Below are 72,089 nucleotides of genomic sequence, written 5' to 3'. Positions count from 1 at the left end.
GGCTCAATTGAGGTTCTAGTGAGTAAGGGTAAGTCTTTTTGGCTATGGAATAGGTAATCAAGAGATGAATATTTATTGTGGGGAGGGGAAAAAAAGGTTAAGTCTTTGTCATGGGGATGCAGGGTATGCCAGACATCGTGAAGGGGGAGTTCCCGGAGGCAAAGTCTGATTTGACGCAGGGCTCAGAATGGTAGATGGAAGGTACCTGTGGAGGTGTCGAGAAAGGGGTCGAGAGGCACATTAAGATCACCACCTAAGATGAGAATCCCTGTTTGAAATGAGGCTAGGTGGCGTGTGATCGTTCCAAAGAATGGCACCTGGGATGCATTTGGACTGTAAATATTCGCTAAGGTAAAAGGCTTATCCCAGATTGTGCCTTTTATGAAGAGATAACGTCCTTGATCATCCATGAGAGTATCAGAGATTAGGAAAGCAAGGTTTTTAGATATCAGTATAGAGACTCCTTTTGTTTTGGAAGTGGGGGAGGTGGCATGGTATGCATAGGGGTAGAATGTGTTTTCTAGCTTGGGGATGGCGCTGGATTTGAAGTGAGTTTCTTGTAGAAAGATTATGTCAGCTTTTATGTTGCGCATATTGGACATGAGTTGTGATCGTTTTTCGGGTATATTAAGACCCTTTGTATTTAAGAGTATGGGGCATAGCTGAGGTTTGTAGTGGGGCCATTGCAGAGATATCTGAGGATGCAAAGCTATGAGGGCTTCAGTTGTGTATTTGCAGAGATATCGTTTTGCGGATGACCTAATAGGGTGAACGATTGGGAAGTGGGGAGAGATGGAGTGGGGAAGGAGAGGTTCAATAAATAAAAAAATAAAAAAAGGGGGGGGGGGGGCTGGGGTGAACGGCGAAGTTGTTAGATTAGGTGAGGTATGACAAGGAGGGGTGGTAAGGGAAGGATTGGGAATAGAGGATGGGGAGGAGAGGAATGAAGGGGATAGAGAAAGAAAGAGGAATGAGGTATACGGAGGTGGGTGTAGGCCAGCTAACTCACCCTAATGGGAAAAGAAGAAAATCCGGAGGTGGTCAGTGAATACTTCCAGAGTATGCTGGGTGTGGGAGTAGTAGGTAACGGTCTTAGAGGATGGATAGTGTCCAATTCCTCCGTGGTCAAACAGGATAATTAAGACACATTTAGAGTTTAGAGCGGGAGAGGAGAGACTGGGGCATGTTAGGGTCTAAGTGTTGTTTACTTGGGTATAGTTGTGAGCCAGACGGAGTGCCTCAAGTGGCTCAAGGTGGATACTTGTAGATGGCAGTGGGGCCGAGAGTTCCCTTATGGGGTGTATAGCTTCATTGGGTACATAGACTGCATGCTCGAATATAAGAGTGGAGTGAATACGGTTAATGTTCCAAAGGCTTGGGCCAAAAAACGAGCAAGAGGCAGTAAATGGTTTTCTCTTCTGCTTATGCAAAAAAAAAGTGTCGTTAATACCTTTAGAGTAAACAGTTGAAAGAAGGATGCGATTGCATCTGTGTGGGAGAAACGAAAAAAAACAAGAAGGAACGAGGGGTCTTTCTCCCCAACAGATTCAGTATGTAATGGTAAACATTATGCAATAGGCACTTATGTAACAAACAAGGGGAGAGGGGAGCGAGCAGAAACCAGAACGTGAAGGAGGACTCCGAGGGAACTTGTATGGAGAAGTATGGGGAAGTGCCTTCCTCGTTAGAGAGTGACAAATATCAAGGTTATGTTAGGGGTGTGATTATATGCGGAAGTTGTCAATTTAGGAGTATTGTCATGAGGGTATGGTGTAATATACAGTATATGATTCAAAAGACGGATTAAAAAAAGAAAGGGTCACGGGAGGGTATGTAATAAATAGGGGGGGGGGACTATATCTCAAGTCCCCTCGGAGACCTCGCTTGTCATGAATACAACAGAACCAGAAATATAAACATTCCACATGAAAGATCGATGTGCAGAGAGGTCTGTATGGAATTTTGAGCCTTTGTGTTGCTTTTAAGGTGGTCATCAAGGGGAGGCAAAATTAAAAGTACATGAGGCAGTGCACAGTACATTATACCAGCATATAGGATTAAGGGGGGAATAAGGGTCTGGTCTGGAATGGATAGGGAGAGGGGGAGGATTTTAAGTGGGGAACGAGATATAATCCAGGACACAGGTATAAAGTGTGGGTGAAGATGAGGTTTCCACAACCTGAGCAGTCTAGCATTGGGTGGATAATAGAACTGAGTGAGGTAGGATTCATTGCTTCCCTCCCAATTTCCTCCCTGAAATGGGAGGGAAACTGGGAGGGCTAGGTGGAAATTTTAAGATCTTGATAATTTTAATTTATTTTTTCTATTTTATTTTATTTTATTTTATTTATTTATGTATTTTTTTCCTCCCCATTTCCTTTCTCCCTTTTCTTCCTTCCTTTGGGGGGGGGACCTTAAATCAGTGGAGGCTAGATACAGACTTAAATACAGTCCAGTATTTGAGTGATAGGACAAACCATAGCTCAGCATACTTAGTCGGGAATGGATCCTGGTGTAGGTTCATCTGGTGGAGACAACAGTCTTGTGTTGACGAGGAGAACTGTTGGTTGTTGTGAGGCTGAGTGTTGGGGGAAGTCCGGTATATTTATCTCTGGGTTTGATGAGAGGCTTAAAATAACAGGAGAGTTGGTGTGATTGAGGAATCCGGTAGTTCCACATTGAAGAGTCAGTTGGGAGCTGAGGGGTTGAGACTTGCAAGTTCACCTGTCTGGATGTTTTTGTGCTGAATTAGTGAGGTGATGCAGTATGGAACCTCTGTCAGCTCTTAATGGATAGATAGGGTTTCGCAGGGTGCTGTTTCTTGTTAGATCATGTATCCGGTATATGTTGAGGTTAACGTATCAAGCATTGAGACAAGTGCTGTGGGGCAGTGCAGAGATGATGTGGCATAGAAAACAAAAGAGAGGGGGGTCCCATCTGGTATGCTTTAGGGTTGGGAGCAGAGAGCAGGTATGGGCAAGTTAAAATGGCAAAAACATGTGAGTCCCGAAGAAAGGAAGCAGGTAAAAGTAGCTGCTGGTGGCTTTTAGTGATCTGGTAATCAGCTAGGGAGATGAACTGACCTTAATCTGCGGTAAACTGTGTGGGTAGGTGGAAACCCTTCAGGACGAGTGTGTGGCCCTGCGGTACTCTGGAGATCCAGTGGGGCTGCCATTCCTCCAGGCTCCAGGTCATCTGGTGGGGGGAACCTGGTCTTAGGAAGCGGTGGCATCCAGGACCCCGTCAACTGGCTTCTCTGTCTTCCATGGATATTGCATTTCTTTGTGGCAGTAGGTGAAAGTCACTGTACCAATCAGACAGGTCAATCAGGGGGACATCCAAGGTGTTGCAGAAATGCTTCAGATCCTCTGGGACCCTTAGGTTGGCTGTGCAGCCCTGAGCAGAGGCGGAGAGGCAGAATGGAAATTTCCATCTGTATGTGATGGCTCTGGAGCGGAGTAGATCCAGCAGGGGCCCTAATTCCCATCTGCGCTGTAAAGTAATATTAGAGGGATCCTGGAAGTTTTTCACTTCAGTGCCATGGTATTGAAGTCGGTTTCGGTTGCGTGCTTTTCTGAGAATTTCTTCTTTCAGGGGGAATTTGACAAGGCAGCAGATAACATTTCTCTGTGAATCTGTGTCCCTGCCTCTGGGCCTCAATGCTCTGTGTATACGTTCCATCTCTATGGGTGCGTCTTGAGGTCTCTCTAGGAGGTCATTAAAGAGGGTCATTACAGTTTGGGATAGGTGGTTAGGTTCTATGGATTCTGGTAGACCCCTTACCCTCAGATTATGGCATCTTCCTCTATTGTCGAGGTCTTCCAGGTGGCGCTGGTGTTCCCTGAGATGTATAGCATGAGATTCCGTAACCTGCTGCACGTGTCATAGAGAAGGTGGGCTGTGTTCTTCTAGACTGTATTCACTCTATGAGATATAGCCCATATATCTGCTCTGAAGTCCGAGATCACCGCTGACAAGGTATTTTTAATGTCAGCAGCTACCTCTCAGAGGTCACTCAGGCTCGGGGGAGGTGCCTTTGATGTGCCTGAGGTGATGGAAGTGCCTTCTTTTGTGTGGGTCGGGCTTCTGGTGGGGGAGCAGGATCTTCTGCTAGATGCCTGTGAGGCAGACATGGCGCCACGCTGCTGCCGTGTCCAGAATAATTCCGGGATGTTGCCACTCAGTTGTGTCTCTTGGTCTTGGGGTGAGTGGGAGTGGGTTGCTGAGACACTCCGGAATGTTTTGCTCATGCTGAGAGTAATGCTCGTCTCAAGAAGACTGAATGCAGGACCACAAGGTGACGGAGCTCAGGGACTAAGCGGCCATTTCAGACCGGGAACAGACCATCCACCTCATATTATATAACCCACATTTTACCACGCTCCCCTTTACCCATAGATAAAATAAAAGTTAGACATTTACCAATTAGACCTATTATTCATGATTAAAACTGTTGTGCTTCTGGTCAGTTTTACACTGCTGTATCCTTAATTCTTGTAGTAAAGCCAATGCTTGTGCTTTTTGTTGCTAGTAAATTTGAGCCTAACCTTGTTAATTAAATTGACATGCTGCTGACCATTTTTACACTGCTGTGTCATATGGGGGGGGGGTTGACTTGTAGTAACACACCTGCCTGTACTTTTTTACTCTAGTTTATTCCAGCCACTTCTTCCACTTTAACAATGTGATGCTGCTGGCCAATTTTCTCTCACAGTCAAAAAGGATATCATACTATGATAAAATAGTATGTGTCACAGCTAAAGCAACCTGATTTGGCTGCTGCAGCTGTAGGTAAGCCATGATCATTTTAAAAGAAAAAAAATAAATTCCACATGCAAATAGTTGTCAACAGAGCAAGAAAAGAAGGTAAATCTTTCATTTGAGTCACCTATTTTGATGATGAGGGTAATTGCCCTCCCTATAAAGATTTTCTCTCATATCCTGTAGAATCTTTCAGACAAGAAGTGAAGGGTCAGCAACAAATAAATTAACTAAAAAAAAAATGTTTTCACTATACCTACAGTACACTTTAAAATCGATGTACAGTAATCCATAATGAATGAGATCTGGTCTGCTTTGTAAAGCACTGCAAATCAAACTGTGACCTAAAAAGACAAAATTTGCAGCTCAGGTAGAGAGGTAAAGTCCAACTAGACCGCTGTGTGTCCAGGCAGGGACAGGGAGCTCATCCTAACTCCAAGCTGCAGCAATGTCAAAAGAAAAGACCCATAAGCTGCACATCATGAAGCAGAATTGAGATGAATGGCAGCCTCAGGCCCGGACTCCAGCCAAATCATGCCCCCAACACATTTGCTCTGCCTTTGGTGCTTAATCATGGAGTTTTATTTTTTGATTAAGCTACAATGGGTGGAGCAAAGTGCATTGGGGCGTGGCCTGGCTGTAGTACGGGCTGAGGCTGCCATTCATCTCACTTCATGCACATGGGTCTGCGTCATGATCTGCAGCTTATGGATCTTTTCCTTTGACACTGCAAATCTAACATTATTCTTTTAAAAAAATATTACTTTTTTTTAATAAAATATTTATTTCATCCCTTGTTGCATCTCAGCTCATTTATTGTAGCCTCTTTGCAGTCCCTTCCTGTCTACATACACACGCTTGTGTGTCACTTCTCAGGGTGGCTTTCTTAATGGTGACAACAAAGGAACATGCCTGTGCAATGTGTGTAAAACAGACCACTTGTATTCTTCTTTGGAAGCCGGTGTGACAGGATGTACAGTTGGAAGACTAGGACAGAATATTGTAACCTTATAACAAGAAGTGCTTTAAAAGGGACCATTATGCAGTATTATGGGAATATCACCAGGTATTATTTTAATAAAAAAATGTCAGTTTTACAAATACTTAAACAACTGTTATTGTAATGGCATACTGTAGTGAAGCTTAAAAATTGAAATTTTGGGAGGCACATGCGCGAGGCTGAAGATGGCGGCAGTGTAATTCTTCAGCTCCGCTCCCTGCCAGCCTAAAATACCCCGCCACATCGCTTAAGGATCCCGCCTGCGATCCCAACATACCTGCCGGGAATCCCGCTGCCACCTGGGTCCGGTGGATATACGGGGGAAGCTTGAAAACCCCCCCACAGCCTCCCGCGGACGATAATCAGCGGCGGGAACACACCGCTCCGCTCCTTGCTGGCTAGAATGGCCAGAACGTGAGAGGCAGCAGCCTGCCCTTGATTGATGCATGCCTGGCTAGACTCCTGTGGCTTCCAGGACTCGGCTGCTGAACAGGGGTAAGCCTGCAATACCCCCCAATTGCCTGCAGACAGTTATAGGAACACAGCCTGCATGTCCAAAATGGCGGCCCCTAAGCACACACAGGGACTGCAACTAGAGACACAGCCACAACCTCCAGATTTGCCTGTCCTTGGCTCAGAGAGGGCTCTGAGCAGCAGATCCTCACAAGCAGCTTCCATATCCCCAGACAGAGACATCTTCTCCTTTCAATCAGACATGGACAGGGCATTATGTGACATTACATTAAGCCAGGGAAGCATGGAGGATGAATCCGCATCTTTTCCCAGTGCCCAAGCAGCCGCTCCGTCAACAACTACATACTCAGGGGATCCCATTTTGCTGGCACGGTTTTCCACCCTGTTAGAGCAAGAGCTTGAAAACGCAAGTAAACGAATAACATCTGACCTGAAACATGAATTTCAGGAGCTGGGCTCTCGTATAGGAACAATAGAAGCCACCCTGGATGATACTATCACCAGAACCAACCAAAATATGGAATGCATTGAAGACATACACAAGAGACTGGATGATGCACCAAATAAGATCGACAACCTGGAAAATCGGTCCCGCCGATACAATTTCAGGGTCCAGGGCATCCCTGAGTCCTTTCCTGATTCCGAAGCTATCATGAAAGAACTCATTCAACCCCTCATCCCTGACATACCTCACCACAAGCTAGAATTGGATAGGGCACACAGGGCTCTGACGACACCCCGTGACGATGGCCTACCTCGGGACGTCATTGTAAAGCCTCATTATTACGTGGTCAAAGAGCAAGTAATGGCCAGAGCTAGAGAAATAGCTCACCTACAATTGCGAGATCACAAAATCCAGATCTTCGCAGACATCTCACCAACCACTATTCAGAAGCGCAGAGCTTTAAAACCACTGCTACAACCTTTGATAACCAAAAATATAAAATATTACTGGGCGTTCCCTTTCCGACTGAACTTTACTTACCGCAACAATAAACACTTTTTCTCAACGTTCCCGGAGGGTGATGCACTGCTGAAGAAATTGGGCCTCATATCTGTTGATCCGGAGAGATCTTCCTGCACCCCACAGTCTGGCTCCTCTAACGTGAGCACTGCACGGAGCCATACATCTCAAGTGTAGCGCTCCACCAGAAGCCAAGCCAAACTCAAAAGCAGACCCCCATGAAGATAAAGATGGCTCTTGGGTTCAAATGGACCTAATGAAGTGATATTCCTTTGTTTGTTTTCTCTTCTTTTTTCCTGTGATTGATTCTAGGGCGGGATCATAAATGGGACATCTAAGATGATCCATGACATTTCAGTGCCAAAAGTGAGAACGAAAACCCCAGGGTCTCAGGTTTTACACATATTGTTATGTTACTAGGGGTGGTTCGACTCACAGTTATTGTTCAAAATGTTATTGTTGATGTTTCTGAAGGCGGGGAGGGCCTGTGGTGGTGGTCATGTAACCAGTTTGCCTTTGTTTTCCTCCCTTAGAGAGGGGATCAGAGCCAAACGAGAACCTAGGCTTTGCCCAGGGTGATTTTGGTGGAAGACTAGTGGGAGCTTTTTCCCATAGTCTGGTGTAAGTTTTGTTAAATTGCAGACTACTGAAAACCCACTGTGATCTTTTGTTTACAGGACAGTTTACATATTGACTTTTTTCTTTTTATTTACCTCCTTTTATTTTTTCTTTCTCTTTGAGTCTAAGTGTTCCTCTTCTTCACCTGAACTTCCTTCTTGCGTTGGGTCCTCTTGGTGCCGGTTCTTGGTTAATCGAGCGATTCTGAGAACCAGGAAAGGTAATCGTCACACCAGCAGAGGTTGGTAAGTGATCTTTTAGTCCCTTTGTGCACCATGGCAGACACTACTACCAGGCTCCCTTTCAAATTCACTACCCATAATGTTAAAGACCTGAACTCTCCATTGAAGCGGAAGATGGCCTTTCAACATTACAAGTCCCTACATATTGACATGCTGCTCCCACAGGAGACACACCTCTCGCCGAATTATAACCCGAAATTTTTACACCACTATTACCCACAGTTTTACTTGGCAAATGGACTGGGGAATACGGGGGTGTGGCAATTTGCTTTTCTAAAGGTGTATCCTTCTCGCTGGAAAAAAAGATTTGCGACCCGGAAGGTCGCTACTTGCTGTTAGTGGGACTTTTGGAGGGCTTTCCAATCTCCTTAATTTCGTATTATGCCCCTAACACAGGCCAACTTCTCTTTTTTTGTACTCTACTGCATGCTGTGGCCCTGGACCTGAAGGGAGTGGTACATTTTGCGGGGGACTCCAATGTAGCCCTAGATGCAATTTATGATAGGACCAGGAGACCGTTGTCCTCCCCCAAGCATTACCCCAAAATAGGCTCCAAATTGGCTAAGTTGCTCCACTATCACAAGTTGATTGATGTGTGGCGGGAACTCAACCCTTCCAGGAAAGACTATAAGTTCTTCTCCAACGTACATCGCACCTACTCTAGAATTGACCACTTTTTTGCGAATCCTAAAGGGGTACCTCTCTTTCGGGCAAGCAAGATAGTGGACATGACCTTGTCAGACCACTCCTTACTCTGGACATTGTGTGATACCTTAGCAGTAAACAAGGGCCCCACCCCTTGGAGACTAAATTAATCACTCCTGAGTAATCCATCAGTTTATTTGATATTAAAGAATATTTTGCCTCAAATAGACCTGAGGACACCTCCCCAGTGATCAACTGGGCGGCCCACAAAGCCACAATAAGGGGCTATCTAATTCAAATAGCATCTCGCCTCAAGAGGCGCTCGAATACCCTTATTCACGACACGGAAAATTAGTTGTCTTACCTACTGACTCGACATAAACAAAACCCGAATTTGGACATTAGGGACAAAATAGATTCTATCCGGCTGGAATTGAATCTTTGTCTAACGACCAAGGCGGAAAAGAATCTTAGATGGACTCAGGCCTCCTTTTACACATTCAAGGATAAACCAGGCACCATGTTAGCCTGTAATCTGACGCCTAGACCCTGTAGAACAGTACTCCCTAAAATTAGACATGCAAATGGCACTTTGACACAGAATCTGCAGATGGTAATGGATTTATTCCATAAATAAATATATTCTTCCATAAATAAATAAATTCTTCATTGTATGGTGCACAGGAGAATGCATCAATTGGAGACATAGACAGTTTTCTTGCCGATCTCACTCTCCCTTCTCTCTCGGATTCCCATCGGGAGATTTTGGAGAAGGAGATCACTATAGCAGAAGTGCTGGAGGTGATCAAACATGCTAAGGTCTCTAAAACTCCAGGGCCGGATGGCTTCTCCACGGCATATTATAAGAAATTTGCATTCAGTTAGCACCCCACCTCCTCCAGTTCTTTATGGCAATATGGAAAGGCGTGGACCTTGACGCAGACTCTAACAAGGCTAATATATGTTTAATGCCAAAGCCAAATAAGGACCATACAGATATAGCAAACTCCCGCTCAATATCCCTGATCAACAATGATCTAAAACTCCCGACCAAAACATATGCAAATCGATTCAATAACTTTCTATCACAATATATTCACATTGACCAAGTCGGGTTTGTACCATGGAGACAGGCCGCAGATCAGATTAGACGAGCGGTAGATCTGATCTCCATCTTGCGCTCCAATTGGGATGGGGCGGCTGATAGACAGGGCATGCTCTTGTCATTGGACCTGCACAAGGCCTTTGATTCTATATCATGGCCCTTTCTATTTCATATACTAAGGAAATGGAACTGTGGACCAAAATTTCTTACTCTAATGAGGGCTTTATACTCAACTCTGACCCCTTGCAGATCTGGAGAGGAACTAGGCAGGGGTGTCCTCTTCATAATTGCTATCGAGACATTAGCGATAGCTATTAGATCCAATCCCAATATTCATGGCATTGAAAGCGGTGGCAAAACGCATAAATGTGGCTTATTTGCCGATGATATGCTGCTTTTCATATCGGACCCTGTCACGACCTTATCAAATTTATTTGCCTTACTATCTGACTTTGGAGCCATCTCTGGATTAAAGGTTAATCAGCACAAATCGGAAGCTCTCAATATAAACATCCCAGATGAGGTCTTAAATTCAATACGGCAATCTTTCTCCTTTAAATGGTGTACACCTGAGCTACCATACCTTGGGGTTAAACTGACTGCTGACATCGCCACACTATTTCGGACAAACTATACTCCTTTATATGATGCCACAGCACGTGACCTGCAGGCCTGGCAAAACCATGATCTTTCCTGGATGGGTAGAATAGCGACCGTCAAGATGACGGTTCTCCCCTGTATATTATATTATTTTAGATCTCTTCCGATACCAGTCCCTTCTGTTTTTCTCCGGCAGTTACAGTCCCTGATCTATACATTTATCTGGAATAAGGAAGGTCGCTGGGTGGCCCGTTCTACCCTATACAGGTCCAAATGGCAAGGGGGGCTGGGAGTCCCACATTTCTTGCGATATTATAGGGCAGCACAACTGGTCCAATTATATCAATTTTTTTCTGAAGGTTACAGACCTGACTGTGTCCAATTAGAGGCGCAAGCCAGTCAGACCATTCCACTGGATCTTCTCATGTGGCTACCTGCAAAGGAGTGTCGGGCGGTGTTAAGCCCTTCACTATCCCACTGTTTGCGTCTATGGGACACAGCGTGCAGCATACACCCTTTAAAGTCTCCCCATATACCAGCAGACCCACTTTTCAATAACCCGCACTTTCTACCAGGCCAGCAGATCACCCAATTCACGTGGTGGATCAACAAGGGACTTTACAGAATTGCTCACTTTATAGATAATGGGGGGATAAGACGACCTGAATATTTTAGGGAAATCTTACAAATGCCCCCCACGCAGACTTATCGCCTGTATCAAATTATCCATTTCATGAAAACCTTGTTAAAGGATCCGGGGGATATAACCACTAGGACCCTTTTTGAAAACCGTTGTATACGAGGTCCTGAATCACAGGGAGGGATAACGGAGTTGTATAATCTGTTCAATAATCAGGGTAACAAACCTTCCTACCAAACGGCTTCGGAATCGGACCTGTGGGGGTGGTGGAGGAGGAGATGTGGACAAAATGGTCGACCATGTTGCACAAAGGCATACTCAACACCTCATTGGTAGAGGGAAACTATAAGGTGCTAGCACGTTGGTACCTTGTCGCTACAAGGCTAGCTAAACTATACCCCGGCACTTCATCCCTTTGTTTCAGGAGGTGCAGACAGGAAGGAGATATGTATCATGTCTGGTGGTCTTGCCCGAAGGTCCGACGTTTTTGGATCAGAATATTCAACCTGATCTACTCAGTGACAGGACAAAATATACCCAGAGATGCCAAAACAGGGTTGTTCACTGACTTATCAGGGGGAGATCCTCAGGCATTTATGATCTCTCATATTTTTTATTCTCCTAGCGGCTAAAATCACCATAGCCTGTGCATGAAAAACGCCTGTAATTAATGTTACCTTGGTAAAACACAAGGTGTCCTGGATCATGATCAACGAAAAACTGGTCAGTATAAGACAAGATAGGCAGGCCAGGTTTGAGAAAGTTTGGAAGCCCTGGATTGCTTATCTTCAAGCTCCTTCAAATTTGGTTTGTTTGTGCTGAGAGGCTGGGACCTGGGGGACCTATTCCATTCCACTCTGTTCTACTCTATCTAATCTCTCATTTCTCTCATCCCCCCCCCCTTTTTCTTTTTTTTTTTTTGTTAAGTTTGTTAAGAGAGTAAAAACTCATGGCTTTCTTCACAAAGCCAGGTCCACAGGTCAGCAATACCCACATCGTGAACACAGCCTACATAGACCTCCTGGACGAGATACAGGACGAACCAGGGTCTTACATACACCTAAGCACCCCTGTGACCAGCCAAGAGGTAGCCCAATACCAGGCAGCCCCGCAAAGGCCAGAATGCAGATGGTTAATCCACCGTCTCCTGCACCCGGTTGAGGCCCAGCTATTCGACCCCTTATAAAAATTGAAATTTTAGTGACTGGGTTTACATATACTTTTAGTATGCTACAGACATTCTGGAAGAAAGAAGGAGGGCCTAAAAACAAAGTGTTTCTTTCCACTCAGTACATAAATATAAGTATCATGTATTTAGCTGTTAGAATTGTATATGTTTGATATAGTATGTGTGGCATGTGTGTGTATAGTATGCATTATAAAATGTAAGATTTTGTAGAATCTTAGGTCCCACGTTTCATTTTGGTCCTTAAGAGTTTTATTATGTAGGAATAAAGCTATAAAATGCATTTATACACATGGCTTATGTTACTTTTTAAACAGCCATGTGATTATTTATAGGAAACAAGCTAGAGGGACTTTCTGATTACAGAGACTAAAAAATGTTTACTCATAGTGCTGAATGAAGTTTCCACAATTATTATGACCTTGAAGTAGAAGATCAGCATGATTCTCTCTACTACAAAGGAATCACCTACTAAGCTCCTGGCTCATTCCACCTGTCTCTGGACATCCTGTCATTAAGACCAATGAGAAAAGCCTAATAGTTCTATTTAAGTATACACTATAACAGTCATAGGCTCTCAACTTTATAGACAGCGGCGATAATTTGTGCGGTTCAGCAGCATCTGTCAGCTCGTTTAATAAGAACGTCCTTCACAAAACATAAATGTAATCCTTGAAAATAGCCACACAGTGTCACTTTTCGTGACAGCTGTTCCAGACTGTTTTTTATGGAAAGTAAAATTTATCTAAGCAGAATCCATGTGTGAATATGCTTGTCATTTTGGTTGAATTTTATTCCGTTTCAGTTACTTGATAACTACTAAGGTACAATGTGTCCCGATATCATAATGTATCATAATCATAATGCATAGTAATTATTTTAGTATCTGAAAGAACAATTAGCAGAGAAAATTCGTTTTTCACTTTTTTTCACATATTCTAACCTGCTTAGCAACAGAGATGGGTGGATAGGTGACAAATATTGCAGAATTCTGTTTAAAGCCCATTTGGTTTCATATATGCGATTGATTTTTGCTTGGGGATGCTTTAAAATACTTTTTCTTTTAGTAAAAATGCTGTTTCCTTTACTTCCACTCCCATGTTTTATGCTGCCATAGACACAAACCTACAAAAGTGTCCTCACACCGAGGTCAACTCAACAAAAGATAAATGCTGCATGAAATTTTGCAGTAAAATAATTAGTGGTATTTATCTCTGAAATGGTCAATTCACTAAAAAACATATATTAATTAATGCATGTGTTTGCCTTGTTTTATTTATTTAACACTTACATTTTTCTTTATTTGATTCCTTATTTTATCATAGACTGGACCTTCGGCTGGAGCAGGAAGTGAAACATTTAGCAGCGATAATACTGTTAAATATGACACCTCCTGCTCAGGGCTACTGTTTGTTAGGGAACTGGCATTCACCAGTGTCCCCAACATCCATGACCTATTTTCGCCCAGGCCATTCAGCTGTCAGATAGACATTCCCAGGTGACAGGTAAATGTAGACTAAATGTGCTGGTAAATGTGTGACAAAAAAAACTGGTCCCCCAACGATTCCCACCAGACCCCTAAAGTCTAGCATTGATTTTAAGGGGATCCCCACAAAAAAACTGCGTGGGGTTCCTCCCCGATTCCATACCAGACCCTTTAGTTCTGCATAGCAATCGATACAAGACCCATACCAAGCATGGAGTGTGGTTGGCCAGGTTAGGGGAGAAAAGTGTGTGACCACTCCTCCTGAATTTCGCCAGGCCACATACCCTCAATACTGGGCAATATTATCGATGAGAACAAGAGCCTCTTCTCCACAATCCTGGTCTGGTAGTTGTGGGGGTCTGTGGGGGGGTATCTGGAAGCCCTCTTTACACAGACTCTTTAAAAATAAGAGGACCCCTAGATACCATCCTTCCATATGAATAAGAGGTATATATTACCCCTACCCATTCACAAAAATATAAATAAACATACAACTTTATGTCCTTTAATAAACGCCCACAAAAAATGCACATTGTAAATCCACCGTCAATCACACCATATGGCAATGCAGATCTTTGGTAATCAGGATTGATGATGCTTGCTGACCCACTCAAAGAAAAAAAATCAAATCATTGTCACAATCCATTTCCCATTACTCCCTTACCACAAATGGCTTGCCCCAGTCCCTGGCCAAAATTGCAAACAAAGAGCTGGGGTCCCCCAGGTGAAGGCACTCTTATTTTTAAAGGGGACTTCCAGATTCCAATAAGCCCCCCATCCACAGACCCCCATGTCCACTGGGCCAGGGTTGTGGGGAAGAGGCCCTTGTCCTCATCAACATGTGAACAAGGTGCCTTGCCGGTGGGACCCCCAGAAAGGTACCTTGGAATCCTCGGCTAACAGGTGAATGGACCACGTGGGGATGAGTCATGGTTGCTGTGGTAAATACTACATTTGAGTTTATCACAAATGCAATATTTAACGTAAGTAAATTGATATATTAAATATCACAAAAACACAAATATTGCATGCGATGAACATTAATGAATTGGCATCACAGACTTGTATTGCACAACAGTCTATTTTTCAGGCCTGGCCAGGTTCCCCCTAAGCTTGCTGGTTGATTGCTCCTGTGTGCCTCTGGAAGAAGCTTCCAGAAAAAACGTAGGAGGGTCAGTCTCTGAGTTATGAATATTTATCTGACCTTTAGCTAATCCAAGGAGGTGACTGGTGAGAATATAAATGTTAGGAAGAACTTTTCAGCATGGTGTACAGGACACCAAGGATGGGTCCTGGATATGTGGCATCAATATTTTGATTATGGTCCCTTTAAGGGAAATGTGTGTGTACTCGGGGGGTTTCACCTCGATGAGTGAGGAATTCTGGAGTAGTCAAGTACTGACTCGCAGTCCTCTCGGTATTAGTAGAGCCTTATTTGGGACCTGGAATTTTGAAAGCCCGGAGTGACATTCGGGTGGGAAAAGGACCTCCACTCCTGACTATGGGGACTCTGATCCCTATGGGATTAAGCAGCCTCTGGGAAGCAGCACATAAAATAGGAAGCTCTTAGTACTAGGTGTGGTGGTGTAGGAGTTGAAAGGAGACCTAGCTGTGTACTACATGTGTACCTAGATGTGTACCACATGTGTACTACAATCTGACAAAACATCTGTTGCTGGACGCTGCTAACACTGGGGTAAAGCCCTTACTTGACTTTTGCATATCAAATAGTTTTATTTGTGCATTACATTACAATGGCTATTCTCCTGAGGCTGCTGCCTGAACTTGGACTGAAAGGTATTTGCTGGAGAGCACCACCTGTGAAAGCTAGGCTGGAGAAGAACCTTCTTTCTCACTGAAGTGTTGCATGGAAGCTAGGTAGATGCCAGCTGTCCTCGTATATTGTGAGTCAGACCTTTGCCTAGGAGTTCAGGTGTGCATGTTCTTTGGGGGTTAACAATAGAGGTTGCTGTAGGGACTGGGACTGCTTATGCAGAGTCCCAGATTATTTGGCCATCCTCTCTACCTCCAGCAAATGCTGCTGCTACAGAACTTGTGCTTGAGAACCTGTCCTCCTATATCCTGCACCCTCATCCCTTTCTCCTTTTTTAAAGCACTGCATATATACTGTATCTTAGCTTGTAAGCTTTAACAAGCAGGGCCCTCTGATTCCCACTGTATTTAACTGTATTGTAATTGTACTGTCTGCCCTCATGTTATAAAGTGCTGCATAAACTGTTGGCGCTATATAAATCCTGTATAATAATAATATACACTCACTGGCCACTTGCTTGATAACACAAATTGCTAATTAGCCAATCACAGCAATTCGCAGCAACTCATTTGGGCATCTAGACGTGGTGAAGACGATTAGCTGACATTCAAACTGAGCATCAGAATGGATAAGAAAGGGTATTTACTGTAAGTGACTTTGAACATGGCATGGTTGTTGGTGCCAGACAGGCTAGTCTGAGTATTTTTTAAAAAGCTGCTGATCTACTGGGATTTTTACACACAACCATCTCTAGGGTTTACATAGGATGAAGCAGAGAATCAAGTGAGCTGCAGTTGTGTGGATGAAAATGCCTTGTTGATGTCAGAAGTCAGGAGATAATAGGCAGACTGGTTTGAGATGATAGAAAGGCAACCATAACTCAAATAACCATTTATTACAACCAAGGTATGCAGAATACCATCTCTGAAAGCACAACACATCAAACCATGAAGCAGATGGGCTTTAACAGCAGAAGACCACACTCACCAAAATTGGACAATAGAAGATTGGAAAAACTTTGCCTTGTCTGAGTCTCGATTTCAGCTGCAACATTTAGATGGTAGGGGTCAGATTTTGGCTTAAACAACATGAAAGCATGGAACCATCCTGTCTTGTATCAACGGTTCAGGCTTGTGGAGGTGGTGTAATGGTGTGGGGGATATTTCCTTGGCACAATTTGGGCCCCTTAGTACCATTTGAGCATTGTTTTGATGCAACGATCTACCTGAGTATTGTTGCTGACCATGTCCATCCCTTTATGCCTACAGTGTACCCAACTTCTGATGGCTATTTCCAGCAGGATAATGCACCATGTCACAAAGCTCAAATCATCTCAAACTGGTTTCTTGAGCATGACAATGAGTTCACTGTACTCCAATTGCCTTCACAGTCACCAGACCTCAATCAATAGAGCACCTTTGGGATGTGGTGGAAATGGAAATTCACATCATGGATGTGAAGCTGACAAATATGTAGCAACTGCATGACGCTATCATGTCAATATGGACCAAATACTCTGAGGAATGTTTCTAACACCTTGTTAAATTTATGCCATGAAGAATTAAGGCAGTTCTGAAGGCAAAAGGGGTCCAACCTGGTACTAGCAAGGTGTACCTCATAAAATGCCACACATGTGTTGGAGATTAGAAAGCCTGTGAAAGTGAAAGCCTAGACCTGCACTGGGTGGTCTTATAATGCAGTTAGGTGTATCCCAAACAACACACAAGGACATGGTTAGGCTTCATCCACCCTATGAGGATTGGGTTAACCTTGTGAGATAAATGGTATGTAGGGCTTACTCCTTGCATTAAGGTTAGAAAGAATGGGTAATATAAGTTATGTCATGGCCTCTGGCAGGAAGTACTAAGTAATGTTAGGGTGAAGAAGTCTTTGGAGTACCTTGAATCAATGTGCATCTGCTTCAAGAGACCTATCCTAACCTAGGAGGTCTCCAGTCCCTACCAGTTAGTCGGGAAGTACTTCCTACAAGACTGTATATAGTGTAAAATGAATAGAGCCATTTTTAGATATAGCAGCTAGATTGTAGAATGATCAAGAACTGTGAGGAACTATAAAGCTTAGCAGTACATGACTCAATAACTATTTACTATTCACCATCTGCTCAGGTTGAAGCTGTTTCAAATTTCTAAAGTTAAGTTAACTAAAAGTTACTTAGCCAATGTCCTGATTTGTGTTCCCAATGCCACATGTGCAGCAATACAAGTCTATGTTTATTACATGAATTAGTTCTCTTACTAGACAAACAGGGAAAATAAAACAACAAATAAAAATACCATTAATAACTTTTTTAAGTTTTCCAAGTATGCATGAAGTAACACATACCCTTATCATTAGACATAGCAAAATGAGAAGGGCATGGGAAGGAGGCAGGAAGTTCTGCTGGAAAACCCCTATTTTTATTTTAAGGCTTAACCACTTGTATACCCGCCTGTAATACCCCATTTATTAACAGGCCATTTTTCAGTTTTCAGTGCTGTATTAGTTTGATTAACAATTACTCCATTATGCAACACTGTACCTAATTTAGTTTTATATCATTTTGTTTTTAAACAAAGCTTCTTTTGGTGGTATTTATTAACCACTGGGATTTTCGTGTTTTACTATAAAAAGGGAAAAAAATGAAAAGAAACCTGTTCCTCATTCTTGCTGTTGAAGTAAAGATGCCACAATAGTATGAACCCCCCAAAAAAAAACTTTTTGGAAAATAGACATCCCAAGTCGATCTCATCTTTTGCCCCAATTTTTTGGAAATTAAGAAATATGCCAGTGCTTTGGGATAAACGTGAAGCTTGAGAATGGTGCACTAGATACATTAATGTGCAGGTCATTCACAGAGGAAAAAAGAGATACAGCAGTTAATGTATTGGCTCATGCAGTGGCAGGATGGAGATGAAGGGGTTAATGTTCAGATGTGCAGGATAAGGGAGGTGAAAGGGTTAATAAAAAGATCCCTGTGTCACTGAAACAGAATAGACAGATTTGCAGTTACAGCTGTTGATCCATTCATTCTATGCCCATTCACAAAAGCTCAATCTCTCTCTTTCTCCGGTTGTAAGGAGAAAACAGCACTGTAAACATTACTATGTGACCACTGTGATGACCTGTCATAGCAATCACATGGTATCCTGTCCCTTGGATAGGCTAATTATATATATATATATATCTATATATATATCTATATATAGATATATATATAGATATATATATATATCTATATATATATACAGTATGTATAGTAGGCTGCATTGTTGGGCACAGGTGAAGTGGCATTGATGGACACAGGTAGGCTGCATTGTTGGGCACAGGTGAAGCAGAATTGTTGGGCAATTGTTAAAAGCTTTCTCAGACCTTTTTTGTTTTCTGTGTCACTGCTGAGAGAATCACCCTCTATATTTGTCTTTTTGATGATTATCACTAATGCAGAAACTAATAGGAAATCCAGCTACTTTGAGTTGTCACAGGAACAGACAGTTTTTCTTACATTCTGGTGAGTGTTAGGGACCAGTGACGGCTGGTGTTTTTTTTTAAGGGGGGAGGCTAACAACCACACCCCCCCCACATGGCACCTTAACCCCACCCGCCTGCTCGCTGTCTTACCTCATCTAGGTGGCAGATATCGGCAGCAGCATTGGAAATCAAAAGCGGGATTGGGCATCAGCAGCGGGATCCTGCATTGGCAGTGGGCATCTCCTCCATTCCTCCATCTCGGCAGCCGTGCGTCTCCTCCCCTCCTCCTAGGCATCCATTAGGATTGCCTGTCCTTTCAGCCAATCGGGTGATGGGTCTCAAAACCTACTTCCTGATTTGCCGGGAGGAGGATCAGTGTTACAACAGTGAATATTCATTCACTATTGTGACACATCTGGGTGGGCTCCGTTCACATTCTCTGCTTCCCCAACACACCCTATTTTGAAGCCTATTAGAGCCTCAGGCTCTAATCAGGTGCTTAAAAATAAACGCACCCCCCATTTGAATCCATGCATCTGGCGTCCTGAAACGGGCCGGATGCATGGATGGGGGGGGGGGGGACGGCGCCCGTGTGCCCTTAATAGACGGGCCACCCCTGTCTGGGACAGTAAATGAGAGGAAATCTCCCTGATGGGGCCAAAGCAGAAAAAAAAGCTTACCGGGTTCCTCACTTTTCTTAAATCCAAAATTAAAATACATTTTTGGCATTACATACACCTTAATCTTCAGAAATATAGCATATCCAAAGCAGTTGTCAAGATGTAAATTTATATATAAGCTCTACTATTTCAAAAAATGTTAAAACAGGCCGTACAGCTGTCCTTTGCCATTGATCATATAGTACAATAACCCCTTGCCTGAGATATACTGTCCATTAATGAATATGACCTTATTCAGACATGTGGACACCAAACCATAGCACTAAATAATTGACACTTCTTTCTGTTACCCTTTCACAATCTGTAAGATATGTAAAAGGAATGTCAAAGATAAAGAATTCCACCATTCATGCTGCTAAATAAGCTCACATTTAATTGCAAATTCACAGAAAATGAAAGAAGGCAAATGACACGGTAATTATAGGCATCTATGTAGCATACATGAGGGTAATTTTATAACTGAAATAGAAAAGATGTCTTATTTTCTTCTACAGTCAACAAGTATTACTCATTGCACCTGCATGTAATTGCAGAAATACAAGTAAATACATCTCTGCTTCCATTTGGCTAATCATCTCATGGAGAAGGGTTCTCCACCTCTAAGTGTATAAATGTCCTAGAAGCCTCTGAGCAGAGAATCACATTGTAGTTCTTTCAGCATAGTGGTATTAACATGATTAATTCTGTTACAGATTAAGATTATTTATTTCAGAAACCTGGAGTAAAGCTCTAGCAACGTTGCGATAATAGCATGTCAAAACCAATCAATTAGATATCCGTTTTTAAGATAAAATTCCCATGAAATAGGTGGCAGTTGGTAGATCTTAGATTGCAGCTTGCCATAGATCCAAATGAGTCCTTTTCCCAAAATTGCCCACCAGGTGTTAATAGGTATTGGGTTCTTCTGCAGCACTAGAGCTACAAAAGGTGCTGGTTTTGATTGTGAGTGAAAATGTACAAAATTCTTACTCTAAGTTGTTACCAATAAATGCAGTCAGAGAGAAAAGGTGAGAGAGAAAAGCTTTCACATGACTTGCCTCTGCAGCTTTCAGGTAGGCCATAGTCATGGGATTACAGTTGTTCAATCCAATGATTTTTATCCAGATCAGATTAAAATTCCATGTCTATGAAAGGAGCCACATACTTTCAGCAAACTCTTTTTAGGGGAACATCAGTCAGACTGGTTATAAAACCTGTCTTTGTTTTCTCCAAAGATAACCACCAGGGCTGTTAGTGTCTGCTTGTACTGCATTCCTGTTTTCCCAGCATCTTTGTACAGGCATAAACTAGCTTGGTCTGCAGAACTGAAATCAGGGTTGGGACAAGGGGTGGGCAGAAGGGACGACTGTCCTGGGTGCGGTGGGAACTTGGAGGGCTGTGCTAGAAGGGGTGATTTGGAGGGGAGGATTTGTTTAGGAGGGTAGATTGCTGTGCTAGTAGGGATGATTGAAGGGATTTTTGGTAGAAGGGGAAATTTGGGGTGAGGACTAGTGCTAGGAGAAGGGCTTTGGAGGTTATTTGTGCTGGGAGCGAGGGATTTGGAGAGGGGGAGAGGATTTATGCTCAGAGGGAAAATTTGAGGGGTAGAGGATTTGTACTAGGATGGGGGATTTGGGGAGGGAGATGATCTGAGCTGGATTTGTACTGGAAGAGAGAAAAGTTTTGCTTGGGGAGAATTTTGGCTTGCAAAGGAAATTAATGGGGTAAGTGTGAAGATTGGTGCTCGCAATTTTTTTGGGGGGGGAGGGAGGTGATTTTTGCTGACACCTAATGCTCATACAAATCGGGGAGGTTGGTGCTATTTGGCATCTTTGCCCTGGCGATAGATGACCTTATCCCAACTCTGACTGAAATTTCAGGTTTATGGAGTACTCTGCTTTGGTGCCCTGAGTTTCACTGAATTGTACTTGGTCATCCAACTTCCCTATGAACAACCTCAGCCCAAGTATAAACACTTGGTTCTAGGAGATACACACACTCCAGTCGCTATTCTGTCATTGTTTTCTACTTTATTAATTTAATGCATCTGAATCTCAGACCCAGTGAATAGACTCACTTAGCGTGAAAACAACTGCAATTATTCAAAATGATAGTCTTCTAGTGGTATTGCCATAATAAGAAATGGACCGAATAAAAAAAAATTAATGCTTCTTATTAGCCAGACATTTAGTGGAGGAAAAATACGTAATAGGGGAATCTTTCACAATGGCTGCCTTTTATTTCTACAAAAAAAAAAAAAAAAAACCACAATGGAACTTTAAATGAGGCGATGACCTGGTAAGGTCCGGTGCCTCTATCCCCATCTAATTGAGAACAGCAGAGAGGGGAATAGGACTTTAAATGAAGCATGTAGGTATAAAAAATGAATTTTATTGTATATGTCAATAGTATAATACATAATGGTAATCATGATTCAATGTAAATAGGGTAGATGATCCATTACAATTCATATAAATACACATACATACAATGGCAAAAAGAATCACATAGTTGCAAACAATGATCACATAGTACACATTTTAGAAAGATCTAGTGCACATGATGGATTGACATGGCATATCGCAGCTCTACGCATTTCGTAGATTGATCCACCCTTCAGGAGCATGCATGTGGATGTAATCTGAAATGTAATATGATAAAAAATAATTTCTCTAAGGTCTGACCCTTCCAAGGAAAATGAATGATTATAAAATAAAAATAAAATAAATTAAAATTTAACCCATAAACCCCCCACTCTCTGAAAATACTTACAATTGTGGTTATATATTAAGGAGATGACACTGAAGATCGGAAACCCCCTAAGGGCATCACCACCGGGAGCTGAGATGGTGTGGGCGGCCTGAAACCCCACAAGGACAACATCCAGGGAGGACAAATTGCCAGGAAGTAGAAATGCGTGGACATTGATGCTAAAACCATCAAAAGAAGGGACTTCTCAGAACATAATATAGATATAAGATGAAAAGTGCAATATGTCCTGTACTCAGTAAAGGGCTGGACAATAGGTAGATAAAAGTGTCAGTGAAGTCCAAATCAGTGAGGTGACAATAAATGAAATAGTAGAAGATAGAAAGGGGGACATGTAAGGCTCCAATATGAGTCGAAGGATGGTGACCAGAGCATAGTTTCGCTAAACGCTTGCCTGCCTTGTTACAATGCCGCTGGCAAAGGAGAGCAGAATATGATTGCCTGGTATGATTGCCTGTTGTGCAGACCAGTGGTCAAAAGTGCGTTTAGCTGCTGGCCAGGCAAGCGTATGAACTGGGGTATGGGATAGAGTCAGGGCACGGTGGGCTAGGCAAAGAGATTCACTGGCTCTCAAATATTGTAGACGAGTTTGCTTTTTGAATTGAGAAGTGTAAGAGATGATACGCCCCCTGAGAAAGGCTTTCCCTGCCTCCCAAAACAAATTGGGGGAAGAGAGATGGGCTCCGTTGGTTTCGGCAAATTCAGCCCAGGCAGCATGCAGGGGAGTCTTAAAGTCATCGTTATTCACGATTCAAGAAAGAGGGGAAGCACCAAGTACCTGCGCCACGAGGGGATAGGAGTCCTGAAATCTGGATGCTGATGGGGGAATGGTCCGAAATTACCAAATCCTCAATGGACTAGAAGGACACTAATGGGAGTACACCCAATGAGCAAAAAAAAAATAATCGATGCAAGAGAATGAGTTGTGGGTGGGAGTGAATTCTCTATCGGTGAGGTGTGTGGTGCGCCAAACATCCATAACTTGAAATGCGACGGTCGACTGGGCTAGGAGTGTAGGGATGTCAGCTGAGGGGGATCAATTTACCGGTCCCGGGGTACGATCTTCAGCAAGATGCATAACTGAATTGAAACCCCCCCAATAAGATGGAGAGATTCAGGGATTTGTAGAACCCATTAAGGTAAATCCTAGAAGAAAGATTGTCCCGGGGAGTTAGTTGCACAAATGTTAGAAATAGCAAGGCCACGATTGGCAATCGTTAAATGAAGAGTAAGTCTGCGACCAACTGAATCCGACTCAATTGAGTGGATTGTGTAGTGAAGATTTTTATGGAGTAGAATGGCCACGCCAGCTTTGCAACCCAAAGCCAGAGAGCCATAGAACTTTCCCAACCACAACTTAGAGGCAAGAGAGATCATCCACACCCAGGTGCATCTCCTCTAGGGGGGCAACCACTTTAGGTGCCTCAGAATTTGCATACGCTTATATGGGGAGCGTAGCCCCTTAACATTCCAAGAGATTACCTTTAAGTGATCCCCAGCATCCGAGGATGCCATGTCTGTAGTGAGTGATGGATGAAAGGTCGCCCGAGCAGGGCTAAAGTCCCTGCAGAGATTGCCCCCTCGGATCCGGTATCACCGTGATTTTGGTAGATTCCTAAAAGAAACATATTGAAACAAAAAAGAATAACCAACCAGAAATAAAAAACAACAAATAACAGGAGGGTAAACCTCTAAAAACACTTCAGGGACTTCACTTTTTTCCCCATGGAGTACACTCCCATGTCACCCCGCCTAAGAGTGCTTTCTCACTTTTCGCGGATGTGAAGTTGCTTCAAGGAGGGAGAGGAGTGAGTGAGAGGAAGAGGAGACAGGGAGAGGTATAGAAAGAAGGGGGAAGGGGAGAGGAAGAGGGGGGAAGGGGGGGGGAGAAGGGAGTTAGGAGATTAGAGGGGGGGCCAGTGACATAGCAGGGACAGCAGATCCATAAGGATAATACATTAAGGCTAGCTACAAGTATCAGTCTGCCCAACAAAGTTAGAAAGCTAGGGCCCGTCACAGAGGAGGGGTCACTTTGGCAGAAGCTCACAGTACGTAGAACTTAGAAGGTACATGCTAAAACTGGAGAAGTGGCAAAGAATCCAAACAGGGAGCAAAACGACAAACCGTAAAAGCTGGCTGGAGCTCGGAATCAATGGTGGAAGAAAGTTCATCTGGCAGACCAAATCACACCCGCTTGACAGGAGGTTTCTGAGGGCTCTGCCGTTTTTCAGAGAACAAAGCAGTTTTCCTGGAGAGGCTCGGCTCATGGGAAGGAGAGGGATCCTCTTGTTCCATGTCGGAAGGTTGCGTTGCATTGAGGTAGTTCTCTGCTTCCACCAGAGAGGTAAAGGATGCATGCTCTCCAGTGGCAGGTTGAATGTGGAGAATCGCTGGGTATGCCAGGACAAATTTAATATGGTTGTTATGCAGCGTGGAGCAGAGCAGACCACTGAGAAGGCCTTGTGCTGGCACATAACATCAATAGGTAAGTCAGCAAAGAGTAGCAGTGGATGTTCGACAACAGACAAGTTATGCATTCTGTGGAATTTTCGAAATGCAGCGTGTTTGTCCGCATAATTAAGATTTCTGAAAATCTGGGTCTGGAGCGTGATTCCGATGGCTGACCAATGCGGTGGGCACGTTCCACCAAGCAGGGGGTACGCAGTGCCAGCTGTTCCGGGATGGTGGTGGATAAGATGGTTACCAGCAAGGAAGAGGAGCATGATTCTGGGAGGCCAATGATGCGCAAATTATTATTATGCATCCAAAATGCCAGACCATCTTCTCCATATCTTGTCAAAATTCCCTGGGCAACCTCTGTGTAAAAAAAATATATTTTTCCTTAACTAAGGTTTCCCTTATTTGTAGCTTCCATTCTTCTACTGTAGGTGGATATAATGATGTCCACTTTTGCTCTTTAAGTTTACGAGCCTAAAATAGGCTCCTGATTATTGATAACCTATATTCCCCCGGGATTCCCCATTCATCCAGGATACCCAAAAGGCATCCAACTGGTTCTGGAGACAGCCCGGTCCCAAAAACGCTATTGATCATTAATACCACTTCATACCAGTAGCGAGGGAGTTTAGGACATCTCCATAGCATATGAATTAAATTAGCGGGACTCCCTTTACATCTGGGACATTGGTCTATTTCTCTACTGTACATTTCCATTTAAATAATTTCTCTGGTGTATAGTAAGCCCTGTGTAATATAAATAATTGTGTTAAGTTTTGTGTTGGGGATAGGGATGCCAGGGGTGTCCTCGACAATGCCGATGCCCATTGTTCATCTGAAGTTGGCCCCATATCGCAAGACCAGGCTGACCTTGCGGATATGTCCACCGCTACTTTAATTTTATTATACAATATATCATATATTTGTGAAATCAGACCCTTTTGCTTTTATGTCTTTTCCAGCAAGGCTATTAGCTCTGATTTATTAAATTTCAATTCATTCAATAGACCCTGTGCTTGTAATGCATGCCTAAGCTGTAAAATTTGAAAAAATCTTTGATTTGGAATATTATATTCGTTTCTTAGCTCAGAAAGGGTTTTTATCACGTAGTTCTGGAATAGCTGTATCATATACCTTAGTCCCTTAAACCTCCATATCTCAAACCCCTCCAGTTTCATCAGTTCCCCGTAACTACTATTATTCCATATGGGGGTGTTTACCGTACAGCCTTTTATTTCCGTAATTTTTTTCTTTTCCTGCCATACCTTGTCAAGTAATTTACCCGTTACAAATCCTTTATTAAACAATTGATTTCTCATCTCCAATAGGGAAATCAATGGATTGTCGGGATATATTGATAATAGCAGACTCTGTATAGAATCAGGGTCTGATATTACTATGAGATAAAAAAGAAAAAGGGGCGCACCAGCCATGTGCATTATCTTTTGTAAAAATATTTATCGTATAAAATGATAAAAGAAGTTACTCACAAGCGATTCTGGAACAAGGTACAATGTGAAAGAAACAGCAGCAACGGTTCTATGATGAGCGAAAACCTTCCAACATACTTGGAGGAACATAAAAGCATCACTACCGGCTTACGCGTTTCAAAGGGAATGTCCCTTCTTCATCAGAGCTCAGCAGTGACTTCTTTTATCATTTTATACAATAAATATTTTTCCCAAAGATAATGCACATGGCTGGTGCGCCCCTTTTTCTTTTTTTATCTTATTGTTTACTAGGATTCCCCATCCTTGAGGGCAGCAAGGCCTGTGTCCTTGTATTTTCTGTCTGGTCATCCACTTGTGCGCAGGAGCCATTTCTTCTTCTGTTATCTTCTAATATTACTGTCCATCCAAAAAAATGTCGTATTTGTGAAGCTAAGAAGTAGCTTTTTGGGTGGGAAATCGCCAATCCACCAGCTTCTTTATTTAACATCAATGTTGTTAACTTTATATGTGGTTGTTTTTTCTTCCAAATAAGTTCTCTAAAAAGAGATTCTATTTTTCTAAACCAGAATACTGTGATCCATACTGGTGAATTATTAAACACATAAAGTAATTGTGGGGTCTAAATAATGTTAACAAGATTTGCTCTACCTATCACTGTCAGTGGTAGTTTACACTAGCTTCAACATTTATCCTTAAGTTTCGCTAATAAAAGTTCAAGGTTCAGTTTAATATAATCTTTAACATTCCGAGAGATCTCTATCCCCAAATATCTCACTGGATGCTTGATTTGGATTTGGGAAGCGTGGTTTAATAAAGAGACTTTTAACTCATCTAATGGTAATAGTTCCGAACTTCCAACTTATCCCAAATTATCTGAAAGCCTGAAAGCTGCCCAAATATGGAGATGAGTCTCATTCCGCTAAAGACTTGGAGATATCCCCCAGGAAAATAAGAGTGTCGTCTGCATAGTGGGCCACTTTATCCTCTCTTCCTGTTTGTTGGAACCCAACTATTTCCACTGACTGTCTAATAGCAAGGGCAAGAGGTTCCACTGCTATTGCAAACAGTAGTGGAGACAGGAGACAACCCTGCCTTGTCCCGCTAGACAAATTGAACGACCTTGATAGTGTATTGTTAATTCTTCCCCTTGCTTTTGCATTTTAACCCATTTTAAAAATCCCAGGCCTATATCAAAGGCCTCCAATATGGCCCATAGATAATCCCATTCCACCATGTTGAAAGCTTTTTGGGCGTCCAGGCACAATATTGCTCTAGATCTCGTATTTTCCATAGGGAGCTGCATATTTAAAAAAGTCTACGAATATTTGTTGATGCTGCTCTTGTTGGATACTACCTCTATCATACCTTACTACCCCTTCTGCATCTCTAGCTGATGCGATAATTATCGGGCTCCCTTGAGCCCGAGCTATTGCAGCTAACATACATCCCACCTGTTCCCCCATCTCATAGTGTTTTTGGTTTTGAAAAAATCTGCTATTTTCTGCTTTGGTTAAAAATAACATCTTATAAATCATTTGAGCTTCCTGCCAAGCGATGCGGTATTCTTCTATGATGTTCGTGATATAGTCCTGCTCTATTTGAATTACCCTTTGCATTACCTCCTCCTCATGACTTCTAGAAGAACTCTTAATTTTTGAAATTTCTTTAATCATTACCCCATGCATATACGCATTCATAGTATCCCACACTACTAATAAGGATGTTGAGTTTTTATTTATTTTTTAAAATTCTACCAGCTCTTGTTCTATCCTGTCCTCCTCTGTCATTAATAACAGCCACTGTGGATTGATTTTCCAGGGTGGAGATGATAACTGTCCCTCAGTCTGTATGGTCAGTATGAGTGGGGAATGATCGGAGAGCCCCCTGGGACCATATTGAATTGACTCTAGCCATGGGAGAAAATTATCATTCCCCGAAGCCAGGTCTATTCTTGACAGAGATCCATATGTACTCGAACAACAAGAATATTCTCTCTTTAATGGATGTCTAATATTCCACATATCCACTAACCCCATTTCTTGTTTATAACCAGCAAATCTAGTTCTCTTCATGCTTTGTTTACTCTTTGTGGTGCTATGTCTATCCTCCTCATTATTCATTATGTCATAAAAATCTCCCATTACTAGGGTTGGTAAGTTCGGCCACTGTACCATTTTCCTAAACACATTTTTCAGCACTTCTTCGTTATATGGAGGAGGAACATAGACATTCACCAACAAAAAAGTTTTTTATCATTTAATGAGCACCGAAGTACAATATATCGACCCCCAGGATCTTTAACCACTTCAAAACCAGGCACTTAGACACCGTCCTGCCCAGGCCAATTTTCAGCTTTCAGTGCTGTCGCAATTTTAATGACAATTGCGCAGTCATGCTAAACTGTACTCAAATTTTTTATCATTTTGTTCCCACAATAGAGCGTTCTTTTGGTGGTATTTGATCACCTCTGCAATTTTTATTTTTTGCACAACAAATAAAAAAAGACCGAAACAAGTTTTTCTTTGTTTCTGTTACTTTTTTGTAAATAAGTAAGTTTTCTCTTCAATGACGGGCACTGATGGGCACTGATAGGTGGGCACTGATGGGCATGAATGGGCACTGATAGGTGGCACTGATGGACACTGATGGCTGGCACTGACGACATTGATGTGTGGCATTGCTGGGCTTCCCTGTTTTGTAATGTGCCACAGAGGTGCCAGTCAGTGCCCATTTGTGGGCACTGATTGTCATATTTTGGGCATATTTTTTCACATGTGGATGGCCATGGGGATGTACCTGGCCATCCACATGCTGGGGGCTTCCCTGGTGGTCCTGGGGGCTTCCCTGGTGATCTAGTGTGGGCATCTGAGGGGGGCTGTGCTGAGAAAAAATCAGCGCAGACCCCCCCTTCAGGAGAGCTGCCGATCGGCTCTCCTCTACTCAGACGCGAGTGAGGAAAAGCCGATCAATGGCTCTTCCTGTTTACATAATGATCAGCCATGATTAGACACAGCATATCACGTGGTAAAGAGCCTCCGCCGGAGGCTCTTTACCAAGATCGGTGTAGTGGTGTGTCAGACTGACACAACGCACCGCTGATCGCCGCGATGCACACTCCCGCAGGCGCGCGGCGGCTGTTATCCTGCAGGGCGTCATATGACGCCCAGTCAGGATAACTGAACCACCGCCCGGCCGTCATTCTGCTATAGGCTGGGCGGGAAGTGGTTAAAACTTTCTCTACATGAAAACCCTACCGAACGGGAAATCAGAATGGTAACACCTCGAGAATAAGTAAAATATACTGCATGAGATTGATACGTGAATCTTGATCTTTCAAAAAGCGTTGTATACTCTCGTTCAAGGTGGGTCTCTTGCAAAAATATTATTGTTGGTTTATAAAAATCAATTGCTTCAAAAACTGCCTGTCTCTTACCCCTATTCCCAAACCCCCTCACATTCCATGACAACACCTTAATTTTCCCACCCATCATTTCGTATCACCAACTGATATTCCATTATTTCCCCGGCAATCCCTATGTGATATCCAATACACTTTATATTAAAAAAATATTTCCCATTGCTTTAAATTCTCACGATGTATGATATCAAAGATCCTGACAGACAGAATAACAAGAAGAGGGAGAGAGAGAGAGAGAGAGCATAGGGGCCAAAAAAAAAAAAAACCCAAACCACCCAACCCCGCCCAAATCCCCCCCACAAATCCCCCCAAACCCACCCCACCCTTTCCTACGTGCCCTTTCATACCTTTCAAACCCACCCCCCGCACTGGTTGGAGATAGCCCCAACCCCTCAACACAGTCCACTCGGGACTCATACAAGGGGACTACCTAGTGACTTCAAAACAGTTGCAAGAATTATGCTTGTGCTGAATGTATATCTGCAAATAATTAGTCCGCCATTTCAATGTTCAAATATAGATATCTAAAGGGGGAGGTAAAAAAAAAAGGGAGGGGGGAAAAGAGGGTCACTCAATCAGGAAGTCTTTTTCTTTTCCCCTGTATATCTTTCTCCTAACCATGCGTTAGCTGCTTTTGGATTTTCAAAAAAGACGTTCTTTTCACCATCCATAATTCTCAACTTAACTGGATATAACATTGAATATGTTATTTGTTTTAATTGCAAACTGCGTTTAATTTCTGTAAATTTTGCTAGTTTCTTCTGTACTTCCATGGAAAAATCCGGGTAGAAGGAGATTTTTTTTCCATTGTACTCAATATTACCTTATTATTATATTATTTTGGTGCTTTAGAAAGGATTAAATCCCTGTCTGTGTAATTTAACATTTTAATAATAACTGTCCTGGGATTACTTGAGGGAGAGTGTATTGCACTTTTAATCGTATATATATATATATATATTTTATATATATATATATATATATATATATATATATATATATATATATATTATGTTCTGAGAAGTCCAATCTTTTCATGGTTTTAGCATCCATGTCCACACACGACTATATTTACTCCTTGGCAATTTGTTCTCCCTGGATGTTGTCCTTGTGGGGTTTCAGGCCGCCCACACCATCTCAGCTCCTGGTGGTGATGCCCTTAGGGGGTTTCCAATCGTCAGTGTCATCTCCTTATTATATAACTACAATTGTAAGTATTTTCAGAGAGTTTATGGTCTAAATTTTAATTTATTTTAATTTATTTTATTTTAATTTTATAATCATTCATTTTCCTTGGAAGGGTCAGACCTTAGAGAATTTTTTTTTTTATCATATTACATTTCAGATTACATTCATGTGCATGCTCCTGAAGAGTGAATCAATCTACAAAATGCGTAAAGCTGCTATATGCCATGTCAATCCATCATGGGCACTAGATCTTTCCAAAATTTGTGATCATTGTCATTTTGATCATTGTTTGCAACTATGTGGTTCTTTTTGCCATTGTATGTATATGTATTTATGTGAATTGTAATGGATCATCTCCCCTACTTACATTGAATCATGATTACCATTATGTATTATACTATTGACATATACAATAAAATTCATTTTTTTTATACCTACGTGCTTCATTTAAAGTACTATTCCCCTCTCCGCTGTTTTTCAATTTTATTTCTACAGCATCATCAAGCAGATGCAGTAGCTTTTATTTATTACACATATTTATATAGAGCCAACAATTTACACAGAACTTTACATATATATTGTACATTCACATCAGTCCCTGCCTTCTAGGAGCTTACAATCCAAGGCCCCTAACTCACACTGATACATACATATTGAGTAGAATTATAGGAGTCTGATAATGTTGAGTTATATATATGTATGTATATAGATACTATCGCTTTAAGAATTTGTAATATACTTTCTTGCTTCTTCTTAGACAGAGTTTTCAGTCTATGTTGACCTTCACCACCAGATATGAAGTAACAGTTTACTCCTTTTTTGCTCCAACTAATGGACAGTCTTATCTAGCTGGTCTGAACCAGTACAAAGATGGCGGAGCCCATGTTTTCTTTCACTTTCTATCAGTCACATGATGTAACCACCCATTTAACTGTTCCTTTGCTACTAAGAAGATATGAATGCTGATTGGACTAAACTATACGATCACACCTATAACACGCCTACTGCTTATGCATATTCATAAAGTATATATTTTTAAACTTGATGTTTTTAAGTCAGAGACACTTCCTTCTACGTTCGGCCTGGTAGTGCTGAATATCTGTGTGTGTGTTGTGTCTCTCCACTGCAGTGTCTATAATAATAAAAAGCACCTAATTATCTTATCTTAAAATCTGGAATCACTATCTCATCATCTGTCTTGTTTTGAGACCCCTAAATCGGATTTAACAATATACTAGGGACAAATTAGACAGGAGACAATTAACTTACCACCATGTCTTTGCAGTGTGGGAGGAAACCCATGCAGATACAGGGAGAACACGCAAACTCCAGGCAGGTAGTGCCCTGGTTAGGATACGAACTGACGACCCTAGTGATGCCAGGCAAAAGAGCTAACCACTTAGTCACTGTGCTGCATGCAACTATAGGCTATATGACAAATGGATGAGATAAATATATATCATTGTAAATGTAATGATAATCGTGTGTACATTTTCATTTTACTGATCTACGTGCTTCCTCTCATCATTCAGAGACTCCCTGTGACTGTTGCGCTTTCTGTCTCTTTAACTGCTTGCCGACTATATACTGAATGTATACGGCTGCAAGGTGGCTCTCCTGCGCAGGATCACGTACCTAGTACGTGATCCTGCACCGCCTGGTCTGGGGCACGCCCATGTGCCGTCGGCGACCCGCTCCTGCTGTGATTTTTTTTTTTAAATCAAGTAACTTTTATTGAAAAAAGTTCAAGGCATCATAAGATACATACTGTTAGCAGCATAGACTCAACTTCAAAATATATATGTCAGAGCACAAAATACCACAGTACTTGCACATCCGTCTGCATCAGTGTTAATTATGACATCAAATTTTGATATAGATTTAGTTCTAGTCTTTTGACTAAAATGCCCATTTAGTTTTGAGTCATATCTTAGTCTTTTGACTACAATTCTATTTTAGTTTTAGTCCTATTTTGGTCATCTGAATTGTTTTAGTCAACTAAAATACCCAGTACATTTTAGTTGACTAAAATCTAATGGGTTTAGTTAAATTGTAATGCATTATTTAAGCATTTCTTTAGAATTGCCAAACCCATTAGTAAAAATCTAATAATGTGTTATTATTTCTGGTATTAAGGGTTGAACATACACTACAGACACAGATTTAGCCGTTGTGATATACAACGTCTTTATAAAAAAAATAATTAAAAAAAGTTTCATAAACAAATATATTGCTTTTAGACAAGCAGAAGTACAACTTGAAAATATAAAAAGCTGTAAACTCTATTGGCTGTAATGCCATTGTACATATTAACTGAATATATTACCAACATTAAATATTAGGAATAAAAAAATAAGAAAAGCCTTCTGGTAGTACAGAACGCTCCTTTAAATACATTAAAAAACATTTGAAAAAAAAAATTTACCTACCAGAAATGCCTGTTGCTAGGCAGATCGTCCTAATCTGCCACTTCCTATTCCGCGGTGATCTTCAGTCTTCTCCTCCTCGCGTTGATTTCTGGGAAATTTGGGCACGGTGTCTTCTGGGACCTGTGTGTGTCGCCCATTCAGAAATCGCCGGGGGACTCGCGCATGCGCAGTAGGAAACGGGCAGTGAAGCCGCAAGGCTCCACTGCCTGTTTCCCTTAGTGAGGATGGCGGCGCCTGCACACGATACGAGGGACGGATCAGTCTCGGGGGCCCGACATCACGGGCGCCCTGGACAGGTAAGTGTCCTTATTGAAAGTCAGCAGCTATGGGTATAATAGATCATACTCTTGGCCACAGTACATTTACATCCGTAAAAATCTATTTATAATAAGTTTCGGGGGGGGGGGGGTGGGTTGTGGAATTAAATGGTGGAAAGTATTTTTTCCCTAATGAGTATGGAATTTACTGCCTGGAACCACTGTGCACACATCTGAGCCTGCTGTGATTGGACACAGCAGGAGCCAATCAGCAGGTCCAGCAGAATTGATGTCCGCCGGGACCTGGCTATCATTTGGGACACAAGCAGAATGGCAGTCTGCCTATGTAAACAAGGCAGACTGCCATTCTGTCAGTTGCAAAGGTATTCATCCTGTGTTTCTCCAAAGCAGGAACACGCATCTCTACCTTCCCATAGTACAAGCACCAACCACACAGTAACCAAGCACAGGTTAGGCACACAGTTAACCCTTTGATTGCCCCTGCTTTTAACCCCTTCCCAGCCAATGCCATTAGTACAGTGAGAGTGCATATTTTTAGCACTGATCATGATCACTGGTCCCCAGCTGTCACTGGATCAGTGTCACTGGTCCCCAAAAAAGTGTCAAAAATGTCACATCTTTTATTTGTTATGTTTTATAGCAGAAAGTACACACAAATTACTTTTTTTTTTCAAAATTGTTACTCTTTTTTTGTGTAAAGCTGAAAAAATAAAAATCGCAGAGGTGATCAAATACCACCAAAAGAAAGCTCTATTTGTGGGGTGAAAAAATGGCATACAATTAATTTGCCATTTACTATATACAGTAGAAGTCAGTTCCTGCACATGTCATATAGGTTTCTTATACCCCTCACTGCATGTGTTACTTGGCTCATTACCTCTTGTGTGTATAACTTATATCTCTTGGCTCATCATTGTGAAAGGTATTAACTTCTCTATGAGTACTGACAGGCATACTTATTTAACACCAAAGAAATAAAGAACATGACAAAGTGATTTATTGAAGGGAAGCATTATAATTTACCTTAACATTATAAATTCATTTCTGTACAGTATTTTTTTTACAACAGACATTAGATGCTTTCCCCTACAGGGAACCTCACACTTACTGCAAAGTATTCAGTATTTTCCTTGGGTAGCACAATGACACCTGCTGAGCTCTCCTTGCACCTGTAAAGGTCTAAACTGCTATTCCTCCATCAGGAGAAGGGTCAACAGTAACCCTTAAAGTGAACTTGACCTTGGGTGAAATCCAGTGGCGCCTTTTTTTTTTGGGGGGGGGGAGGGCAATCATATTAATTTGTTCTTGTCACACAACTGGGTGGGCTTTGGGTGCAGTGCTCTGCGCCCCAAGCCCACCCTTTTTGGAAGCCTATTAGGTCCTCTGGCTGTAATCACGTACTTCAACCCCCCCCACTGGAATTGCATGTAGATCAGGGGGGCAGACGCATGAATGGGAGGGCGTTGCCCGTGCGCCCTAATGGACGGGCCGCCACTGGTGAGATCCCAGTTTGGATCAATTAGTTTGCTTATAACTCATCATGATTTCAAGTTTCTTACTTTTAGCAGGAGGGGGGAATTCAATAAAGTGGTTATTACATTTTTTGACAGTACAGCCTCTTTAAATGGCCTACACCTAATTCAGGAAAGCTTTATTGCAGTTTCAAAATATTTTCTGACATGTGAACCAGATTCTGTGGGTATGGCTGTGACAAATTCTAAAAGAACTACTTCCAGTTTGGAGGTAAGCAAACTGGTGGTAATTAACCACTTCTGGACTGCCCACCCACAATGTACTGTGGATGGGTGGCTCATACAGGCATAGTGACGTACTGGTACATTGCTGCCTTTTTATGGGTTTAGGACGCACGCATTCCCCCCCCCCCCTTCTGACACCTGCTGTGAATGACACACTGGGAGTTTGTCAGCAGGTCCCAGCCAATGATTGATCGACTGTGTCCAAACAGCCCAGAGCCCTGTGTCAACACAGGGATCTGTACAGAGGGAAGAAGTAGGGGGAATAAACAAAGATCTTTAATAAAAAGCAATCCACCTTACACAAATTAACACATTATTAGGCACACATTTAACATTAGGCACACATTTAACATCTTGATTACCCGAGAAAATAACCACTTCCCAGCCGGTGTCATTAGTACAGTGACAGTTAATAGTATTCTCACTGATCACAGCTTTCTGCACAGGGCTCTCTGTTTGCTATGAAGGTGGCTCCAAGCGTCATAGCAAACACATAACTCATCCCCCACCTGATTCAGCTCCTGGGGATGCTGCGACGAGGGATGCTGTCTGATGCCAATGGCCTTATTTTGACAATGATGTCACCAACATCAAACCCCTTTGTTTACTTTCAGCATTTGGCTGGGGAATTTGGGTTCAGGGATGAGTCGTCCATTTCTATGACACTGCCAGCTGCACAGTTGGCAACTAAACCAGCTAAAAATGCACTAAGGATTGAATGTTTGAGGTTTGGACACTTCAGCCTCAATGCTGCCACCCCCTCCATATGATAGATTCATGTACCTTTTCCTGTCAGGAACATAATTCTGTCGCTTGCACAGACATTTGTTGTGCGGAAAAGCATCTATAACACTCTTTATAAATTCCACTTGTAGGCAGGTGCAGTCTACTTTCTCCACTTCAGGTGGCATTCTTCCATAGCAGCACTGCAGTTGGAGAGGAAGTCAAGAGCAACATGGTTCCTCTATGGTTTCCTGGGTCACTAAAGAGACATTTTGGGTCAAGCAGAGCCTATTAGGACCCTGGCTCCCAGGCTTGGCGTGCATTTTGTGAGTGGGTAGAGTAGGAACAGGTACCCTACCTAGTAGAGACAGAATTAGAGGCAGGGAAAGGTTCCCGATGAGGAGGGAAAGTGTAGGGCTCGCAACTTCTCTGGACATTTTCCCATTTGGGCACCCAGGCCGCACTTTGCCCCTTCTAACAGGCGCTGTCACTTCGGCTGCAATGTACTCTCTACATGCTGCTGGATCTGTGAAGGTTCCCGGTTGGGTTATGAGCTGTATTTGCATTATTTTAATACAAGTTCTTTCATCACACTTGTGCTGTGTGTGTAATTGCTGCTGCAGCACACTTACACCTGGCAACAGCATATGTCCCTTATAGTGGGTGTGAAAGGAGGATTGGGTTGCAGCATGGCTCTGCTAGGATCAGCCTTAGCCTCTATAGTTAAGTTTAATGGCTTTAACATCCCCTTGGCAGAGTGAGAGGAGAGACTGGAGAGTGCCACACGCCTATGCCAGGTCCCGGTTGGCTGCTAGCGCAGCTTGCTATTAACACCTTAGAGGATGATGCCTACCACGCGGTGGTGTCTCTGTCAGAGGACGACCAAGCTACCTTAACCCCTTCCCGCCGACCGTACGCACATATGCGTACTCGGCTTTCCGGGGCTATACCGGGATGATGCCCGCAGCTGCAGGCATCATCCCGGTACCGTTGTTTTCAGCGGGCGATCGGCTACCCGAGTATAACAACCGATGCGGCTAAAAGCCGCTCGGTTGTTATACAGGAGGAGCGGGAGGGGACATCCCCCCCTCCCACCGCCTCCCGCCGCTGTTACCGGGCCTCCCCTGCGATCGGGAGGCCCGGTGTCCAATCAGGAATCTTCGGCTGCTGGGGGCGGGCTGGAACGAAGCTGTGAGCGGCTTCGTTCCAGCCTTCTTGTTGTAAACGCGGAAGCGACGTCATGAGGTCACTTCCCGTTTACTCGGCTGCCAATGGCGCCGAATTAAAAAAAGTACACAGTATTCAGAATCGCCGTTTTCGGCGATCTGAATACTTTGAAGTGTAAAGGAGGGATGGGGGGTCTTTTAGACCCCCCATCCCTCCATAAAGAGTACCTGTCACCACCTATTACTGTCACAAGGGATGTTTACATTGCTTGTAACAGCAATAAAAGTAAAAAAAAAAAAAATTTTAAACACAATTTATAACAGTACAAAAATAAATAAAATAAAAAAAAAAAAAAAATTTTAAAGTGCCCCTGTCCCCGCGAGCTCGCGCAGCGAAGAAAACGCATACGGAAGTCGCGCCCGCATATGTAAACGGTGTTCAAATCACACATGTGAGGTATCGCCGCGATCGTCAGAGCGAGAGCAATAATTCTAGCCCTAGACCTCCTCTGTAGCTCAAACCTGGTAACCGTAAAAAATTTTTAAAGCGTCGCCTATGGAAATTCATAGGTACCGTAGTTCATCGCCATTCCACGAGTGCGTGCAATTATAAAGGGTGACATGTTTGGTATCTATTTACTCGGCGTAACATCATCTTTCACATTATACAAAAAAATTGGGGTAACTTTACTGTTTGGATTTTTTAAAATTCATGAAAGTGTCACTTTTCCAAAAATTTGCGTTTAAAACACCGCTGCACAAATACCGTGTGATAAAAAATATTGCAACAATCGCCATTTTATTCTCTAGATTCTCTTCTAAAAAAATATATATAATGTTTGGGGGTTCTAAGTAATTTTCTAGCAAAAAATACGGATTTTAACTTGTAAACACCAAATTTCAAAAATAGGCTTAGTCAGATAGTGTCACACTTCGAGGGCCTGTTTGAAAAGAAGGTACCACTTTTGGAGCAGAGTCGAAGGTTCTTCTTAAGGAAACAGTAGGAGGATGAGCCTGGAGAAGATGTATGTGTGTGGCTGCGCTGACAATAATGACTTGGACCACATACTAAGGGATCAGTTCATAGCTGGCCTGAAACCTGGCCCAGTCCAGAGAGCCCTGCAAGAGAAAGTTAAAGTGCAACCCACAACTTCCTTCCATAACACGGTGGTGGATGTGGTTGAGTGGGAAAAGGAAAAGACAGATGCAGTCTGCAAACTTCAAAGAGGAGGCCCTGGCACCTTCACCCCTGTCAGCCATACAAACTACACTGACAAAGTAAGCTCAGGATGTGGTCGCCTTGAAACAGGTGATAGCCTCCTCTAAAAAGGACTCACCTTAAAACCCATAGAGGCAAGAACCCACTGCACAGGAACCCCAAAGATTACCAAAAATGTTGGCGGTGTGGCTGCTACGGACACATATCAAAGAACTGTGGACAGTCTGGATTTATAAACCCCTTCAGGCAGTCTTTAAACCACTTTAAACCAACAACCCAAAGCAAGTCAGAGGACATGATCGCAATGAGCCCAGTGGTAATCGCCTTAATTAACGAGCAAGAAGTCCCATGCCTGACTGACACCGGGTCAGAGGTAACAGTCATGGAGTATGATTTCTATGTGCAGAGATTTGGAGCATGAGACCAGTTAGACCCCCTGCTGGCTGTCCCTCAGAGCACCCAATAATCTACCCATCTTGGTCGAGGGCATCACCTGGATGGAGATTCAAATTGAAGACCATGTGGTTGAATGGATAGGGGTAGTGGTGACCCATGGCACAGAGAACACAGCAGTGACTTCCGTGCTGGGCATGAATGTCCTAAAAGAACTGGACATACTCTGTCTGTTGGCCAAATATGAACATTCGGTTTGGCAGGCGAGCTGTGTGGCTCAGAATGCTCCAGGCCAATGAGGCCCATCTCAGGGCAACTAAAAAGCAACCTGACAAGAAGGAGTGATCAGTACAACCCCCCCCCCAAGAAAAAGTTACTCTTGACACCCCTGCAAGAGGTGGTCTAGGTACTCCCTGTTGGGGCCCCCCAGAAATTACCAAAGTACCAGAACTGCTCCAGGAAACCTACCGATGGCCAGGAGGCATTTTTCTCCAGTGTGTGAAGCTCCAAATGACTGGCTCTTCCTGCCCCTCATGCTCTGGCCTCTCATAGCCCCAAGCATACGTTGGAGTTGGGAGCCCGGAAAGCTATCCACCCCATCTAGTACCACAGACTGTAATGACCCATCTGAAGGTTCAACCTTGGGCTCAGGTGAAGAAAAAAATAGAAAACATACCTGGTCCCCTGCCACCTGAGGCTCCTGAGTCACTATCTGCAGTTCAGCCTTTGCCAAGTGACCCTACAGAGAATAAAAAGAGACGGCCCCTTTTGCTGTCTAATTGCAGGCAGCTCCCTGCCAGATATTCTGACTATGTTGTTCAAATTGTTTATTGTACTGCCATACTTTTTTTTGTTCTTATCACCATTGTTATTGTTGTTTCCATATTATGTTGATGTCGAGGACAGCATCTGTCAAAGAGGGGGAAGTGTAGGCAGGTGCAGTCTACTTTCTCCACTGCAGGTGGTGCTGCAGTTGGAGAGGAAGTCAAGAGCAACATGATTCCTATATGGTTTCTTGGGTCACTGGGGAAGCAAACCAATCGGATGCTGCTGCCCCTTTTGACTCCAGCAGTTATCTTGGGTCAGGCAGAGCCTACTTAAGGCCCTGGCTCCCAGGCTTGGCATGTATTTTGCGAGTGGGTAGAGTAGGGACAGGTACCCTACCTGGTAGGGACAGACCTAGTGGCAGAGTAAGGTTCCTGATAAAGAGGGAAAGCATAGGGCTCGAAAATTTTCTGGACATCTTCCATTTGAGCTCAAGACAGCCAAGCCACACTCTGCCCCCCCCCCCCCCCCCCAACAGGCGCTGTCACTTCAACTGAAACCTGTATTCTACACGCTGCAGGATTTGTTGAGTTGTGTCTCCGCCGGGTTTATTGTGAACTGTCTTTTCATTATTTCAACACAAGTTCTTTCATCTCACTTGGACTGTGTGTGTTATTGCTGCCGCACTACGCTGCACCCCACCTACACACTGATTGTTGTTAAAGACACCACCATCCCCCTACCTGTCCCCCTGTTGTTAACCTCCAAGTTATGCTTTATAGAATTGCTAAAGAATTGTAAAAGAAAGTAATTATCACTGAATTTTCTTGAGCAAATCCCTTGTATGTACATATGTATAGAGAAGTCTCTAGACTCATTTATTGGGGAATTGTCAACTGCGATGTTTATGTGCAAAGCTCAATATCTCATAACAATCAATTAAACATTATCTGCCTCTGTGTATTGCACATCTATTTTAAATAGGCCTGACAGGGGAAAGAAAGCAGAAAGAACACTGATAAATTTAAAGCAGACCGAGTCTGTGACAGGAGAGCTGGAAACATCAGAAAGTTGTTCTGAAATTTTCATTACAGTTCCATAGTTTCCCCCCTGAGAAGATAATAAAGTATTTGAAAGCATTTATCAGCTGTTAATGTATTATCTTTTTAGTAGCCAGAAATTTTTGTTAATGGAGTGCATAAAAATGTTTGCTTATTTCTGAATGCCAACACCATCTTTCTATTTTGTTAAATCCTATTACTTAAATGTAAATGTATATTCTTCCTTTGATTTCTATCTTGAAATGTTCAAAACCATTCGTTTGTGAATTAGCAAAATCAATCATTCACATTGGAGTGGCCAGTGTTTAGAGATGCATTAAAATGTACAGATCATGTGGAACTCACAATGAAATGCAGCTAAGAATTTATGTATATGGCGTTTATCTATCTCTTTTTTTTTTCTTGTTAGCTTTAGAAAGATCAGATGAAGGAGTTGCTAAAACGGAACTCCAGGGAAGAACAAAAACTTATTTCTGACCCAAACCATTATTAGAGTGTTGGTTACAATCCAGTCGGCTACTGTGTTGGGTAAAAAATCCTGGTTTCATTCAATCCAGATACTATTCTTCAACCTTTTGCAGCAGCCTCCTCCTGGCGATCTCTCAATACACAGGAGCAGTGGGCTCCCAATGGCCATCTTGAGGAGGTCCTGTGTCTGCTAAAAAGAGGGGAATCCAGGGAGATTTAGTGGCCATTTTGGCACAGATGTGATCTTTAAATATCACATGCTACATCACACGGGGGACCCTTGCATGGGTAGGGAGAGGAATCAGCAGGTGACATGTAGAGCAGAGAGAAAGCCATGCATGGTGTTCCCTTCTAGGGAGCGGGACTGGTTGCTTGCAAAGAGAGAGCCCTTCAGTCAGAGTTAAGGGGAGCAGCATACAAACTTCATCACGTTGGCTTTCTCTTTTGGGGGAAATCTTGTAGTGGATCAGGACAGAGACCTATTTGATCAATGATATCATAAAAAGTAAAGAGAGAGACAAAGCTCTCTCAAAAGGTTATGGGATTTTTGTTTGGAGGTAGTGTTTCTGTTTATAAAGGTGAGCACCAAAAACCAACAATTGATATAAAAATATATAAATTTATTGTAAGATATAAGATAAAAAAACACAGCCATAATACATATTTAATACCGTGAGTTGATGCTTAATATATGAAATCAGATGCGTAGGTATGCAGAGGTAGCCAACATGTTTCGCAAAAGTGCTTCATCGGGGCATTGCATACATCTATGATTTCATCTAAATTACATAAGACATAAAACATGTCATTAGTATAATATCAAACATACAATTAACAATTAATTAACAAAATAAAAAAAAAGATTTTATTACATTACATTTTATATAATGACAGCTTAAACTACATATGCATACCTGGTCTATAAAAATGAACGACTAAATCACAACATTGCACAGAAATTCACCCATCATAGGAACACTGACTGGGGCTAATTCCCAATGGAAGCCAGATCCAAACGGTATGGCCGGTGGGGGGATTGGATCGTGTGTGATTGCCGGAATTGGAATGATATAAAAATCTAAAAATTGGATTTATAAAAGTAATAATAGTATTGGATAATAAAGGTAATAACACCAAAGTTGAGATGAAGCTAGGCAGGGAAATACTATAATAAGGATAAGCACATTAGTGAGGATTTTATGAATAATTATACACATTATGATAATATGTTTTTTATATTCCTTATATTATTATAATTATAATTAAATTGGTAAAGCTTCCACATTGAGGGTCATGAGGAGGGATAAAAGAAAAGTAATTTATGTAGTGTATATATGGTGTAGCTAAGCGACAATGGATCTCATATAGTGCTTACCCTAAGGTCAGTATGATAGTGATGGGATGCATAATCAAATGCCAGATCCCCCCTGTATATAATAACCGATCATAGAGATGGGAAAGATACAAAAACAGAAAGCAAAATATAATTCCCAACCTCCAAATAAATGAAAATGGAGCCAAAAGGGCTTTAAAGATAAACCCTTACCTGCAGAGATAGATAGTGAAGGTTGTAGTGAGTCCCTGTGTAGCAGTCCAGCAAGGATGTGTAGCGCGCTACACCACTGACAGCAAGATGCGTGTGTCAGCGTGTAGCCAACACCACCATCTTAAGTGTCCATGATCCCAGTAAAGGGTCAGCATGACCCCTGACATCACTTCCGGTCCGGCCTCCCTGTGAGTGTGCGTGCACACCAGCCCCGAGGTCGGGAATGGTGCGCCGGCGCCATCAGTCACACGCTGGTAGTGTGGACAGGATGTGAGGGCAGAAAGGAGACTCCGCCATTATTGACAGGGACACACAAATCTCCCCACCAATAGCAGACAGTCCCAGGGTGTACGATGGGCGAACACTGGAATGGAATGAAAGCATCATTCATTAATAAAGACCATAACAATTGAAATCAACAAATAGGGAGCAATCTCTAATAAACAAACATTCTTAACCTATGTAACATAGGGAACGAGAGTCTATACAAAACGGTAAATATCATTAAAGTGCACATCGATTTGCACCTGTCATGTCAGCACCGGGTATACTACCCTACATGCGGACAACAGTACCGACGGTGTGCACATCATGATGATGCTAAATGTAAAACAGAACAAAACCAAGCAAAAGACATAAAAAAAAAAAAATAATAATAATAAAAAATAAAAAATTGGGGCCAACAGCTGTCACCACATTTAATCCAAAGATATACAAACAAATACAGTGGAACCTCGGTTTGCGAGTAACGCAGTTAACGAGCGTTTCGCAAAACGAGCACTGTATTTCTAAGAATCCTAACTCAGTTTGCGAGTGTTGTCTCGCAAATTGAGCATGATTCAGGCCAAAAGCGGTGTGCAGTACCGCTTTTTGCCTGAGGTGGGGGGCACTGGAGCCAAACAGCACCGATCGTCGGCGTTCAGAAAGGCCCGAGGACAGTTCGGCTGACCTCGGCAAACCTCGGAAAGGCTCGAGAACTGAGTCTTTCCGAGGTTTGCTGAGCTCAGTCGAAGTGTGCTCGGGGCTTTTCGGCTTTTTCCGAGGCTCTCCGGGGCCCCCCGCCTCTGGCCGCATGCGGTATTGCATCCCATTAAATTCAATGCGGAACAGATTATTTTTATTTCCATTGACTTCAATGGGAAAACTCACTTTGATATGCAAGTACTTTGGATTACGAGCATACTCCTGGAACGGATTATGCTCACAATCCGAGGTTCCACTGTATAGCATATTTTAAAGAAAGGGTTTAAATGATAATGCTGTATTTAACCCTGGTGGGTAGGTGGCTCTTTGATTGAAAATCCACCTTGCCTCTTTCTGAAGGATTTTTTTATCGAAGTCCCCTCCCCTTTCAGGCCCTGGGATGACTTCTAATGCAAAAAATGAAATATATGTAACTGTGGTTAAGCCCCACATGTTTACATATTGGGGTATTTAATAGTCCTGCATGTAGGTAGTACAGGTGGTCTTGTATACGTTTGGCAAAGGGGCGATTGGTCTTGCCGATGTAAAATGCGCCACACCGACACATGGCCAGATAGACAATACCCATGGTGCGATAATCAGCATGCCCCTTTAGTTTTTGAAATCCACCGTGAGGTAGAGGGCAACCCACACCTTCCCATCGCTCCAAGGATGGGAGCAGCAGGAGGAAGGTGACTGTGCACCAGGCTGTCCCTAATGGATCGGGATCTCCTATACACAATTTGAGGTGTGCTGGCCACATATTTAGAAATAATAGGATCCTCAGAAAGAAAATGCCAGTTATTGTTAATCAGTTGCTGTCTCTTTCCTGCAGAGACTGCTGTAGATTGTGCCATCATGGTTAAGAAAGAGGCGTAAGTCAAGAAAAGGAATACTGCTAGTGTCCGATTGAATTGTGAACTTTAAATTAAATTCATTCTGAGAAAGAAATACCATAAATTCAGAAAGTTGCCCTGCTGAGCCAGTCCAGATGAGCAAAACATCATCGATATACCTCCGCCAAAGCAATATGTGGCAGAGGTATATCGAGGCGTCGTCCTTGGAAAATAGGGCTCTCTCCCAACCCCCAGGTTACAGGTTGGCATACGATGGGGCACACAAAGTCCCCATCGCAACCCCCTGTACCTGGAGGTAGGTGGAGCCATTGAACAAGAAAATATTGGGGAATGCTTGAGTATAGCTCCTCGATGTCTATGGATGCCAAGATTGCCCCTGGTGGTACCGTAAGTCCCTCAATTACTTTTAATAGTTCTAGAGTGTCCTTCAAATACGAAGGTAAGCACATGACGTAGGGGCGTAGCTGACTACCTATTCCCGACACAATCGGGCGTCCGGGAGGGTTAACTACACTCTTATGGACTTTAGGTATCGAATAGAAAGTTGGTGTTGGAATATAAATAACATATTATCATAATGTGTAAAATTATTCATAAAATCCTCACTGATGTGCTTATCCTTATTATAATATTTCCCTGCCTAGCTTCTTATTAACAGCATGCTAATTATCAACTTTGGTGTTATTACCTTTATCATCCAATACTATTATTACTTTTATAAATCCAATTTTTAGATTGTCATTTCACACACGATCCAATCCCCCCACCGGCCATTCCGCTTGAATCTGGCTTCCATTGGGAATTAGCCCCAGTCAGTGTTCCTATGATGGGTGAATTTCTGTGCAATGTTGCGATTTAGTCGTTCATTTTTATAGACCAGGTGAGCATATGTAGTTTAAGCTGTCATTATATAAAATGTAATGTAATAAAATCTTTCTTTTTATTTTGTTAATGAATTGTTAATTGTATGTTTGATATTATACTAATGACATGTTTTATGTCTTATGTAATTTGGATGAAATCATAGATATAGGCAATGCCCCGATGAAGCACTTTTGCAAAACATGTTGCCTACCTCTGCATACCTACGCATCTGATTTCATATATTAACCACTTCAATACCAGGCACTTAGACACCTTCCTGCCCAGGCCAATTTTCAGCTTTCAGTGCTGTCACAATTTGAATGACAATTGCGCTACAAGTCATGCTACACTGTACCCAAACAAGTTTTTTATCATTTTGTTCCCACAAATAGAGCTTTCTTTTGGTGGTATTTGATCACCCCTGCGATTTTTATTTTTTGCGCAACAAATAAAAAAAGACCAAAAATGTTGCAAAAAAACAAGTGTTTCTGTTAATTTTTTTTGTAAATAAGTACATTTTCTTCTTCAATGATGGGCACTGGTATGGCTGCACTGACGGGCATTGATAAGGCGGCACCAATGAGGTGGCACTCATGGGCACTGAGGATGGGCACTGATAGGCGGCACTGATAGGTGGCACTGGTATACGGCACTGATGGGCACTCATAGGTGGCACTGATGGGCACTCATAGGTGGCACTGATGGGCACTCGTAGGCGGCACTGATGGGTACGTATGGGTGGCACTGATGCGTACTTATGGGTGGCACTGATAGGTGGCATGGATGGGCACTGATGGGCACTGATAGGTGGCACTGATGGACACTGATGGGTGGCACTGATGACACTGATGGGTGGCATTGCTAGGCATCCCTGTTTTGCAATGTAATTATGATGTGCCAGTCAGTGCCCATTTGTGGGCACTGATTGGCATATTTTGGGCATTTTTTTTACATGTGGATGGCCATGGGGGATGTACCTAGCCATCCACATGCTAGGTGCTTCCCTGGTGGTCCTGGGGGCTTCCCTGGTGGTCTAGTGTGGGCATCTGAGGGGGCGAGGCTGTGCTGATAAACAATCAGCGCATACTCCCCCTGTCAGGAGAGCTGCCGATCGGCTCTCCTCTACTTGCGTCTGTCAGATACAAGTGAGGAAAAGCCGATCAATGGCTCTTCCTATTTACAATCGTGATCAGCCGTGATTGGACACGGCTGATCATGTGGTAAAGAGCCTCCGCCAGAGGCTCTTTACCGAGATCGGTGTAGCGGTGTGTCAGACTGACACACCGCACCACCAATCGCCACGATTCGCGCCCCCACGGGTGCGAGACGGCATGTTATCCTGCTGGCCATCATATGACGCCCAGTCAGGATAACTGAACCACAACACTGATGTAAGAGGGACTCCGCTGGGACACTGATCTAAGAGGGACTCCGCTGGGCCCCTGATGTAAGAGGGACTCGGCTGGGACAACACTGATGTAAGAGGGACTCTGCTGGGACAACACTGATGTAAGAGGGACTCCGCTGGGACAACACTAATGTAAGAGGGACTCCGCTGGGACACTGATGTAAGAGGGACTCCACTGGGACAACACTGATGTAAGAGGGACACCGCTGGGACAACACTGATGTAAGAGGGACACCGCTGGGACACTGATGTAAGAGGGACTCCACTGGGACAACACTGATGTAAGAGGGACTCTGCTGGAATAAAACTGATGTAAGAGGGACTTCGCTGGGACAACACTAATGTAAGAGGAACTCCGCTGGGACACCTGATGTAAGAGGGACTCTGCTGGGACACTGATGTAAGAGGGACTCCGCTGGGACAACACTGACGTAAGAGGGACTCCGCTGGGACACTGATGAAAGAGGGACTCCACTGGGACAACACTGATGTAAGATGGACTCCGCTGGGATAACACTGATGTAAGAGGGACTCCACTGGGGACACCTGATGTAAGAGGGACTCCACTGGGGACACCTGATGTAAAAGAGACTCCACTGGGGACACCTGATGTAAGAGGGACTCTGCTGAAGGACACCTGATGTAAGAGGGACTCTGCTGGGACACTGATGTAAGAGCGACTCCACTGAGGCACTGATGTAAGAGGGACTCCACTGGGGACACCTGATGTAAGAGGGATTCCTCTGGGACACTGATGTAAGAGGGACTCCACTGGGAACACCTGATGTAAAAGGAACTCCACTGGGAACAAGGATATAAGGAGGTACTCCACTGACTGGGCACACCTGATGTAAGAGGGACTCCACTGGGACAACACTGATGTAAGAGGGACTCCACTGGAATAACACTGATGTAAGAGGGACTCCGCTGGGACAACACTAATGTAAGAGGAACTCCGCTGGAACAACACTGATGTAAGAAGGACTCTGCTGGGACAACACTGATGTAAGAGGGACTCTGCTGGGACACCTGATGTAAAAGGGACTCTGCTGGGACACTGATGTAAGAGGGACTCTGCTGGGACAGCACTGACATAAGAGGGACTCTGCTGGGCACTGATGTAAGGGGGACTCCACTGGGGACAACTGATGTAAGAGGGACTCCACTGGGGACACTAATGTAAGAGGGACTCCGCTGGGACACTGATGTAAGAGGGACTCCACTGGGACAACACTGATGTAAGAAGGACACCGCTGGGACAACACTGATGTAAGAGGGACACCGCTGGGACACTGATGAAAGAGGGACTCCACTGAGACAACACTGATGTAAGATGGACTCCGCTGGGATAACACTGATGTAAGAGGGACTCCACTGGGGACACCTGATGTAAGAGGAACTCCACTGGCGACACCTGATGTAAAAGGGACTCCACTGGGGACACCTGATGTAAGAGGGACTCTGCTGAGGACACCTGATGTAAGAGGGACTCTGCTGAGGACACTTGATGTAAGAGGGACTCCGCTGGGACACCTGATGTAAGAGGGACTCTGCTGGGACACTGATGTAAGAGCGACTCTGCTAAAGCACTGATGTAAGAGGGACTCCACTGAGGACACTTGATGTAAGAGGGACTCCACTGGGACACTGAGGTAAGAGGGATTCCTCTGGGACACTGATGTAAGAGGGACTCCAGTGGGAACGCCTGATGTAAAAGGGACTCCACTGGGAACACTGATATAAGGAGGTACTCCACTGACTGGGCACACCTGATGTAAGAGGGACTCCACTGCTTGGGGACACCTGATGTAAGAGGAACTCCACTGCCTGGGGACAACTGATGTAAGAGAAACTCTGCTGCCTGGGGACACTAATGTAAGAGGTATACATGTGCATTCTGTTTCGTTCTGAATCGAAATTCGGACAAATTTTTCATTTCTCAGAAATTCGGATTCATCCGAATTACCGAATTACAATAGTAACGAATTTAAACGAATCCAAAATAATGATTTGGATCGAAAAAAAAGCGGATAAAATTCCAAATCGAATTCGAAAACAAATTTGAATCGAATTTAAAAAAATAGTAATTGAATTTCTAAAAAAGAATACTATAAAATAGAATATAAAATAATAAAGCAATAGAATAAAAATAAAAGAACAATAAAGAATAGAATAGAATTTAATACAATGTAATAAAATTAAATATAACCATCTTCTGAAATTAGAATTTCGAAAAGTATAAATTTGAATTTGAGAATAGATTGGAAAAGAATGCAAAACAAGGGAAACTAAAATAGAAAATTATAGAATAGAAAAACGATAGAACAGAATAGAATAAAACATAATATATATTATATTTATTGTATTCTGTTCTATTGTTTTTCAATTCTAATATTTCCTTGTCAAAAGAAGAGTATACAATGTTATAAAGATACATAAAGATACATAAAGTAAGTTTACAAGGATCTATAAAGTAAGCTCATTGTTTTACAGTAGGGTTTATATAGGTAAATATCATGAAATTTCAAATATTAAACATTGGGTTCACGTAAACCTAAATTAAAGATATATATCATTTCCTTAGTTACTTTTGTAGGTATTTAAATGATTTATACCTACTATACATATTGTTTACAAGTAGAGTGTATATAGGTCAAATAAATTCTGATAATGAGCTTTAATCGTAAGGTGGAGAAAAGGAAAGAGAAAGAAGAAAAAGGGTTGAAAGGTAGAGGTATGGTCCACAAGGTTGTCCCGCTCGTCAGTTTATTATTCTTTTTAGTTCTCTTTGAAGCCTTAGAATGGGTGTCTCTGTAAGTCATTTAATCTGTTACCATGGCAACAGGACAGAGTCATTGAAATTTGACTGGAACTGTTGTTTTATCCAAGGATGCCAACGTTTTTCAAATTTTGGAATTTGATTTTGATCGATGGCTACCATCTTAGCATGGGACATTGTATTATTCATTCTGTGAATTGTTTCTGCTAGTACCAATGTAGGAGATTTCCATGCCTTGGTCACTGTTTGTTTTGCAGCCGTTATTAGTTGGATCATAAGTTTGAATTGAGAGAGTGTTAACCATTCCGGTTTTAGATTAAGTAAAGTTATATATGGATCTGGTTGTATTATTTTTTTAAATATTTTAGATGCAATCACGAAGACTTCCTTCCAGAAGGTTTGGATTACTGGGCACGTCCACCATATGTGTAAATATGTGCCTATTTCTGGGCATCCTCGAAAACAAAGAGCTGAGGTATTAGGTGAATATTTTGCCACTCTAGCGGGTACAAGGTACCAGCGAGTTAGGACTTTATAATTTGTCTCCAGTGCCAAGATGTTGGGTGAAGATGACTTAGATGTGAGCCATATATTAGACCAGTCCGTGTCTTCTAAAGTTCGTCCCAGGTCCTCCTCCCACCTCTGAACGTAAGAGGGTCTATTAAGATTTGCTACTCCATATAATTGATTATAAAGTGATGAAATTGTACCTTTAGCAAATGGATCTTTTGTACAGATTGATTCAAAAATGAATAATTGGGATAATGGTGTATCCCCCTTTAGGAATGGTGTATAGAAATTTTTGATTTGGAGATATCTAAATATCTCAGAGTTTGGTAGATCATATTTTTCTCTAAGCGATGGGAATGAAAGGAATGATTTAGATGCTATGAAGTCATTTAGTGTCTGAATGCCTGATGTTGTCCAAGCTTTAAAAGAATTTGGGTAGATCCATGCCGGATAAAAGGCCGGATTTCTGATAAAAGAAAGGAGAGGATTGTGTGGAGATTGTAACTGATATTTGGTTTTTAGTTTATCCCAGAGAGATAAGAAGTGTTTAGTTATGGGATTATGAATTTTAAAGCGGTCTTTAGGATCAAGTCATAATAAATTTGATATTAATAGAGGGTCATTTTCTGAAGCCTCTATAAATACCCATAATGGGATTTCCTGTTTTGCATGGTATTTGGACAGACTGGCCAAATGTGCTGCTCTGTAGTAGTTAGTAAAATTAGGGTATCCCAGGCCTCCTTTATTTTTGGGAAGATGTAGTGTGTGTATAGGTATACGTGGTTTAGAAGATCCCCATATAAACGAAATTGCTCTTTTTTGTACTATTCTCAAAAAATAGGAAGGAATTGGAATAGGGAGGACTCTGAATAGATAAAGCAATTTGGGTAGAATAGTCATTTTGATTGCATTAATCTTCCCTATCCAGGATAAAGGAAGTTGCGACCATTGTTTTATTAGATTTGTGATCTGTCTTAATACAGGAGGATAATTGGTTGAGAATAAGTCAGAATGAGATGCTGTTAAATGAATTCCAAGATATGGGATTGATTTTTCTGCCCATGTGAATGGGAGTGCAGCCCTAGCCGGGATCAATTCCATGTTTGTGAGTGAAATATTAAGCACTAGGCATTTCTTAGGATTAATCATAAGGCCGGATAGGGCTGCAAATCCATCAAGAGCTGGTATTAAGTTAGGACCAGAGACCTGTGGTGATGATAGAAAAAGTAATATATCGTCTGCAAATATACATAATTTGTGTGTAATACCTCCTACTTCAATGCCAGTTATAGTTTGGTTTGTTCTGATGTATTGGGCCATGGGTTCGAGTATAAGGGCAAATAATAAGGGAGATAATGGGCAACCCTGTCGGGTACCTCTTTCGATATTAAAGGCTTCAGATTTGTATCCAGCATATTTTATATAGGCTTTGGGTTTATTATATAATGCTTTGATCCATGTTAAGAAGTGGGGTCCAAAACCCCATTTTTGTAATGAATATTGCATATATTGCCAGGATACTGTGTCAAATGCCCTCTTAATATCGAGAGATAGAAAACATAAAGGGATTTTCCGTTTTTTAGCAATATGTGCCAATAACACTGCCCTGCGTATATTATCGCCTGCCTGTCTATTTGGCATGAAGCCTACTTGATCTCTATGTATTAATTTTCCTATAATGCTATTGAGGCGTTTTGCTATTATTTTTGCTAATAATTTAATATCGAGGTTTAACAGAGAGATAGGCCGATAATTCACACAGGAAGTATCATCAGAAAGGGGTTTTGGGATCATACAAACAATTGCCATTAGTGTTTCTTGCCGAAAAGAATGTCCATCTAGAAGTTTGTTAAAAGTTTCAGTGAGAATGGGAGAGAGTATTTCTGAGAATGTTTTGTAGTATAAAGCCGAGTAGCCGTCTGGGCCTGGTCTTTTGTTAAGTTTTAGGTCTTTTATGGCGTTAGCAACTTCATCTATAGTTATAGGCTCATCCAAACTGCTTTTTTGATTCTGAGATAACTCAGGTAAGGTTATTTTTGAGAAGAAGGATTCAGCTTCTGTAGGATTAAATTCATTGTTTGTCTTGTATAAAGTTGCGAGATGTGAGTGAAATTTATGGACTATTTTAACTGGATTACAAGTGTAAACATTTTTTGATAATTTCAAACGTATTGGTTTGAAAGATTTGTTAGTTGAATTTAATGCCCGAGCCAAATATGTACCTGGTTTGTTTGTATTCATGTAGAAATTGTGTTTGGAGCGTTTGAGGGATTTATCAACTGACTCAGTGAGAAATAGATCGTATTCCAATCTAGATTTTTCCAGATGAGATTTTGTACTCTGAGATGGATTATCTTGAAATGATATGTAGGCTGCATTAAAATTGAGCTCTAGTTTTTTTGCTAGATTTTTGCGTTCCCGTTTAAATAGTGCCATTTGTCTTTGTATTGTACCACGCAAGACAGGCTTATGAGCTTCCCACAGTGTTATTGGGGAGATGTCTGTTGTATTATTAATTGATATGTATTCCTTTAAAGCTTGTTCAATGGCCATCTGATGTAGTGGGTGTTTGAGCATTATGTCCGGTAAGTACCACGTTGGGTCATGCGCTTTTGGTATGGCTGAGGCTATAGTAGTGTATACTGCATTATGGTCAGACCACGGAATCGGAATTATATCTGATGCAATAATTTCTGGTATCATTCCTATTGTTAGAAAAATATGATCTATTCTGGTGAAGGTTTGATGAGGGTGCGAGAAATAAGTGAATTTCTTTTTCATTGGGTTACTTTCTCTCCATGAATCTACCAGATTGTATTTGGAAAGAAGTTGAGAAAAAGGTAATCTAGAGGTTATTTTGGATGGTGTAAAAGGTGATTTATCTAGAAATGGGAGGAGGACCTGGTTCGAATCCCCACACATTATCACTGTTCCTATTTTGTGTGTATTAATCACTTGTAATATATGTGAGAGGAATGGTGTAGGTTGTTTGTTAGGAGCGTAGTAGGAAATCACCGTGATTGCTGTATCCATTATATAACCCATGAGTATCAGGTATCTACTTTCTGGGTCTTTAATTTCTGATGATAAGGTGAATGGTGTGGATCGGTGAAATGCAATTAGAGTTCCCCTTTGCTTGGTACAGGCAGAAGCCGTGTAAATTTGTTGATAAAAAGGAGAAATATATTTTGGAGTAGAATCTTTGGTGAAGTGTGTTTCTTGGAGGCATACTATGTGAGCCTTCTTGTTATGGAAAGTACGGAAGGCTTTGGTCCTTTTTTGAGGGACATTTATTCCCTGAACATTCAGGGAAAGTATATTCAGTGGTGCCATGGCAATAGATCAAATAGTTTTGACTTACTTTTTGTTATGCAGAGCTGACTGCGCAGATCAACCTGTGTGGACTGAAGAGATGAATAGATAGAAAAGAAACCAGTGAATTCTGGAGTAAAGAGTAAACAAAAAACATATGAGATTAGATGATACATTGTATAAATTATTTTTTGCAAGTAATCACAATTTACCCGTGAAAGAGAATAAATATCTCTCTCAGGGGAATAAGTGCCTTCGTCACACTCCCACATAATATGGTTGGGAGAATGAGGAGGGCTAATGGGGGTACACGGATCTTCCGCTTACAGGAGAGAGTGCTATGTCAAAAGACATCAAAATGATGTTTCATTAATTGGAGTGCAGAATATAGTTTTTGTTGAAATTATTTATTCCAGGGTGGTTGTATATGGTTAGTCTTGCCCTAGGCTAAATAATTCAGTTAGAAAGGTACTGTTAATAAGTTTGGTATTGATGAAGATAGTTTGAATTATTTTGGGATTTTAACCCTTTTAGAGTAGACAATTACATATTTTATTCATATGTAACTGTTTAGATATGTTAATTCATAAAATTGAGGTTGTATTGCTTCAGATTAGAATAAACAAAAACATAATTCTAGGAACTAGTTAGGTAATAATATATTTGTTTTAAGAAAAGAAAGAAAAAGCTTCCATTACTTCTGGATTATTGAACATATTTGTCCTAAAAAGTAATAAATCTATTGTTATTACCTGATAATATATAACTGAACAAGAATTTCCTTATTTCACTTATATATTCTAAGGCTATATGAATCAGAAGTAATAAGAAATATAACTGGAATGTAACATGATCCCACACAGTGTGTGACTATCAGAATGCAGTTACATTCAGTTATAAATATAGGTTTTTTATAGAGAACCATCTCTTAGTATAATATATGAAGAGATATCAGGAATTAGGATGTCAGTCCATTGAATCTTCTTGGTCCATGGATGATGTGGCATAACGGCCTCTTTTGTGAGAATGATGATTCCCATTTTGTTCTGAAATTTTCTGGGTGCTGCCTGAAGGTGAAGATGACGCTATTCTTCTGCGTGTGGGAGTGTTGCTGCTTGTGGGTTCTGTCAAATTTAATTTTAAAAGGGTTTGTTGTAGTTCATCTGCTGATCTGCTTCTGTAAATTGTACCTTGGTAGTTAAATCTGACTGCAAAGGGGAAGCCCCATTGATACATAATGTTGTGGCGTTGCAGTTCCATTAGTTGGGGTTTCATGGATCGTCTTTTAGTAATAGTAAGTTGGGATAGGTCAGCAAAAATTTGATAATTGTGTCCTTGAAAATTAAGTTCCTTTTTTTCTCTTGCAGCAATTAGTATTTGTTCTTTCGTTCTGTAATAATGAAATTTTGTGATTATATCACGTGGGGGTCCATCTTTCTTTTTGGCTGTGAGGGCTCTGTGTACTCTGTCCAGTTCTAAACGTTCAATAGGGATATCTGGCTTTAGTTCTTGTAATAGAGCAGTAATAGTAGATTGCAGGTCTGTCACAGTTTCAGGTATTCCCCTTATGCGCAAGTTTGAACGTCTGGCTCTATTTTCGTAATCTTCGAGCTTAGTTTGAAGTATTAAATTCTCTTTTTTTAATTGTTCCAATTCTGTTATATTTTCTTGGGTTGTAATTTCAATTTCATCCATTTTTATTTCTAAGGCTGCGGTGCGGTTTCCCAGCTCTCTTATTTCTTTGGTTAGGCTTTTTGTTATTTGGTCAGAGGTTTGTTTTAAAGCCTTATGAAGCATCTTTTCAAATTGTAATAATATTACTGGGGATACTGAGGAGGCTTGTGGAGAAGTTTGTGAGAGGATTTGTTCTGTATCTGACTCAAATGGAGAGTCTTGCTGTGACATTTTCTGTCTGTGAGAGCGCCCTGATGCTGTATCTTGTGAGGTGACTGGAGCTGCTTCAGCTGCAGTGAGTGCCTGTGAGCTCTTTGTGAGGTGATTTTTATTTCTGCCACGGTTTCCTCCCAGTACCATATTTCCTGCCCAAACTTTCACAGTTTGTTCCCTGGGGCAAAAAGGTTCAAATGGATACCTTTTGAGCCTGCAGGCTCCGCTTTGTCCTTCTCTTCTCTCCTCAGCGGTGTGGAGCTCTAACAATGCATGTCTGCTCTGCTAGGCTCCGCCTCCTGCCCTCCTAATATTTCCTATTATTTTCTATTCTATTCTAATTATTTCTATTCAAATTCATTCTATACGAAATTCAAATTTTGAAAGATTGGAAGAATAGAGCAAAATAATACAGAATGAATCTAAGTCACTTGTTAATACCTCCCTGATAGAGGCAAATTATAAAGTAATGATGTGATGGTACATGGTCCCAGAGAGGATAGCAACTTTTGTTCCAGGGGCGTCCCCCCGGTGCTTCAGAGGATGTAATGTAAACGGCACTATGTTCCACACTTGGTGGACGTGCCCCAAAGTGAGGAGATTTTGGATACGCACGTATAATCTCATATACTCCCTCACGCAAGTGAATCTAATTAAATCACCTCTGCACACGCTGCTGGGACGCCCAGTGGAGGGGGCATCAAAGTCAGCGCGCAGACTAATCACATTCATATTTGTGGCGGCCAGGATTTCAATAGCCAAGTCCTGGAGGTCTCACACAGTCCCCTTTTACTTACTAAAAGCCAAACTATCATGGATAATGGTAAACGAACGCCTTACAGCAATCTTGAAGTAAAGATGACTGGATTTAATAAAATTTGGGATCCCTGGATAAGGTACCTCACTAATACGTAGGATGCCGAACGATTGAGGAATCCACAGCATGGCAGGAGCGCATCCACACCACCTCCCTATCCCTTACCCCTTCCTACTCTCTCTTTTCCCCCTTCTTTTCCTTTCTATTTCTCTTTTCTCTTTCTCTTCTCAGGTTCTTTGTCAAGACTGTTTTACTTAAATGGGTTGACGACTCGTATTGAGCTCATCCCGTTTAGTTGTGTAAAATATTATATAAGTCGGGTAGTACACATGCTACAATAATACTATAACTTAACAGTAGAGTCCTATACAGCTATTAAAGTCCTCATACTGATAATGAACATTGACACTTCCATTTCCTAGTCTGGTTCGGGGGTTTAGCTGATAACAGGAACAAAAACGTTAGAAGTAAATAAATTAATATTGAATCATAGGGACTGCACCTCTGCCTAGTCACAGCAAGCTCCCAGGGGGGTGACGGGCGGAGGAAAACAGTGCCATCTGCATAAGGTATAGTTCCTATGAACCAGATTGGGACGAGGTAACTGTAAGTTAAAGTACTACCCTGAGAGTTGTTACTCTCCCCTATAATTTTGTCTTTCTTCCCCCCCCTTTTTTTTTTGTTCTTCTTTCCTTATCTTTTACCACAGTCAATGATATCTGTAGAAGTATGCTAAATAATGTTCCTGGTTTTTGTTTTATTTTCTGTAAATCCAAAAACTGAATAAACACTATTGTTTAAAAAAAAAAAAATTTTGAAAGTTGATTGGTATATATATATATATATATATATATATATATATATATATATATATATATATATATATATATATATATATATATATATATATATATATATATATATATATATATATATATATTATTTATATAAATGTTTACCGAAATTCGAATTTTGTATAGAATGAAATTGAATTTGAATAGAAAAGATTAGAATATAAATAATAGAAAAGAATAGAATAGAAAAACAATAGAGCAGAATAAAATAAAATATAATATATTATATTTTGTTCTATTCTGTTCTATTGTTTTTCTATTCTATTCTTTTCTATTATTTACATTCTAATCTTTTCTATTCAAATTCAAATTCAAATTTGATTTCATTCTATCCGAAATTCGAATTTGGGAAAATGGTTATATATAGTTTACTTTTTCGAATGCGGTAGAATTACAAAATACAGAATAGAATAAAATATATTATATTTTATATTTTTTTTCTATTCTGTTCTATAGTTTTTCTATGCTATTCTTTTCTATTTGAATTTTATTTCATTCTATACGAAATTTGAATTTCGGAAGATGTTATGTATGTACACATATATATATATACATACACATGCTATTCTTTTTTATTATTTTCTATTCTATTCTAATCTTTTCTATTCTAATTCAATTTGATTCTATACAAATTTTGAATTTCGGAAAATGGTTATATATATAATATTTATATATATATGACCATCTCTCGAAATTCGAATCTCGTATAGAATGATTTTGAATAGAAAAGATTAGAATAGAATAGAAAAACAATAGAACAGAATAGAATAAAATATAAAATTACATCTCATGTAAAAGGGACTCCACTGGGGACACCTGATGTAAGAGGGACTCCGCTGGCTGGGGACACCTGATGTAAGAGGGACTCTGCTGGGAACACCTGATGTAGGAGGGACTCCACTGCCTGGGGACACTGATGTAGGAGGGACTCCACTGCGGACACCTGATGTAAGAGGGACACCGCTGCCTGGGGACACCTGATGTAAGAGGGACTCCGCTGCCTGGGGACATTGATGTAAGAGGGACTCCACTGCCCGGGGACACCTGATGTAAGAGGGACTCTACTGGGAACACTGATGTAAGGAGGGACTCCACTGCCTGGGGACACCTGATGTAAGAGGGACTCTACTGGGGACACTGATGTAAGAGGGACTCTGCTGCCTGGGGAAATCTGATGTAAGAGGGACTCCGCTGCCTGGGGACACCATATGTAAGAGGGACTCCACAGGGGACACTTATGTAAGGAGGAACTCCACTGCCTGGGGACACCTGATGAAAGTAAGGACTCCACTGCCTGGGGACACCTGATGTAAGGAGGGACTCCACTGTCTGGGGACACTGATGTAAGAGGGACTCCACTGGGGACACCTGACGTAAGAGAGACTCCACTGGCTGGGGACACTGATGTAAGGAGGGACTCTATTGCCCAGTGACACTAATGTAAGAGGGACTCCACTGGGGACACCTGATGTAAGAGGGACTCCGCTGGCTGGGGACACTGATGTAAGAGGCACTACACTGGGGACACCTGATGTAAGAGGGACTCCACTGGGCACACCTGATGTAAGGGGGACTCCGCTGGCTGGGGACACTGATGTAAGAGGGACTCCACTGGGGACACCTGATGTAAGAGGGACTCCGCTGGCTGGGGACACATGATGTAAGAGGGACTCCGCTGGGGACACATGATGTAAGGAGGGATTCGACTTTCTGGGGACACTGATGTAAAAGGCACTCCACTGGGAACACCTGATGTAAGAGGGACTCCACTGTCTGGGGACACTGATGTAAGAGGGACTCTACTGGGGACACCTGACGTAAGAGGGACTCCACTGGCTGGGGACACTGATGTAAGGAGGGACTCTATTGCCCAGTGACACTAATGTAAGAGGGACTCCACTGGGGACACCTGATGTAAGAGGGACTCCGCTGGCTGGGGACACTGATGTAAGAGGCACTACACTGGGGACACCTGATGTAAGAGGGACTCCACTGGGGACACCTGATGTAAGAGGGACTCTGCTGGCTGGGGACACTGATGTAAGAGGGACTCCACTGGGGACACCTGATGTAAGAGGGACTCCGCTGGCTGGGGACACATGATGTAAGAGGGACTCCGCTGGGGACACATGATGTAAGGAGGGAATCGACTTTCTGGGGACACTGATGTAAAAGGGACTCGACTGCCTGGGGACACTGATGTAAGAGGGACTCCATTGGGGATAGCTGATTTAAGAGGGACTCCGCTGGCTGGGGACACTGATGTAAGAAGGGACTCCACTGGGGACACCTGATGTAAGAGGGACTCTGCTGGCTGGGGACACTGATGTAAGGAGGGACTCCACTGCCTGGGGACACTGATGTGAGAGGGACTCCACTGGGGACACCTGATGTAAGAAGGACTCCACTGGCTGGGGACACTGATGCAAAAGGGACTCCACTGGGGACACCTGATGTAAGAGGGACTCTGCTGGCTGGGGACACCTGATGTAAGAGGGACTCCGCTGATGTAAGGAGGGATTCCACTGCCTGGGGACACTGATGTAAGAGGGACGCCACTGAGAACACCTGATGCAGGAGGGACTCCACTGCCTGGGGATACTGATGTAGGAGGGACTCCACTGTGGACACCTGATGTAAGAGGGACTCTGCTGCCTGGGGACACCTGATGTAAGAGGGACTCCACTGGGGACACCTGATGTAAGGAGGGACTCCACTGCCTGGGGGCACCTGATGTAAGGCGGGACTCTGCTGGGAATGCCTGGTGTATTGAGGGGCTCTGCTGGGGACACCTGATAGCATCTGGTGGCAGGCGATGTGGCAATTGATACATTCTCAGGGCTCCCACTGATTCTGCATTATGGTGAGCTGACACCATAACAACCATGGTGCTGGGATGATTAAAGCGCTAACACCAGATGTTTGGAGTATCTTTATCTGCTGATTGTTAAACATTCTGTAATAGAAATATTTCTATTGTGGTGTAGGATCTGGGCCTGCTGTCCCTGCATCCCTCTTTCTTTCCTTCCTTCTCTTTCCTTCTCTCCCTATTTCTTACTTTCTTTCTCTCTCCATCCCCCGTTCATCTCAGACTCGAACCGCAGCCCCTTTGAGCCATGCTCTTTAAGCCACAACCAATATTTTTTTTAAGTCACGCCCATTTTTTAGCGTGGCGCACTTTGCGCACCACATTTTTCTTTACACGCTACACTACGCCTAAAAAGGAATGCCCCGCCCCCTAATTATAACAAGACTCCGCCTGCCGACAAAAAAGTGTCCCTATAAATTTTTTTACAATGTTGACAATAACTATAACTGCAACATAATCTTCATCAATTAGTGTTTTACCCAAACACAATAGTGTATATCACATACTGATTTTGCAGTGTGCTGAGATGTCTGAGCTGTATGGTTTCAGTGTTGCTGCTGCTTGTGTAGCAGTAGTCCCAGATAAAGAGGACAGAAAATAAAGAAGGAGTTATTGGGTGCGCTGTGTCATCGTTAACAGTGAGCATAAGCATGAGGAGAAATTTCAGAACTATGCGTGCATGTTTATTGGGAAGCAAAAACTATTATTTGTCGTACACGTTCCCATTTTATCTTCTGTGTGAAGTCTTCCGTAGGGATGAAATTCAGGTTCTGGTAGGACGTTGGTTTAAGGCAAACCCAAATCTGTTCATGGTTCACAGACTGCAGAACTAAGAACAGTTCACCTGCCAAAGTTCCCAGCTAATTTATTTTAAACAGAGATCCCAGGTGGTGTCATTGCCCAAACGTAGTCAATTATCATATTTGATCATTAATGTTACCTGGGATCCCCAGTGCTGTGCTTACATGAAGACAGCATTGTGCATTTGTCATTTAGCAATAGGAGTATGGTGGGTAAACACTGGCAGGCATTGGGTCATTTCATTAAGGTGAATTACAGCTCTAATTGATGAAGATTACAACACTGAACATCATGTACAGTACAATGATGGATTACATTGGGGAATTTTTTTTTTTTTTGTATTTTCTTGTACTGTATTTACAGATGTGTGTTTAATTGTGAAAGGGGCCTTCGGATCCTCATATAAGTCCCCCCATATAACACAACCTCCTTCTTAGGGCATTGGAGGTGGGGAAAGGACCCCTAACCTTAACATTTGGACAAAAGTGCCTTGCAAGCGGTGACTTTGCTACCTATCCCTTTCAGAGAAATCCCCAATGTTGAAAGCCATAGGGATCATTTTGATAAAGGAATACCTGGATAAGCTTTTAGTTGGAATTTTAAGGGGGTTCTACATCATACTGTTCTGTAACACTACATGCATCTCCCAAGCATGTTATCCAAATAATTTGTGTTTTTCAATTTCACCATAAAACCACATGAAAAGACCCTCTCCCCGCTGAATAGTATTTTTTAACAAATTCTTTTGCATTGGTACATGTCTCTCATTGTGGTGCCCAGTACACCATGCCCTTGTTCAATCAAGATTTTCCTCCTATAGACTTCAAAAGGATTCAGCATTAATTTCTGAAGCTTGCAGGACTCAAGCTGGGTTCACTGACCCTTTTACAAACCAAACCCGGAAGGGTTCACTCAAGGTCAAGAGGCTTGTGGGGCAGGTTCAAATTTTCAGACTTATCTTTCTGTGGCTCCATAGGCTCCCAAACTGCACTCTGTACTATGAAAAATAGAGGATATTAATAGGCTGGATGTGGAAATGACACGTGAATATGGTCAAAGCGCAAATTCAAACACAGTGTATACATTTACAGCTCTATATTTTGTGTAAAATAGTGATAAAGTAACTAACTGATAAAGAGAAGGGTGCTTTATTTTGAGATGGAAAACATAGATACCTTATAATGCCACCAGCCAGCATTCATATATTAGCCTAGGTTCACATTGGAGCGATTTGTCATGCGATTTGAGAGATCAAATCGCATGACAAGTCGCAGCCTATTGGAGGCAATGGAACTGTTCCAATTGGTGCGACAATGATTTTGCCCATGCAATGCATACTAGCACATTATGCTTTTACCTTGGAGAGTTAAAAAAAAAAATTGATGTGGTTTACTACCACTTTAAGTCACAAAGGACATAACCAAATATGGGGAGCAAAGCTAACTGTACATGAATAGACATAATGAAATTAAGAGAAAAAAAAAATTACTTTTTCTTTTAAAAACAGAGGAAGGGAACACTGCCGACTCTGGAAAGATATTGTATCTATTAGTTTCCCAGGGCTGATGTTTTTACTCTCTCTTATTAAATTATCATAAAGCCATTTGCCAGTAAGGGGCCTATTGCTAGGCATATAAAATGCATCAAATTCATCTTTTATGAATCTTTGTGTGTTGCCATTAACTTTAGTGGCTGATTTAAGGCACAAAAACGCAATAAAATGGACATGAGACTTTCTCAAAAACGTGCTGAACTGCAGCACAGAGGTGTGAAAAGAACCAATAAAAATCATTGAAAGTTTTAACACATGCGTTTATGTACCTAAAAACATTGTGAATGAGCTCTAAATGACATGTTTTTTTGTAAAACACCTTAATTTTTTTTTCCAGCATCAGCATTCTTTGTAGCTCCTGGCATTTAATTGCATACATCTCCATGGCCACAAAATAAATTTTTGCTGAAGGACTTCCTCTACCAGATGCTGGACGTTATAAAAACACCAAAGCGTTTTTGCAGTAGGGTTTTTTAGCGATTGCGTTTTTTTAGGTTTTTTTTTCAAAATGATACTCCCACAAAAGCTTCTGGCTCAAAAACACGTTTTTCAGCATTTTTAAGCTTTTATCAGCGTTTTATCAGGGTGTTTTTACAGCTCAAAAGCTCTTCTCAAAACCCACTAAATTTGGGGGTTTTTTTTCCAGCCAGAAAACGCCTCTGCCAAAAAACGCTGATAAAAGCCTATGTGTGCATGGACACATAGGATAACATGCTGGGGAGCTTACTGCCTGCAGAAAAAAATGCCTGAAGCCAAAAACAACAGCTGTTAAAATGTCCAGTGTGCATGAGGCCTTAATGGGCAACAGGCAGTCATATATTGCTCACCATTTGTGACTTACTGCGGGTCTTGCTCTAAACCGATATCTGAATAGTGATGTATCTCCATTCAGGGCTATCAGACCAGCATATTCTATTTGTTTTGTCCCCAAGCCCAATCTCTTCCTGTCCTCATGCTTGGCATTGTCCTATGAAATGTGTGTGGTCTGAGGAATGCACATCCACTTTCACTGTGCATGCCATTCATTTAACAAAGTATCTTTGCAAAGAAGTCCTTTGTAGTCCTCATATAAGATACAGAATGCATTAAACTGTCACCTGTGCCCTCTATGAAACTAGACCATTTTTTTTGGCATTTCAGTGTTAATATGGAAACAGGAAAGTACAGCAAAGTATTATATATATATATATATATATATATATATATATATATATATATATATATATATATATATATATATATATATAAATATATATATATATATATATATATATATATATATATATATATATATATATATATATATATATATATATATATATATATATATATATATATATATATATAAAATACATGCTTACCTACAATCATATACATTTCCTTTTTTTTTTTTTTTTTTAGACAACACTACAGAGAACATGTGGTACAACACACAATATTTAGTAGTACTCGATTTTTAAACAAACTGACAATACCAACTGCATTAGTAGTAAAATAATAGACACTGCAGAAGGAATGTCATGTTGTCCTAGGGGCTCTAATCTCTGCTGCAACACTAGTCACAGCGACACTGTAACATGACCATGACGACTAAGCAGCACCAGAGAATCATTGTGACACCATCTGTACTAACACAGCAGACAGCTGAGAATTCCAATCCTGTCAGCTTCTGTTTGATTGTAATTCTTTTATGATCAAAAAGCTCATATTTCAAATTCCATGCTAAAACGTTTTCAAAAATTCTATCAATTTATATATTTGGTTACAATTAATTTGCAATCGTTGCAGTTACGGTACATAAAAATATTGGAGAGTTTATGCAAACCCAATCCAGTGTGCCTTGTATAAGCGCTCAGCGGGCTTATTATGAATGGACAATTGTCTAGTTGTCTCTCATTTTCCTGCCGGAAGCCTGAGATTGGACAGTTAAAGGACAGCAACACACGGATGAGCTTATCCTTATCCACTCTCCTTCCGTCAACATCTCCCCTGTAAGCATACAGTGTCTTGAAAAAGTATTCATACCCGTTGAAATTTTCCACATTTTGTCATGTTACAGCCGAAAACGTAAATGTATTTCAGTGGGATTTTATGTGATATGCCAACAGAAAGTGGCACATAATTGTGAAGTAGAAGGAAAATGATAAATGGTTTTCAAAATGTTTTACATATAAATATGTGAAAAGTGTGGTGAGCATTTGTATTCAGCCCCCCTGAGTCAATACTTTGTAGAATCACCTTTCGCTGCAATTACAGCTGCAAGTCTTTTTGGGGATGTCTCTACCAGATTTGCACATCTAGAGAGTGACATTTTTGCAAATTCTTCTTTGCAAAATAGCTCAAGCTCTGTCATATTGGATGGAGAGCGTCTGTGAACAGCAATCTTTAAGTCTTGCCACAGAGTCTCAATCGAATTTAGCTCTGGACTGTGAATGCGCCATTCCAACACATGAATATACTTTGATCTAAAACATTCCATTGTAGCTCTGGCTGTATGTTTAGGGTCGTTGTCCTGCTGGAAGGTGAACCTCCACCCCAGTCTCAAGTCTTTTTCAGACTCTAATGCCCTGTACACACGATCGGACATTGATCGGACATTCCGACAACAAAACCCATGGATTTTTTCCGACGGATGTTGGCTCAAACTTGTCTTGCATACACATGGTCACACAAAGTTGTTGGAAAATCCGATCATTCTAAACGCGGTGACGTAAAACACATACGTCGGGACTATAAACGGGGCAGTAGCCAATAGCTTTCGTCTCTTAATTTATTCTGAGCATGCGTGGCACTTTGTGAGTCAAATTTGTGTACACACGATCGGAATTTCCGACAACAGATTTTGTTGTCGGAAAATTTTATAGCCTGCTCTCAAACTTTAATAGATAAAAAACACAGCGCTCGCAAATAAATAAATTATATTAAAAACTAATTCATGTGTTGCAGCTGCTAGATGAAAAAAGTGCTAACACTTTGAAAATATATAAAACAAAAAGAATCTGCGCTGGCAACTCCCCAAGTGTATAATTGTGAGAAAGTGATATTTTGAGTTTTATATCAAAAAGCATATATACCATATGATGTTGCACAGAACCACATTTAGTGGATATTATATGGAGATGTACCAAGAACTGTGCATAAAACTACCAAACTATGTGAATAAAAATAAATCAATAAACGTAAATTTTGTGATCTAAATCAATTCACTCTTGGACGCTATGCGACTAGAAAGTCACTAGACTGTTATAGAGATAATCCCATACATTTGTGAGTGACAATAAATTAATCTCTGAAGAGTAAAGAATATGTGAATCAAAAGTCATAAATCATAACATAAAGTCTGTTAAATTAAACCGTTCCTTCACAGGATGACAATCTGCAGATTTCAAACTTGATTCATTCAAAATAATAGATTCCAAATAACAGATAAGGCTGATGCCGGTAATGCTTGAGAGGAGGCTTTAGAGATCACAACCCTCGCATTCCATCAGAAAAAAGAAGAAGAGAAGACACATAGCATAAAACCTATGACACCGTGAGATCACCTGCGCATAAAAGCGCTACTCACGGAACCGATGTGCAGAGCAGGCATTCAGATAGTTTAGTCGGTGTTCGCTGCTGTGCGGCGTGCGTTCCACCAACTCCAGGAAGTGATGTCACTGGTTCTCAGGTTTACAAGCGTGGGCAGGATGTTACGTCGACGCGTTTCGCCCCTCCCCCAGGGCGTTATCAAAGACTCCCTGGGGGAGGGGCGAAACGCGTCGACGTAACATCCTGCCCACGCTTGTAAACCTGAGAACCAGTGACATCACTTCCTGGAGTTGGTGGAACGCACGCCGCACAGCAGCGAACACCGACTAAACTATCTGAATGCCTGCTCTGCACATCGGTTCCGTGAGTAGCGCTTTTATGCGCAGGTGATCTCACGGTGTCATAGGTTTTATGCTATGTGTCTTCTCTTCTTCTTTTTTCTGATGGAATGCGAGGGTTGTGATCTCTAAAGCCTCCTCTCAAGCATTACCGGCATCAGCCTTATCTGTTATTTGGAATCTATTATTTTGAATGAATCAAGTTTGAAATCTGCAGATTGTCATCCTGTGAAGGAACGGTTTAATTTAACAGACTTTATGTTATGATTTATGACTTTTGATTCACATATTCTTTACTCTTCAGAGATTAATTTATTGTCACTCACAAATGTATGGGATTATCTCTATAACAGTCTAGTGACTTTCTAGTCGCATAGCGTCCAAGAGTGAATTGATTTAGATCACAAAATTTACGTTTATTGATTTATTTTTATTCACATAGTTTGGTAGTTTTATGCACAGTTCTTGGTACATCTCCATATAATATCCACTAAATGTGGTTCTGTGCAACATCATATGGTATATATGCTTTTTGATATAAAACTCAAAATATCACTTTCTCACAATTATACACTTGGGGAGTTGCCAGCGCAGATTCTTTTTGTTTTATATGCTCTCAAACTTTGTGTGTCAGAAATTCCGATGGAAAATGTGTGATGGAGCCCACACACGGTCGGAATTTCCGACAATAAGGTCCTATCACACATTTTCCGTCGGAAAATCCGACCGTGTGTACAAGGCATAACAGGTTTTCTTCTAAGATTGCCCTATATTTGGCTCCATCCATCTTCCAATCAACTCTGATCAGCTTCCCTGTCCCTGCTGAAGAAAAGCATCCCCACAACATGATGCTGCCACCACCATGTTTAACGGTGGGGATGGTGTGTTCAGGGGGCGTGAGAGTGTTCATTTTCCGCCACACATACCATTTTGCTTTTAGGCCAAAAAGTTCAATTTTGGTCTCATCTGACCAGAACACCTTCTTCCACATGTTTGTTGTGTCCCCCCAACATGACTTCTCGCAAACTGCAAACGGGACTTCGTATTGCTTTCTTCAACAATGGCTTTCTTATTGCCACCCTTCCATAAAGGCCAGATTTGTGGAGTGCACAACTAATAAATGTTCTGTGGACAGATTCTCCCACCTGAGCTGTGGATCTCTGCATCTCCTCCAAAGTCACCATGGGGCTCCTGGCTGCTTCTCTGATTTATGCTCTCCTTGCCTGGCCTGTCAGTTTAGGTGGACAGCCATGTCTTGGTAGATTTGCAGTTGTGCCATACACTTTCCATTTCCGGATGATGGATTGAACAGTGCTCAGTGAGATGTTCAAGCATGGGATATTTTTTTATAACCTAACCCTGCTTTAAACTTTTCCACAACTTTATCCCTGACCTGTCTGGTATTGCTTTGTCTTCATGATGGTTTTTGCTCACTAAGGTTCTCTAACAAACCTCAGAGGGGTTCACAGAACAGCTGTATTTATGCTGACATTAAATTACACACAGGTGGACTCTATTTACTAATTAGGTGACTTCTGAAGACAATTGGTTCCACTAGATTTCACTTAGGGGTATCAGAGAAAAGGGGGCTGAAGACAAATGCACGCCACACTTTTCAGATATGTTTTTTTTTTTAAATTGAAAACTATAATTTTTCCTTCCACTTCACAATTATGTGCCACTTTGTGTTGGTCTATTACATAAAACCCCAATAAAATACATTTAGGTTTTTGGTTGTAACATAACAAAATGTACAAAATTTCAAGGGATATGAATACTTTTTCAAGGCAATGTATGTGCAATTGGTGCACCTTATTAGCCCCTGGTGGAGTCCATCTTTAAGAGTGTTATAGCCATTTGCTATCACATACTAAGATTTCCCAAAATGTAGAAAAATCACTACAACTGGTCCGATCCTTCTCAATGAGAAGATGGAATAAAGTACCACACTATATACAGTATGTGTAGCATTTCTGCTTTCTGAGCATGTCGTAAGTAGGGCTGGTCATAGATGTTTTGAATCTCGGCCAGTTCAGCAGGGACTGGCCAAGATTTGAACCATGTATGGGCAGGCTGAATTTACCAAGTTGATCGATCAATCAAGCTGTTGGATTTTACATGCAATTATCGTTAATGGCTGGTATAGTTACTAGCAATAATCACTGTCTTCTCCCAGCAGGGACTGTTTCCCCTGCCCCCACCCGCCCTGGTTGCAGGAAAGAAATTTGCTTTGTGTATGGTCTGCATAAGGTTTATCCTAGTGGTTTTAAGTGAGACGTCTGCTGATCTATAGCTACCCTCAAATGTATCTGTTATGTTTCCAGTTTATACTTATTAGGACATATCAACCTTTGTAGCTTTCTCCAGCCTTATCTAGTTCCCAAGCCCTTTGGCTACCCATGTCTTCTTTAGATTTACCAACATCTTTGTAATGTGAGGACTCTACCTAATTTTGTAAAAGTTATATAGATTGCTCTTACCAGGTATGAGATCCTGTTTTGGTCTGGACCCAGGTTTGGACCAAACTTTGCTTGTTTGGTCATTCTGGTATTTGCATTTTTAATGTTACCCTTTAGGAACTAATAAAATTGCTTCTTACCACCAAACAGAATTACATTTTGTTTTCCTTCGGTACACTACCTATCCCCTCATACCATTTCTTTTACAATCCCTTGCTTAGAAAATGGCCATTGCTGTTTTATTTTAGCACTCAACTCCCATTGATTTCATTTGAGGTTCAGATTTGCCACTCAAACTTTCCCTAAGTTTGTGATCTTACCCTGAATCTGAACCCTGGGCATTTAGCTCATCACTGATTCTTAGATAGTTTTCATATCAAGAGACTCTATAAATTTTGTACAATCAGAATGTAAGCTGTGTACCTCACTTCATTGCTATTTATTTAACTCCAAGCCTTGAAATTGAGCCCTCTTGCTTACGCATAACAGGTGAAGAGCTCAGATGGTCATGTTGGTTTTACATTAACTGTATGATTTAAATTTGCCAATATTTTTTTTTAAAGCTTCTCTTGTAAAGTCAAACCAACCAATTCAGAAATGCAAGAATATTCTACCTAGGACTAGGAGAAGACTTATTTACACGGGTTTATGCCTCTGCCATGCTTTTTGGATATATTTTTTGTAAAGATGGCTATAGGTAAACAGCAGACTTCACTCTGAGCACCATTTTTTATATATGCAGTCTAATGCCCCGTACACACGGTCGGACTTTGTTCGGACATTCCGACAACAAAATCCTAGGATTTTTTCCGACGGATGTTGGCTCAAACTTGTTTTGCGTACACACGGTCGCACAAAGTTGTCGGAATTTCCGATCGCCAAGAACGCGGTGATGTCAAGCACGTACGACGAGACTAGAAAAGGCCAGTTCAGAACCAAGCGCGGCACCCTTTGGGCTCCTTTTGCTAATCTCGTGTTAGTAAAAGTTTGGTGAGAGACGATTCGCGCTTTTTCAGACTCGTGGCTTTCAGATCGTTTTCTGCCGTTCAGTTTGTGCTTGTATGTTTGTATCTGCTCTTCAGTGCGTGCAAGCAAGTTCCGCGTGACTTTAAATAGTCATTGTGTTCTTGTTCGTTCGTTACTGTTTTTCAGGTTGCTCTTCACAGGCCTTGCTGTTCTTCAGTGCGTTCTGTTACTTCGTTCTGAGCAGCCGACCGTTTTCTAGCCATGTTTCGTATACGTACTCCTCGTAGAGTTCGTGCTGTGCGGGGGCTTGGTGTTGGGGTCCTGACCTTGACACAAGTCCAGTCCATGAACAGGGTGGGGAGGAGTTCATGGACCAAGAATTGGTTGCTTCAGCGTGACCAGTTCTCTCATATGCCTTTGCTCCGTGAGATCCGTGAGAATAATCCTGATGATTTCAGGAACTTTCTCAGGATGACGGACCCCATATTTCACCGTCTGCTGGCTTCGCTGACCCCCTATATTAGCAGGCAGGATACCTGCATGAGGCAAGCCATCACTCCAAAGCAGAGGCTCGTCGCTACCCTGCGGTACTTGGCGACAGGAAGAAGCCTGCAGGACCTCAAGTTCTCGACAGGCATCTCCCCCCAGGCTCTGGGTATCATCATCCCGGAGACCTGTTCTGCCATCATCCAGGTCCTGCAGAAGGAGTATATGAAGGTAAGATTTTTATCCTTTAATATCACATTTTATTGTATTTAATGATTGCTAATATCTTGTATTTCTTTCCTCATTCACTAATTACCATGATTGTAATATGCTGTGGATGTCCCCTTTATTCTCATGCATGCTGGTTTTTTAGGCATTTATTTTTTAAGTCCTTCATACATATCTGCCTTCACTTACCTCCCCAACATGCTCTCCTGCCCCTATATTCACCTCATGTAGTCACTTAACAATGTATTTTATCAGCTCCATAGTAGTGCTTTACCCCAAACACCCCCTAAAATGTTTATAAATTTGATTTGTGCTTTAAATTCAGGCAGAGTTCCAGAGGCTTTTTTTGTAGTGTCCCCAAATCATTTTTCTAAACCCTCCCTCCCCCCAACTGCTAAGTCAGCCGATCCCAATTCTCTATCTATCCTCAATCATCTATCTGCTGACTTTGCCAAACCCATACACACTATACCCATCTCTTTACTGGTCAGATTTATGGATGAATTCCCCAAAGCATGTAGTGCAAGGGCCTGCCTATATACTTTCCAATGGTACTGTTTAAAGTTTTTGGATTCTATTATTATCTTGATAGGTAATATCAGAATGTCCAAATGTCCTCAAATGTGTACAGTGTGCATTTATATCTTTGTATTATGACACTTCTTACCTGTCCAGTGGGCTGCCAATAGTGTAACTAAGGAGGGTCTGTTACAAGTAATACCCTGTATTTAAGCATTCATCTCTCAATGAAGTGAAGAGGGTTACCTGTCCACGATCCCCCCCCCCATAATGTTAGAAATGGCCCATGAGAGGGGGGTTGAATATGATAGGTGTACCTTATACTTTGGTGTTAATTTCCCCTTAATAAATGCTATCTGGAGGTTAGCCAAGAATGTTTGTGCCTAATCTGTTTGCCATGTTTATGTGCAAAAATAGTAAATTATTTTTGTTTTCCTCAACAGTTTCCTTCCACGCCACAGGAATGGCAGACTGTGGCCTCCCACTTTGCCCAGCGGTGGGACTTTCCTAACTGCAGAGGGGCAATTGATGGGAAACACGTCCACATCGTCCCACCACCCAACTCGGGGTCGTACTATTTCAACTATAAGGGGTTCAATAGTATTGTGAACGTGGGGAAGAATGGCCGGATGTCCGATGGTGGAGTCATCGCCCAGACGGAGTTCTACAGGCATCTCCAGAATGGCAGCTTGGACTTGCCACCTCCAGAGGACAATGTGGAAGGACTCCCATTCGTCTTCGTTGCGGATGAAGCATTTGCACTGGGGGAACATCTTATGCGGCCATTCTCGATGAGGACCCTCACCCTGGAACAGAGGGTTTTTAATTACCGGCTGGCCAGAGCCAGAAGAGTGGTGGATAGCACATTTGGAATCATGGCCAGCCGGTTCCGCCTATTTCTGACACCCATCCATATGGCGGAGTATAAACTTAATCATCTAATCCTAGGGTGCTTTGTTCTCCATAACTTTTTACGCCAACATTCTGCCAACGATGCTGGCTCAGTTGGGCCTGAGGCCGGAAATATACATGATACAACCCGGACGGCGCTTGAAAGTGGCCATCCTGGCTTGCCCTCCCTGAGTGCCTGTGATGTCCGGTTAAGATAACTTGAGTTCTTTGCGGGTAGGGGGGCCATCAATATGCCAGACAATTTGTGAAGCATTTATCAAATAAAAAAAACAAATTTAATCTTTGGTGACATTTACTGCTTGTGTTTGTTTTAGCTGACCCTGACAGCAATGTGTGGAGTCCTGAAAATGTCGTGATTGTGTAACCTTATACAAAGCACTGTTGGCTGTTATTTACTAAAGGCGTATACACTTTTTATACTACAAGTGCTCTTCAAACTGCACTGAAAATGCTCTTGTAGTGCAAAG

The sequence above is a fragment of the Aquarana catesbeiana genome, linkage group LG02 (assembly GCF_042186555.1).
Source record: "Aquarana catesbeiana isolate 2022-GZ linkage group LG02, ASM4218655v1, whole genome shotgun sequence".
Lineage (NCBI taxonomy): Eukaryota > Metazoa > Chordata > Amphibia > Anura > Ranidae > Aquarana > Aquarana catesbeiana.
This window is presented reverse-complemented; position numbering follows the sequence as displayed.